Source organism: Excalfactoria chinensis, chromosome 1, assembly GCF_039878825.1.
Source record: "Excalfactoria chinensis isolate bCotChi1 chromosome 1, bCotChi1.hap2, whole genome shotgun sequence".
Taxonomy (NCBI): Eukaryota; Metazoa; Chordata; class Aves; order Galliformes; family Phasianidae; genus Excalfactoria; species Excalfactoria chinensis.
In genome coordinates this window covers 133,345,115-133,417,203 of record NC_092825.1, presented here as the reverse complement: position 1 = coordinate 133,417,203, position 72,089 = coordinate 133,345,115, and the positions used below count along the sequence as shown (strand labels likewise).

The 72,089-nt window shown below is 39.6% G+C and overlaps 1 protein-coding gene across 1 annotated transcript; it reads right to left on the bottom strand.

Annotated features, from left to right (window-relative positions):
• Positions 1-23,061: 23,061 nt before the first annotated feature.
• Positions 23,062-68,374, bottom strand: EFNB2 (ephrin B2). The gene is made up of 5 exons (XM_072356065.1): positions 67,292-68,374; positions 45,940-46,223; positions 29,302-29,394; positions 28,427-28,540; positions 23,062-26,870 (listed from the first exon to the last, which is right to left on the bottom strand). The coding sequence occupies exons 1-5, from the start codon at positions 67,417-67,419 to the stop codon at positions 26,488-26,490; spliced, it is 1,002 nt and encodes a 333-aa protein (XP_072212166.1). The 5' UTR covers positions 67,420-68,374; the 3' UTR covers positions 23,062-26,487.
• Between the last annotated feature and the right edge of the window lie 3,715 nt (positions 68,375-72,089).

Genomic DNA, 72,089 nt, shown 5'->3' with positions numbered 1-72,089 from the left:
TTTCTCTAATTACAGGATACCCTTAGATATATGCTTTTTCTGAATAGATCCTCTCCATAGTTGCTGTTTGTTTTTTTATTTTTTATTTTTTTTTAATACAGAAAAAAGTATGGCCATAACTGTGACAGTTAAGAAAAAAATATAAAAATCTTTAATCTTACCATGTGGAAAACGCAGGGGGAAAAAGGATCAGAAAATATACTATTGTTTGTTTCAGAAGAATCTCATGGGAAGGACCAACTTCACCTAGCGGTGACAAAGTCAGGTTAATTATTAAAAAAAATAATAATAAAAATAAATTAATTTGTTTTGCAGTCAGCTTTGTATGATTATGAAAATCCTCTCTCACTCACCAGAAACTTGTTTAATATCTACAAAACAGAACGTAAGGAAACATCATTGTTTAACATGATACAAGCTGATGCAATGATCTTCATTTCCTTTAAGTGTAATAAGATCATTATTTCAGATATCCAATAAGGGTCTGGAGGAAAGAAAATGAAGAGGTGCTGAAGATCTAGATTTCTATCTTTAGAGATTCCTTGGACACCTTGTTAGGCTTTCTGAGATGTGAAGAACTTTTTTCAGCCCTTCAAAATACAATAACCAGAAAGGTTGACCAGAAGGTCAGGATAAAGTTACTATTGAGGTTTGGTTACCCAAAGGGATTTGCAAAACATCCAAGAAAATAGAAATGTCTCTGTCATCCTCATAATGAAGAAAGTCAGAAAAGCCTCTTCTAAGCAGGAGGTAATGTAATTTCAAACATGCCCTTTAGAACACTTACGCTTCCACTACACTGAACAGGAGTGTATGATTTTGATTGTTCTATCTTTGTGCAGCCATGCCTGGTTTTTTAGAGGACAGATCTTAGGCATTCAAAAGCACTAAGTCAAAAATCTGTTTTCTGGCACATACAACAGTACCTTGAAGAAAATGAAGTTCTGCCATCAGTTATCTTAGACTGCTTCCTAATTATCTCTCTTCCTAGAATATGGCTGCTCAGAATTGAGTTCCCTGAAGCACAGAGCTATCTGGACTAACTTAACCTAGTTAGCTCAGAGATCATTACTGCTCCAGTGGCAGCAGTCTGAGCTAATTTCTTCTCCTCATCAGAGCAAATTGCTCTATCTTCAGCAGAGATAGGCTTGGAATAAGAAATTGCCAGTTTCCATAGACATGGTGTACAACCTCTTTTTAAAGTTAGCTCTTCATGTGGGCACAGTAAATCATCATTAGCATTTGTACAACGCACTGGGGATTTTTGAGGTGGTGACAGATTTTCAGCTATGCAGCATTTATTTATTTATCTATTTGCCCATGAAGGGATGAAATACTGAAGCAAAACTGAACATTTACAAATGTTATCGCTCATGGTACTGAAAGATCAAGTAGCAAAACTAAAGAGACAAGCAGATGCACTCAGAAAAAAATCAATGCATATGAGATATTTCTTTGATGACACATGCCTGGTTTTAGACTCCAAAGAGGTGACAGGAGAGGGAGACCAGCTGCAGGGATGGAAAAGATGAGTGAAATAGAGATAAGGCACAAGAGAAACAGGATAATAGGGAAGATAACGACTGAGTAATTGTGAAGAAAGATATTAAGAGAGGAAGGAAGCGTGACAAAAACAGTGAATGCAGTAACAGTGTCTAGTGTATCAAGTATTGGATTTCATAGATGGTGAATCAGAAGTTCAAATATAACGCTGGAAATACGTAAGAAATGAAGTGACAAAGCAGCGTAATCGGCATGAGGATATTTCTCACTAGTGGCGAAATCAAAGTAGAGGAGGTAGGTAACACTGAGAAAGAGGGATGTTTTGATCTTCACTTCTTCACAAAAGGAAAAATAGGGGAGAAAAACACTGACTTTTTTTTTCTTTAATTGAAATTCATCTTCCTTCTTTTGTCTAAATCATCAATAGATCCTGATTATTACTGAATTTTACTTTCACTACCAGATCGCTTTTTCATTGCTGTTTTTGTAAAGCTGTGCTCAGTTAATAGATGCTTTTGTTTCACAGACACAGTGTTGCTAGGAAGCATTTCATAAAAGCCACCTTTGTTAGCAGGTGCTGCCTGTACCAAATCTACCTTTTGGATACTGGCCTCCTGTGGGTATGCAGGACTGCACACCCTCAGCCAGGAACAAGTCTGACCAGGTAAACACTCCCCTGCGTGACACACAATTCCTATCAAGGCGCCAAGAGACAGCACACCTGCATGATGGATTTGTGCCCCAAAAGTGACAGGAGAGGTATTTAAAAGCAATGCATATAAGCCACATCAGGTTGGAGGGTCTGTTTCACAAAGCTGTAGCAAGGAAATATGTCTTCTAGAAGGAATCCTTTTCTCACAGAACCTGATGAGATGGCACCTTCCATCTGTATTTGCACCCAACAGCTCTAAATTTCATTGTCTTCAGGACCACAGCACAATTCCTCTGATATTATTGAACTATCTACAGGTTGATACAGATTGAACAGATTGCTCAAAATTTGAAATCTGAAAAGTGAACCAGGATTTTTTTCTTCATTTTTCTTCTTAGTGCGCTTTCAAGAATAAAAAACCAGTAAGATCAACATGGATGTGATCAGGCTTGCACTGTGGGGAGGGAGGGTAGCTTGAAAGTTCTATCTTCCACTTAATGTCTAATACAAGTCCTGATTTGTCACAGATAATGATGTCATTATGAAAATAAACTGCAATTAAAATAGATCAGAAATCATGACTTGAAATATATAATTAAATAAAAAATATCCAGTGGCCCACTACTCAATCTTACTGAATTCCAGATTGAAATATAGAGCAGAAAATGTCCAAATGTGGCTTTGAGAATGGTTGGTTTTTTTTTTTTTCAGCTAATAATTTAATTGTTACTTGAAAGTAATAAAAAAGACAAAAAAAAAAAAAAGGGAAAAAAAAAAAGCTAGACTGAGGGGGGCTTTTTTCTTTTTTCTTCCTCTCTTGAGCATATATATATAAAGAACAATATTCTACAGTTCTAATTCGAAATAGATCTAGTATGGAGTTCTTAATATATAAAGACAGGAAGGCAAGCAGTGAAATTAACTCATTATTTTTCATATCTTTATTATTAAAACTTTCTTACTAGCTGCTTTCCACCATTAATTCAACCGTATATCATATAAAAATGCAAAAGTCAAATCAATTTTTCTGAAAGCTCCACTGTACTGCAAATACTGAAACTACTGGATATCCTGGTCCCCCACACTATTTTGAAGCTCTGTAATAGCTACTGTTTGTCTTCCATACAAACGAAGCTGAAGCACCACATTACCATGGGATTCGCTCATTGTTATTTGCATTTATTGGAAAGGAAACAAAAAGTTTAAATTGTTTGAAACTAAAGCCAAAGCTGCAAGTTTTCCAGCTAAAGAGAACTTTATCTTAATAGCTGAAACACCTGTTCAAAGGACCACACCAGGCACTTAAAATGAATTTAATTCCTTATAATATTGTTATAAATTTAAGCAATAAGTTAACACACGAGTCTTGATCTGGCTCCAGTCGGAGAAATGATTTTCACCTGTGGTGAGGGTTGTGTGAAAGGAAAAAAATGTACAAGAAAGATTCTGCAGCACTAAGCAAACTGATAAGTATGAAGACAGGCAAAAAGCCTGCTATGAGTTGGTCATATTGGATAAACATAGTGAAAAAAGTTGTCTGAGATATTTTAAAAGCCATTCTAAACCTTTACCTAGAAACAGAAGAGATATAGACTATGCTTTCTTTGTGTTAGCCAAGAATAACAGGTGAAAATATAGTTGTTCCATTCGTGCCTTTGTTGACAGTGAATTTTCAAACACACTGAATTAAAGCCAGAAGAAAATCTGAGTTTTAGAGATACAAAACAAACTTGTGAGGAAGGAAAAGACTATCACAGGATAACTATTAAATGCTATTTTCCACCAATTAACATCATAACAGATACAGCTCTAATAGGATTAGAAAATGTAGTTTGATGTGGAATCTCTGTGGTATAGAATGCAGAAAAAAGGACTACGCTGAAGAAAATCAAATTGTTGGGTTTCATGACCCAGCCAAATAGATTAATACGTATAAAACCTATAGATATTTAATTCAGACAGGGATTTATCTACTTGCATACCACAGGTTATTCTGTCTTTACACCCCAACCACGCAAGCTAAATGTTCAAACGGAGGCTGAATATCCATCTTCAAGCTCTTAGTAAAGGTCAAGTGAATTATCATATTCATCTGTGAACTGAAGTTGAAAGATAGCACTGTGCTCATAGAAGTGTATATTTCAAAATAAAAGATTAAGGGTTTCATATATAAGAAAATCAAATAATCAATGAATTCATTTGTCAAGTCCAGTTATACAGATATTTTCACCTTAAAAGTGAAAAGATAGAGGTAGCACACTTGTTAGGTCTTCTAGGAAACTCTGGAATGTTGAAGGTTTTCTCTGAAATTTTGTTGTTGTTGTTGTTGTTTTGTTTTTGGTTTGTGTTTGTGAGAGAGAGAAAAGCAATTTAAATTAATAAGGTAATATGCAAACTTTCAAATGACCTCCCTTTCATTTTAAAGTGACAACAGATATTCTGATAAAAGACCACAGCCAAACAGAACAGAAAACAGACAGGAAATCTTGGTAGAACGGCAGCTGATTTTGGAACATAGATTCATATTTGCAGGCACATAAGTATGGAATTTACTTCAGCAAAAACGGCATGCAATAACAATATAACTGTCTAAATATTACTCCCATATGGCAACCATATTTCAGTCTCCTATTATGTACAACTTCTGAAATAAGTTTCAAAGTTGTGCTCCAGAAATGACTTAATTTCTAGTCACTTTATGTTGGATATTACCAAATACAATAAGGACCAGAAAAGAAAAGAAAAACAACTTTAACAAATTATTTGAATTTATACTATCTGTAGTGTTAATAAAATGCCTTTCTTCATATCTATAGGGATTTCATCCTATTGCTTAGATTAAAAGCAGTATTTTGAGATTGCAATTATACTAGTGTTCTATGGGCAGAACTGGAATTGTCCTTCATCCTGCTGTACCTGAGCAAAGCTTGTAAAAATGAGCTCTAACTAGAAAAAGTGTTGCAACCTGTCATAGACTAAGTGTACAGACCTTCTGCTAGTGTGAATGTATAACATGAAAAAAATTATAATAAGCTACCTGTTTTTACTTGTTTCTTAAATATTCTGCATACTCCTTATAAATTGCTACTGTTCTGAAAAGGAGCAGTTGCAAAAAATTGTCCTCCTCTTTTCCTAGGTATTAATTTAATGTGTTTTAATTAAAAATGAGCACTTGAAGATTACACGAGTATGGACATGGAAGGACATACTGTGCCACATGCACGCATACACATCATTTGTGAATTTCACTACACCTCCACGTGAATGATAATGTCTAATTTGAGAGTTCTAATTTTCATCTAATGTGAAGCTAAAACAATAAATAAATGAAACATAATTTGAGGTAAAACTAAATGCATGCTTCCTGGATCAAGCTGTCCTTTCCTCCCCAACAAATCATAATGCTCCACAGGACTAACAGTAGTTAACTCTTTCAGCCATGTGCAGTGGATAAAAATTGTTGAATTAATATTTCTTAATGTTAGTGTTTAATTTGATTGCAAATTATGCCACAGGAGCTCACTGGATTTAATTATCACTTCATCCTAGAATAATTCAAGATCTTAAATTTTCAGAGCAGAACTTTCCAGAGTTCTCCTAAGGGGATCCAATTTTCATTATTATTGTTTTTTGACAAGTCACTGTTGAAGAAGGCTTAACATTTCATTACTCCAGGACATTAAACTGCTCAGCAGACTGAGCTCATTCCCCTCTCAGTACGTTGAGTCATGCAGCTTCTATGCAGGGTTTGCAAAATTCCTTTATCTCAGCTAACCTCTGTGACCCACTCCAGTGACTGACTGGCACCTTCCCTGTGTGGGGTTAGGATACCTTCAGGCTCTTTGAGGAGTTTTTGTAAATTGTTCTTTTAGAAGATTAACAAGGCCTTCACAGTTATGAAGTAATCCAGGAACCTCTTCTGCCTTCATAAATTGTTGCACAACAGCCTGGCGTCAATGAATCCATGTGCCTAAATGAGCTCGATGACAAAAAGAGATAAAGATTACAGTGGTAGTGTTTAAACTGACCTGTGATTAGATGAATTGAATCTGACATGGATTTACTCCACGCTAAAAACTGGAGTGGCCACTGTCAGATTACTAAAACCTGGCAACTCAACAGATATTTTCATTTTAATCATATAAGAATGATGATCCTGTTCAAATCTTCTCATTTTTATCATCTGAGTTGGAAACATTGGTTGATAATGTTGTCAGTCAAATAAGCTGTCCTAGCAATAAAACTGATAGCCCCAGGCTAGACGGCTTCTTTCATTTAGCACTTTGCTTTGCACAGTTGGCCCATGCATAAACTGAAACTCAATGAGCTAAATTAGATGAGACTGAACAGCCGAATATGTGAGAAAAGATTATATTCATCCTGACCAACATGCAAAAACAAACTGAAACAAACTGTGCTTTGCAGATTAGGAACTGTGTGCCCTAGTGGACAATAGGTTGGCTGTCTGCCAGCAGTGTGCCTTGGTGGCCAAGAAGGCCAATGGTATCCTGGGTCCATTAAAAAGATCACGGCCAGCAGGCTGAGGGCATGGTCCTCCCCTTCAACTCTGCCCTTCTAAAGCCACATCTGGAGCACTGTGTCCAGTTCTGGGCTTCTCAGTTCAAGAAAGACAGGAAACTACTGCAGGGAGTCCAGTGAAGGGCCACAAAGATGATTAGGGGCCTGGAGCATTTCCTTTAAGAGGAAAGGGTAAGAGACTTGGGACTGTTCAGTCTGGAGAAGAGAAGGCTGAGAAGGGATATTATCAATGCTTATGAATATCTAATAGATGGAAATGAAGTGGGTGGGGTCATGTTCTTTTTGGTGGTGTCCAGCAACAGGACAAGGGGCGGTGGATATAAACTGGAACACAGGAAGTTCCATTAGAACTCCAGTAGGAGTCTCCTCTGAAGATATTCAAAATCCACCCAGATGCTTTCCCGTGTGATCTGCTCTAGGGAACCTGCTTTTATTAGGGAGCTGGACACAATGATCTCCAGAGACCTCTTCCAATACTTCCAGTTCTGTGATCCTGAGAAATGCTAGGATTTTTATTTATTTATTTATTTTTAATAAAACAGCAGTATAACAGTTTGCATAGTTGTTCTGCCTCAGGGAACGGGTATATCTAAAAGGTGTGGATTTGGATTAGTTTGGACTTGATTTTTTTTATTTTTAATTTTTTTAAATAACTGCCCAAATATAGGTCTAAAGAGGAAAAAATAATATATAATCATCTACTTTTTGGCTGTGCATGAAAGATACAAGTTTAAAGTGTGAGACATACATGTAATTACTTACTTTCAATCTATTCTTTCATTTAAATCTTTTTGAAGTTGCACAATATGTTACAGTGTGAGCACACCTAAAAAATAAAAAGAAAGGGAAGTTAGTGGTTAACTGCCTGCCCACAATAGTTGCATATTGCCTTAAGGAAAATAGCAGATACTGCACAAATTTAACAAAAAACAGCAGTCATAATTCTCCCGTAAGAGGAAAGTAATGTGAGCCTACAGCGACAAAGCACCAAAGGGCTTTTAAATCACACAATTAGCCTCGTGGTAGCATGCATATGTTTCCTTGATACAAGACAACACTAACAGAAACTACTGTGACATTTTCATTGCCAGAAAAATATCTTTAGAAAATGCAATGCAACAAAGATGTAATTAAACAACAAAGAAGAACCAAAAAACTCATCTGTTCTATATCTTTTTCATATGGCATTACAAAATAGATATGGTATCAAATATAGCCAATAGACTAAGATTACATTCTGCCTTCCCAGCACCCCTGTTGTTAGTGTCCCAAGGACTCAGACATTTCTGATTAGCAAGAAACAGTTTCTAGTATCTCCATGCTACACCCTGTAAACAGAATTGCCAATTTCAAGCTGCCTGTGCAAAGGAATAGGTAGATACTGACTTCAGTACCTACCTGTGAAGACCATTGCAGCACCTGACCACTCTCTCAGAAAATAAATCTTTCCTAATGTCCTACCTGAATCTCCCCTTGCACAACTTGAGGCCATTTCCTCCAGACCTATTGCTAGTTCCATGGGAGAAGAGGTTCAATCCCAGCTCACCACAACCCCCCTTCAGGTAGTTGTAGGGAGTGATGCAATCTCTCCTGAGTGTCCTCTTCTGCAGACTAAACAGTCTCAGATCCCTCAGCCTTTCACTGTAAGACTTGTGCTTCAGACCCCTCATAGCTTCATTGCCCTTCTCTGAACACACTCCAGGGCCTCAATGCCTTTCTTGTGGTGAGAGGGTCAAAACTGAACACCGTACTCAAGGTGCAGCCTCACCAGTGCTGAGTACAGAGGGATGAGCACTTCCCTGTTCCTGCTGACAACACTATTTCCAATACAATCCAGGATGTCACTGATCTTCTTGGCTACCTGAGCACACTGCTGGCTCATGTTCAACCAAGTACCAACCAATACCCCCAGGTCCATTTCCTCTACACAGTCTTTCAGACACTCTGTCCCAGTCCTGTAGCATTGCCTGAGGCTGTGACCAAAGTGCAGGACCTGGCACTTGGTCTTTTTGAACTTCATCCCATTGGCCTTAGCTCAGCGATATTATTCTTCGTTCATCGTGATACTCCTGGCATTTTCCTCATGAACATTCTTTTCTTAATGTTTGTTCTAAGGTAGCCAAGTATGCAAGCTCCCTTTTATTTCTTAATTCCAAAAGGGAATATGGAAAGTGCCTGCTCTGCTTTTCTATTAATGCATACCTTACAGTGGAGATAAACCACATGATCCAAGGAACAAAACCACCCACTTCATGCAGGTGTGTGGGCATGGCTGAGTTTCACTCTGCCACCAGAAATCTAACACAGGCCTTGAGATATATACTCACTGGATAAATATGCAATCCTTCAAACGATTTTGCATCCAATACATCACTAATAATTTATAAATATAAATAAGCAAGTGAAGAGCTGTCACTTGACACTTAGTACAGTCTTCAAAAAGCCTAGGTACAATAACCATTTATCTTGTTAACAAAGGGAAAATGATGCCTACTACCAAGTTGTTAAGACTTCTTTCAAGGCTTTTGAGTGATCTTTAATTTTATTTAGCCCAGTGACAAAAGAATTCTTCATAGATTTTCATGCAGAATCTCTAAGAAACTATCCAAAATCTGCAGGACTTTCCTACCAGGGTTCCTCCTCCTTCTGCTTGCGATTCTATTTGTCTCTGCTTTTATATATTAATATGAAGAGCCATTTTGGAACAAATAAAAATTTAATTGAAAGCATATAAATTTGCTGATGTGATGGTATATCAAACACACTGGCTGCTAGTGTAGGCTTTAAAGAAAACCCACAACATTCTGTAATAACTCAAGGCTATGCTAGAAGATGTACATGCCTCATTGCATCTCAGAAACAAAATAATTTCCTAACACAACAAGAGAATTAAAATGAAATATATACACATAATACTTGAGTAATAACTGCTTGTTTCCTGACCTGACCTAGTTCCTGGACAATACTGCCTTTTTAACAGCTCCTAGGCACCTGCCATGTTATTTGCTCAGGTGCAGTATGTGTGCACAGGGTGCCAGCACAGGCCACAGGATACTGTAGCTTTCTTTCACCTGGACCAACACCCTGCCTAGTGAGCCCTCTTATAACTAGAACTGTCAAAGCATGTGAGTATTAACCTTGGGTAAAGGTTGTTCAAATTGAGCTCTAGGTATACACACCACATGGTACATGATCTGAAAAGCATGGCCAGGTCTGCATTGCTCCTGTGGAATCACACATCATGGTTGTACTCATGGCTGACTGCACTAAGTCAAAGTTTCCTTTCACAAGAGCTGACTTTGTGTGTGAGTGGTAGATGGGAGGAAGGAGAAAATAGTGATTGTCAGCAGTTTGTATAGTTAATGGAAACGTCACTACCTTTATCTCCAGATCCACAAAGCAATGCGGTAGTCTTTTGACACTGCTTTCTCTCATCTCCAAATGAAAGTGTTGGACAGAGAACTTTCGCTTATTCATTCTAATACACTTTAATTTTGTACAGTAGTTTGCTACACTTATCTAAACTCACCCTACAAGTCCTCCCACTGATGTTATTAAAATGTCAGTATGCAGTGATTGGGCTATTTTGAATATCCTTCCTGGGAAAAAAAAATAATATAAAATAAAATAAAATAAAATAAAATAAAATAAAATAAAATAAAATAAAATAAAATAAAATAAAATAAAATAAAATAAAATAAAATAAAATAGAAAGAAAAGGGGAAGAACTTCATCTGTATAAATGTTATTAACTCATACAGACAAAAAAAAAGCCTCTCCAAACAAATGCCCAGTAGAACAAGTATTGTAAAAAATTATGTGGGAAAATGATTCTGTTAACTTATTGTTACTACTACCTTTTCTTATTTCTAAACCTTCACATATTAAGACAGACAAATATTTTACTCCTCTAAACAAACATCTGGTAATCTTCACATTTATAGAGTTCTAAAGTAATGATTCTTACAATACAATAAGAGCTGCAAACAATGCATGACACAGAGCTTTGCTTTCAATAGAAGTGAGTATCCAAACATCACAAGGAAAAGCCTGCAAAATAGAAGGCCTCAGTAGGATGTAGAGCGATGTGTGGGAGCATATAAAATCACAGAGAAAAGGTTTTTATATTTAACATCTGTGTATAGTACACAAATACGTGATCTTTTAGGAAACTTTTCTCCGTCTTCTATTCCATTTCTCCCTTGCTATATCACATTTCTCATCAGGCTGCAATGCATCTGAGGGAGGGCTTACATCTAGCTGAGCCACCCCTAAGGTGCTATAGAAGCTCATATTTTTAATCCCTACTTCTTCTTACTCATTCCCATCTCTGTTTATTAACTGCCACTCTTTAGAAATCCTGGTCTTGAAGATTTCTCCGTGTTGCTATTTCCCTATTACTCTACATTGCTATATGCTGCTTTCAATTTAAGCAAGTAAATTAAGTCAATGGCACCCAGCTTCTCTCTCCAGGCTTTCACCTGCTGCTTCAAGGCAGGAAAAAAAAAAAAAAAAAAAAAAAAAAGGAAAAAAAAAGAGCAGTTCTCCCCAGTCTGCAGCTGTAGGCTAATTATCTCCCCCGTCTGTCAGCAGAAAATTTAAAGAAACACACACTTTTACTCTTTCTTCTTTTCTTTCAAGTAACCCACAGGCCAAGTATTTTCCATCTAATTTTTGATTTAACTCCTCTGACTTCAGAGCCTGCTCATAATAGCAGAATTTAGTTGGGCAGATTATCACTCACTCACTTCTCCCCAGGCGCTAGATGGGGAATTCAGGCACCATATTTGTGTCTCTGGATTCTACCACAGAAGTGAGACACCTAAAATGTAGGTCTGAGCATTGCCATACCTACAGCTCTCTGCACGTGGGACACCCCGACCTACATCAGCAGCGCCTAAGGCTGCTTTTCCCTCCCACATCCCTTCAGCTGTGGTTAACTGGCCTGCATTCACAAATAAATGGTGAAGGATATTAAAGACACAGAATCTCTCTTTCAGATTATGTTTAAGATGGAGTCAGTGTTTTAAGGGTGGAAAAAAAAAATAAACAAACAAAAAAAAAACCCTGTCTTTTTATTTTCTAGAGACATATTTTTCTGAAAGTAGGAGTTAGATAAGAACTCCTGATATTCAGGTTGGATATTTGAAAGAATTTCTTGTCAGAAAGAGTGGGAAGGCATTGGAACGTGCTGCCCGGGGAAGGGAAGTGGTGGAATCACAAGCTCTGGAGGTGTTTAAGGAAAAGTTAGATGGTTTTGTGGGACAATGGGTACTCAGGTAAATGGTTTAGTGGGCAATATTGGAAGTAGTGGATGGCTGGACTACATGATCTTAGAAGACTTCTCCAACCTAAATGATTCTATTATTCTATGTATTAGCAATTTTCAAGTTTATTATTTCTCTTTACATTATCAGGAAGAAATTAAAACAAAAATTAGTTCAGTAGGTGATAGCTTCCTTTAATGACTTAATTAAATATAAAACAATGGGGTGACCTGTAGTTTACACCTCTTCTGTCTGAACAGAACTCAAGACAGCATATAAAACAATGCTGAATTCTCTCCTCAGCTAACAGTAATTTTATTCACGTTGCCATGGGAAATACATTGCTCGTTAATTAGTTTACTCATCCTTATTATTATTATTTATTTATTTTTTGCAATAGCTTGTAAACAGGCTTTTCTAAGTAAAATCAATCGTACGTCAAGGATCTGATTGGCTGGCCATGTTCTTGTTGGAGAAAATGGTCAGCACTTGATTGAGAAACTAAAAATTGTCATCTCTGCTAATGGAAGAGAGTCCAAATCTTCTGGAATTAATTCTAAAATAACAAGGCACTCCAGAGAGGCTTTTGTACATTTATTTTCCACCTCGTAGTGGAGAATCAAAAGTGGTTATAGACACCTAAGCAACCGAAGCTGATGGAAAAGACATATGGCATTGGATACAGAGTGTGTTTGCCTGAATGCAAAATACTGAAGACATCTGAAAATGTCATCTGTGAGTCTTGAATGTTGGTGGGAACATCTCTCACCCAGAGATAATCTTTTTGAAGTGCGAGGCCTCAGCTGTTTCCTCAGCACTTCCTGCTGACATAGTCTTTGATGCCAGCTCTGGCACTGCTGCTTTTAGCATAAAGTGTCTTTAACATGAGGCTAGATTTTATTCATTGAACCTTAAACAACATTTTTCTCTTGTTCTGTTTGTCCAACCGTATGTAGATGTCATTTGTTTTAATACATTTCAGGCTGTGACTATTAGAATATAAAGTCCCAAAAATGCTAAAATGGGATAGTATATATTTAAATACACTATACTATTTATATATATGTAAACATAATTATATATATATTTTTCCAGTTATTGCACACTCTGCATAATTGCCCCTTCTGCCAGACCATTATTTACAGGCCAGCTAGTTCTGGCTCTTAGTTGTTGAAAACATACAAGAAAATTAAATTCATAAGATACATTTACAGAAGTCTTCCTTTCTGCCTTTCCTCTTGTTGAGAAAATGAAGGCTATTGATTTCCTATTATTTATTTTCTGCTGTTCTTAGTTTAAGGCGCTCATAGTTAGAACCTCAGAGGATCTAAAACTGCAGTGCTGAAAGAGTTAAGCAGGTTTTTAAGCAAAGAAAATGTGTGTCCAGACTTGCTGAAGCCTTCAAAATGCCATCTAAAAATCAGTGTATAGGAATCAGCACAGGCTCAGACACAGCACAGATAGTATTTTGAGAAGAGCTCTTTATTGTTCAAGTACTTTAAGAGTGTATTTTTAAACATCTGGAGATGTGAAAACTGTACGACTGAGACTGTTTGTTACGGGAAGAGGCAAGGGATGGCAAGCAGCTGTGAGATCAACAACATAACACCTGGTTTCTGACCTAGAGTGACTAAGAAACTGAAGATCTCATCATTGGCAGCCACAGCATTGCAACATGATCTATCCTCTGATATATTTGTCTAATGCTCCTTTTAGGCCTCCTGTAGGCTGTAGCTGCAGAAAACAATCCCTCTGAGTTCCTTTTTTTTTTTTTTTTTTTTTTTTTCTTTCTGTAGAAACTGGCAAAGAGATAAGAAATAAAGGAGAGATAGCAAATGGATCTTGGGGGAGGGTGATGTAGGGGGAGCCCTTCTCCACATATAAAGAGCAGCCTTTTCCTACAATACAGCAATTCAAGTTCTGTCTTTAAAATCTCCAGGTGTCTCCTAGACCTCATGGATTTCCTAATTTTTCCTCAGTTTCTACTTTTAGCCTTCACACTTCCTACTGCAAGAGACTAACTGCATCAAAATGTTTTTAATCTGCCAGAAGGTTAACATATAAGCACTGTACATTTATTTCAGTCCTACGCACATCCGTACATTTTTTTTGGTGCAGACGTGTTGCAAAGTCAGTGGGAATTATGCCTGCATATGCCACAGCTGAATATGGCCCTAGATTTACTGTGTCATCAAGTATTTGCAACACAATAGCATTTGTCAAAGTGCCAGTGTGAAGTGCAAGTGGGTTTCAAACAGCTGTAGTACTGACATATGCTGCCCTTTGGTTAAGCCATGACTTAAAGTTCAGCTTCCCATTTAGAACAAAAAAATGACAGATTCCTCTTTTCCAGATCTTCAGAAGTAGTCAGGCTCTCAGCTGTGCTTTTACTCATCTAAATCATTTAGATGGGCACTACCAACACCCCCTACTCCTATCGAAACAAGTTGGTAGCTTGATTGCTGAAAAAAATCTCCTAATAGAGTTCGCTTTCTATCATCAATGATGTGTTTGGGATCTCAGCTCAAGCCAAAACTCAGAGACCTTGCAAATATGTGCATTGCCAGTAGGATATATACTGCCACTTACAATATATACTGAATTGGGATAATGTAACAGTCAAAGTGAACAGACTTTGGACTGCTTAGGAGTATTTGCATTCTCTGCTGTGATGTGAGCTTTGTCTTCCATATTGAAAGGTACTTCCCTAAATGTCAGGTTTTGAGTTGGTTTCTCTTACCAAAGAGCAACAGGGGTGAGGCTGGACAAACAGGTAAGGATCTCACTCCCTAGACTACTGATTAATAAACTGCTGTATGTTAGAGAGACTGCACTCTTCCTGACTGTTCAGCTATCAAAAGTGTTGGTAATCCAACAAAAAAGAGAGATAAACTGAAAAGACTTGATAGGGCACTTACATGAAATCCTATACTTATATCTCTGCTCTGAATCACACTGGCCATGTATGTAAAAGCAGGACTCTTGCATCCCCGGTGGATAAAAATGGAAGGCAAATGAGTCTCTTTAGAGACATAGGAGATAGTGGCATTCTGGCAGTGACACCTGGTACCTAGGAAAGGATCCAGCCTTTGCTTCAAGCATGATGTGTCTGCAAAAGATGTATTGAGGACTAAGGCAAATTGTTGCTGTGTGGATGATTCACTTGGTTTGTGAGGAAGGAAACAGATTAAAGTGGATATTTGAAAAAGGAGTTTTATGCATCAGGTTGGACTGTACAGTGATAGAGTATACAGAAAAATATTTCCAACCAATGTATTGTGAAATAAATCCTGATTTTGTTGTAGAGAAATGAAGGTAGAAACCTTTAAATCTTTTTGACAGTGGTCAAAAATATAATCCTCTCTGGATAAGTTGCCTAAGAGGTGCTGAGTAGTTTCAAATCCAACTACTATTAAGGCAAGCTGAAAGTGCTTATCACCAAGCAAGATACAGATGTTTTACAGGAACAATCTGCCACAGTGCTGTGGACAAAATAATTGGTTGTGATGGCACCCGAACTGTTTCATATGTAGTTCCTACTCAGACAGTCTAAGATTGCTCTATAAGAAAAAGCCGTGTAATCTCAACTAGCAAACTATGTATTTTTAGCAACTTTGGTTTGTAAGGATACAGCAGAAAGTAAGAAAGTACAGAGGAAAAAAATAGTTTAGAGCAAGAAAAATTCCATAAATGCAAGTAGACTGAGAATAAGGAAAATGTACTATCAGGATGAGAAGGAGATGAATGAAACTCAAAAAAAAAGAAAGTCTAAATATGCAAAAAAGTGATAGAATTTAGGAGTTTTCCATGTCTCAGAAGACACTAATAGAGTTTAAGTACATTAAAGGTGGAATGCTAAAAACCTATCAAAGAAATCACTCTTCTTTATGATGAGTGACTGAACTATAAAACTCAGCTCCACAGAAAGCCACTGAGGCCTAGAATTTAGTAAGATTTAACAGATCAGAATTCAAACACCAATTAAGAACTCTCAGAGTCCTGACTTCCACTGTTTTTGGAGAAAAGAACTTGCTACACTCACGTTCACCTTAAAACACTGGGTAACAGGCAGGAGTTTTGCAAGAGTCATATCTGTAAGAAAACAAGGGCTCAAACCATTCGTGTTACTGAAATCAGTCAGTGGCATGGGTGAGAAATTTTGCTTCACATCTAAGAAATCCCTTTGGCTCCAGCAGCAGCACATGCAGTTTGCCCATATTGAACACCTCCCTGCACCTGCCAGCAGTATGCTGTGCTGAGAGGCTAGTGCCCACCCCCAGGTCTGTGAAGGCCTCACTGTGATGCTGACATCTGCTCCTTCCTGCCTTGGTGGTTTGCACCACGCAGGCTGGTTCTGAGGTTTTAGTCAAGCCAGTTCCTCCTCGTTTATTATTATTTCTGGCAAAATAAAGCTTGCAAAGCGGTACAGAGGGAGAAGTCAGATGAACTATGGCATGCTGAAAGCCCTGCATCAGCCCCCACCTGCACTCCTTAGATGATCAGTCACTTTGAGGAATCTTTTGATTTCCAAGTGGTCCCTTTGTCACTGTCATCTGCAGAAAGCTGAACTGATTGTCACCACCGCTTGGCCTCACGCTTATCTCTGCTCAGTAAAAACACCAGCACTGTCTGCGGAACACAGAGCAGCTCTTTGCTTTGAGAAAGAGCCATCAAAGCACTCAGCACTGAGGCCTCCCTACCTCCTATCTGCCTCCCTACAATAGCCTGGGCAACCCAGTGCAGTCCCTTACTGCTGGCGACATAGAGAAAATAAGATCAGTCCTTACAATGCCTGCAGGCCTGGACAAGGCCTTTCGGCACCAAATCGTATTGGTGCTTCTGTCTGTCAGTGACATGGCACGAGTGAAATGTGACAGTCAAGTGACAGTAAGAGATTTCCCAAAGCCTTGATATAAAATTAGCACAAAAATTTATTCTCTTGAGTCTCATCTACATATTCGTAAGCTTTGCTCTGTTAACGGCGCCTTCAGTGAAGGGATGCTGTGGAAACATTGCAATCATCAGTCAGCTACAGAAAAAAAACAAAAGTGTTATATAACTTGACAAATACAGTCCTATCTTTAAAGTACTGAGGCTGGGGAAAAATCTGTTTGCCATTTTAAAACACATTAGAAAAGGGTGGATGGAGGGGAACAGCAAAAGATATTTATGTTTCTCCTGCAGATACGATGTCTTTGTATAAATCTCTTGTACTGTGTGTAATCACATAGGTTACACCTACTGGTGGCCAAAGCAGTCAGACTTTAATTTCATCACTGCTCATCATAAGAGACTTAAAAGCTACATAAATAAGCCCCAAGGTGGACGCCACCAAGCTGTTGCACAGGCAGTAAAAACAGCAGTGCTTTCTGCTTCTCTGTATAGACAGAAATAAAACAAAGCAAAATACTTTCTACTGGCAAAAGTCATTACAACTTTGAAACATCTTCACTCTATTCTGAACAGCGCACCAGTCGCTGTATCTTAATTCTGCTCAAATAATTTCCAAAGGAAACTGCTTACACTTTTCTGAATTTTTTAAAAATTAACATTTTATTTTAAGGCACAAGAAATAGGAAAATATAACTTCAAATATTTTATCGTAATATATTGATGAACGGAGATGTAAAACCAGCTGGACTGAAATGAGTTATATTTGAATTATATTTAGAAATTTCACTGTATGCTATTTTCCTTAAGATGCAATTGAATAAATACAAAGGGAAGATAGAAAGCCACATAAAAAATCAAACCAAAGCTGATTGGAAAATAAGGGGCTTAGCAGAAAACACACTCTTTGTACAAGAACTGTTTTCCATCAGAATGTTTTCTTTACAAAAATGTTGTTACCAGCTGAAGTCCAGACCCAGTTACATAAAAAAAGGAAAGTCTAGGGTAACATTTGAAAAGAATCTTTCATAGTGAGCAACAAAAGGTTTGTCCAGAAGTGAAACCTTATCTTGGAAGATAAAGGGCTTTGAAACTGACAGGGCTAGTATACTGAGCAGGTGATCAGGGCATGGCATCAGGGTGTGTGATTCCTTCAAGGCTAAAGGAATGCAGCTACTAATTCAGTCTTGGAAAGTCAGTAGTACTCCAGAATTAACAGTATGAATTTTACAGCCTGAAGCCTGTTTCTCAATCTGGAAAACTCACGTCTGCTTTGTAGGTTATGGACAAAGAGGATACAGAGCACATAATGGAGAAAATGTGAAACAAAGACAGTCCATATATTTCTTTATTTTTTTATTTTTTAATTTGTGAATCATCATTCAGATTTCCACAAACCTTGAAATTTTTTCAGACTGACACACAAGGAGACATTCTGCATCATATTCTGACTTCTGAGCCTTTTGGCTTTACAGAGGATCATAGAATCATTTGAGTTGTAAGGGACCCATACAGGTTATCTAGTCCCTGTCATGAACAGGGGCGTATACAGCTCAGTCAGGTTGCTCAGAGCCCTGTCCAGCCTGACCTTGAATGCCTCCAGGGCCGGTGCATTCATCACCTATCTGGGCAACCTGTTCCACATCCTTTAGTTTTCTTCACTGTGACAAAGGCTGAAATGATATTTCTTCTAAATAATTACTAAATTGTTCATGTCTTCCAACATGCCAAATTCCAGCAGTCAAATTTAAAGAAAACCAACATTCAGGTCTTTGGAGCTAATTGCAAGATTCAGAAATACTGGGACAGTGGTTTGAGGGGATGAATAGAAAACATGAAAACAGCAGACAACTGACCTGCCTTTTATGCTTATGGAATAGGACTGAATGTGGGAGTAGGAAGGAATGAGTTTAAAAACTGCAAGAGAGGACAAAAAGGCACATTAAAATGTGAACTATTTTTCATTATATATTTGATAGTAATCCAACCTATTTTTAATGAACAGATACAGCAAAATTGCTGATGATGTTCAATACTGTACAGATTACAATAGTGATAGCATTTAACAGCAGTATCTTAGAAAAGCATGTCATTATTGATATGTTTTTTATTGAAGCCCTTATAATATTCAAGATGACACTCTTATAAGGCACTTTCTCATAGTGTAAGAGGTATAATAAAATCTGTATGAATATTGCTTATGCATGTGCACTTCTGAACTATGATAAGTAGGATCAGATAACAAACTGAACGATGCTAATTTATATCCACGGAAGGCCTGACCTAGAAGCAATCAGTTTTCCTACCCTCAATGGATTCTTCATATTACTAAATTTATAACTCCTCTTTAAAGAGTAAAGAGTACGTATACGAGGCTCTTTCAATGTACTTATGAAAATACTGATTTTTGTCCATAGGTTTCAAGAGCTATGCACATATTCTCTGCTGTCAGATATTTAATAATCTACAGTTGCTCACCTTTTTTTTTCTGCAGACTTTTGATCCCTTTTCACAGGATCCATCCCAGCTTGCAGACAACACCGAGTTCTGGCATCCATTCTCCATTCCATGTAGTGTATTTTCCCTCTCTGTGTGTAGCAGAGCAACCTGGTCTGGTCTCCTCACATTTCCGTAACAATAGCCAACACAACAAATTACTGTGTTTATTTCCCTTTCCTCCAACATTTTTCTTCTACTTGCTGTTACCTGTTCTCCACTGAACCCTCTTTCAGGGCTGCGAAGACACTGCTTCTCTTCCTCCTTCCACAGCTGAGCTTGTCTTCTTGGTCTGACTTTTGCACAGGGATTTGTCATTACAGATGTCCCCAGACCTCATCCCTAGGCAGGTGCTGCCAGCTTGCTGACCTTCTCTCTCCTCTCCTACTTCCTCTGCTCTGCATGAAGCTTTTCTCCAGGAAGACCCACCTGCAGCTTCTCTCCATCCTCAGGCTCTTGCCCATAAGTTGTAAAATTTGCCAGTCCCAATTTAGAATCATAGATTCCCTTAAGGTTGGAAGGAACCTTCAAAGGCTGACATCCATAGTTAGATCAGTTTGCCGAAGGCCTGATCCAGTCTCACCCTGAAAGCCTCTAAGGATGAGGCATCCACCATATCTCTAGGCAACCTATTCTAGTGCCTCACCACCTCACTGTGAAAGATTTTTTCCTCGTATCTTAACATAATCTAACCTCTCTAAGCTTGAAACCATTTCCCCTTGTTGGCAGACTCTGCTAAAGACTCTATCCCCTTCTTTCTTCTAGCTACCCTTTAGATTCTGAAAGGTGGCTGTCGGGTCACCTCAGAGCCTTCTCTTCAACAAGCACTTGCCAGCACCTCACCTCTTATTGCAAGATCCAAGTACAGGCAAGGATCACATCTGCACACTTCCAATGGTAACTCTAGTTCCCCCATGAGTCCCACAGTTTTATGGGCTGCATTATGCTTTAATTAAGCATCAAAGTATATCTGTGAGTCATGTGAAAAACAGATATTATTTTATTTCATAGATTATAGCTCAGTCAGCTGAATCTGGCACCATACGGATTATGAATGGCACAACTATGAATACACTGTGGTATATTCTTCAACCTTCTTCTTTTTCCAAAACAAATATTACTTGATTTTTGATCTGATGCATCATGTAATGACATGCCAACTGTATAATGAGTACATTTAGTGTTTTTAAAACCCTGGGCTTTTTCCCACTACAATTTCTATTTTGGCTACAAAGGTGAAGAATGTCTCTGAGAAAAACCGAGTTTTTGTTGTCTTTTATTTTGCTAACCACTACGCAATTTTAAACTTTTCTGCAAAAAAGGAAATTTACTGTGCACACAGAACAGAATGAGCATGCTGCTGACTGAGCAAGCATTTGATCAATGCATCACAGCACGGATAAAGAAAGAGGTACAACCTTTTAAACATAGGTAGTAACACTGTTATGCTTACATTGTGAAGCAATTTTTTATGTAATAGAATCTTATTCCACCCTAGATGGATAACAACTGTGAATTATAATTTTATTTTCCACTTAGCAAAGCCTATTGACTTGGACTACTTCTTGCCAGGGAGCCAGTTTCATAATAAAGGCAGTAAATTCTGATTTTGTGCTTGTTTGATAATTAATAGTGCAGTGTCAGCAGCAGTGCAAAATGCAAGTATGATGTTTTTCTTCCTCTGCAAGTTATAAAAGACAGGTTATAAGTTAATAGCTTTATGCTATTTACTAAATAGCATTTACTATCATTAACTAAAATGAGTTTAACGGAGTCAGTGGGGGCTCAATTTTATGTGTGAATGTGCGTGCAAGGCCCTCCCATTAACACAGCATCCTTTTCCCCAAGTACATCTATACAGTTGGGCTGCCAACCATTCATTCCTCATTTATAGCTACTCTCCATTGCCTTATTGCTAAAACAGTGACAAAAATAGGTGTGTGGGGGTGTCAGTATACATGCTAGCTATAAATACTGTAATTATATAATAATGTTTATCATGGATGGAAAAAAAGAGGCACAGAAATGAAAATGACGTGTAAGCTTGACTCAAATTAATTTTATCACTGCACTCTGGGTGTTTATCAAGGCCTAAAATAAAGCAATCAATTTAAACCTTAAATAAGCTAAGGATTTGCAGTTCTAACAGACAAAATGTATCAGAAAAGCTTTTAGTGTGGACCACAGCATTAATGAGAGCCACACAGTCACATGGCAACCCTCACTGCAACCCACCAAGATGAGCAAGTAAAATTCCCCATGTGCAGGCACAAAGTGGGGAGAGCAGTAATGATACATCCAAGTCTTCCTTTGAGTTGACTCGCAGCCATAAATGCAGCATTAGGCCCAAGTGATTTACATGAGAAGTCAGCAGACACTCACACACTCCACCATGGGCACAGTTTTCTGCTGGATGAAAGAATTCTCCCAGGTATATACCTGGCAGAGGCAGGAGGGGAGCCTGAGTTTGAATTGCCCACTAAGGTCAACCTCCAGCACTGATTCTGTAAACTGGGTTGATAAAATGAGCTCCACCAGCAAGAGGCCATGCTAAGCCCAACTGTTAGTAGTCTCTAGGGCCTGCATAAATCTGCTTTGAGAACACTTGTGCTACTGCAACACACATACAATGCCTTGAAGTTTACCTTTGTAGTCAGTCACTTTTTCCCTGACTAGTCATAAAAAAAAATAATTTGACAAACAGGAATTGCAGGACCGATACTATAATAACTTGCTGCCTTTCTTCAATGAAAAATGTGTATCAGTTGCTACAGTGACAAATGCATCGTTCCCCTCTGCAGACCTTTCCCACTTGTTAGTCCGTGGGTGATCATGCCATTTATGCACTGCTAACTTGCTGAAAGATGGTTCCTTCACTTTCAAGGTGATTGGAATTTCCCAGAAATTAAGGCATTTGTTAAGCGCAAGAACTGATTAACCAAGTGAAAATTAGAGGAACACAAGCATAAAATTTGTGTTAAGGATTGTGTCACCTGTATGCATTGGCACCAATCTTCTTTAGCTTGGCTTTGACAACGGGTTACTTCAGAGTGCCTTATTCACACAGGGATGGGACATTGCACAGCCCCACTGAAAGACACACGCTCAGATGTTTTGACATCATGTTCTTTTTAATCCTTCACCATTCCTCCCAGCTTCTTCCATCTCCTTCCCCATTCCTCCCAGCTTCTTCCACCTCCTTCCCCTCCTTACTCAGCCCCAACGTCCCAGGCTTGATTCTCCTCTTCATGAGCAGCAACCGTGCCCAGAAGTGTCCACATAATGTTTTGTTTTGTTTTGTTTTGTTTTCCTCTGGCTCTGCCCACAGTATAAATCCTCCACATAGTTTCTAGGAATCATTTGCGTGTTTATAATCTCACCTCCCAGATGATCCAGACAACCTGGTTACCGCGCCTGCTACGAACTCACTCACTTCTGTGTGTTTTAAATCCATTGATATGCGCAAGCAATAGTCTGAAAAATAAGGTGAACAGAAGTGTGTGCTGTAAGGAGCTTGTTTTGCTTATGAACCAGGAGAAACCCAAGGTAGAGAGATGCGTGAGGAGAGACAGGGAGGAAACGAAGGAGGGGCTTGCAGAGGCATGCCTGATGCCTTTCTTACTTAAATATCTGACAAAAAGAAGAACATACTTAGAAGGCAAGGTTTCCATAGGAAAAAAATATTTTATTTTTTTAAGAACAAATTCAGTTTGAAACAGACGTGGAATGTGATTTTCATAATTCTCATTTTCTGGGAGCTAATTGCAGTGTGGAACTAAAGCAGATTTCAAACTTATTACCGGCTAGTTTAAAAACAGAACAAACAAACAAAACAAACAAAAAAAACAAAAAAACAGCCCAAAATAAAACGAAACAACAACAAAAAAATAGAGAGAAGAAATTATTTATAACTCAGGCATAATACTGTGTTACTTACAAACTGGACAACGAAATTCTTAAATAAATATTCATGGTACACGATTTCAGCACAAATATGCGGCAATTTGGCAACCTTTTATACCATTTTTTTCCTCAATACAGTGCAAAGGGGAATGACACTGCCTTTAAACAAGCTGTAGCTAAATACATTGCAAAATTTTATACAAAACATCTTGCTCAGACTTTATAAAAAACCAACATTGCTTTATATACACAATCTGGTTAAGAAAAGCCATTTTTGTCTTGTTTTCATGTGTTTTTTTTCTTTTTTTCTCTTTTTTTTTTTTTATTTTATTTAAAAAGGCGAATAAGGCTACTGTAACACCCCAAATCCATATACAGTAAATCTGAACCTATTTACAGCATCTTCACTTAGACATGATGGTGCAAATTTCAAGTCGGGTGACTAGGGATGATCATACAAGCAAGGCATTTACAGTAATTTTCAAAGCTGAACCAACGTCAAATAAAGGAACAGTTGGTAGATTGTCATAATTCTGCACCAGACACAAAGCAGACACACAGTACGTTTTATTTTCAATTGGTTTCAGGTTGCTCTTGAGCAATTCGTCTGATTTTCTTTCTTTATTTTTTTTTTCACAGTTTAGTACATAACTAGAATGTAGCCAGCTGATGATGAAGCATAGGTTCAATTTGATAAAAATCAGGATCAGCAAACCCGCCCCCTTTCTCCCCCTCCCCCAAAATAAAATCTTAATGACTTACAAGAGAACCTTGTATGGATGGATTCACAGAAAGGAAGGGTTGTTGAAAAGAATTACATATGTAGTGTAGTTAGTCACCATGGTAACCTTCCACAGATCCATGGGTTGGGATTTTTTGTTTTGTTTCTCTCATTTGGACCAACATCTCAACCTCATTTTCAGGTCCAGGAAACAGAGAGTGATCATTTCTATGACAGATTTTTTTTTTTTTTCTTTTAATTTTTTTTTTTCTTTCTCTTGCAGGTGCTCAACAGAGATCTAAGAACCCCAAAATGCTGTTGCTACATTTTCTTTCCAAATCAGAAAGCAAAGCGTTACCATAGTAACGTGACTATGTTAGAAATGTCTATTTGCATAGCACATATAAAAGTAGAGTTTTCTTATTTCCTCCCCAGGGTGGGAGACATAGGGGAACAGCCGTGTTAAAGAGAAAACTTTAACCTGAACCCCTCCCTCTCCCTACGAATCTCAATGAAATCTACAGAACACTTCAGTCCATAAGGCAAGGGAAAACACAACACAGAATATATATGCCGGCACACTTTGTTGTTGTTACCTATGTGACTTGACGGCGCTTTGGGCCTATTTCCCAATTTTCTCTTATGTGGTGCCATTAAAGGGCTTTGGATTTTTTTTTACTTATTTATTTTTTTAATATGCTCTCATTACCATTATTTTTGGATAGTGGTTGTTTTCCCCAGAATCGGTCTCTTCTTTTTTATGTATGCATACAGATGCATACATAAAGATATATATATGTACATGTACACACACACAGACATCTGTAGAATGATGGCAAGTTAAGACTATGTAATTGCCGCACATGAAATTCACATCTTCTGGTGTAGATTCTGTGCAATCTCAACACATGTATTAGTAAAAACAAAACAAAACAAAAAAAAAGGAAGAAAGAAAGAAAAACTCTCACTTTGTATCCCTTGTGTTCTATACAGCTACTATAAATAAGACATATCTTCCTTCTCCATCTCAGCGTCATAATTTATTTATTTTATTCTTATGGACCGCAGGAGGTTTGCCGTATGTGCTTTAACTTTGCCACAGAGCACCAACTAACTGCTGTGCCCATTACAGTACCTACAGGCACTGTGCAGGCACAGCACTAGGATAAACCAAAGTGTCAAAAGGCTCAGTCAGAAAAATATTGTTCTACTCTTAAGAGATGAGAATGGTTTTGTTTTTTGTTTTTTTTTTCCCCAGAACTTTACCAATGATTGCATTACAGCTCATTTGACCTGTTGGCTTATAATCACCTTGGTTAGATTTGGCTCTCTGCTATTTTCTTAAATGCTTTCCCTGTGTTTAGTATAACGCGACAGTATAGCAGCTGAGTCTGCTTAAAAGTCTTTCGAAGCAGACTACATTTTTTCTACAGCTTCGAAGCTGTATAATTTATTGCCAGTACCGCAACAGCCCTGCCCTAATATATCCTTGCTCTTGTCTTGTCCCCTCCAAGCTTGTTCACTTCCTAACAATACCCCTTTGTTCTACTGTATTGAAGGTACTATTTTTTACTGCACACTGGTATTTGATAACCATGAATTCCTTCAAATTCAGCTCTAAGTCACTGCACGTGTTATTGTGTCTCCTACTTGCCTCTTAAAACGCAGCATATCAAAGTGCTATGCTACCTAAATGTAGGTTTTTTTTTTTCTTCCCAGCTTTTATTCTTGAGGCAGCGACATTCAATCACAACCGCAGTCAGCCCTTCCCTCCACCACCCAGTCCTACTCTTGACTTGTTGACAGCCTAACTTTTTGGCTGGAAGGCTCCTTACTATCAGACACAATTTCTAAAAATGCATTACCCATTCAAGTGAGGCTGCTGTAGCAGATGGATGGAGCACGCATCTCTAAACATTAATGTTCCATTAGTGATTCAGGAGGTGGAGTGAAAGAAAATCTTATGTGAAGGATGGCAGAGCCCTGAATAACAAAAATAAATGGAACAGTGACGGACTAAAGCAAGAGAACTCTAGCAAGTCTTACTTAGACACCAAGGTCTGTGTGACAAATCCAGTATGCACTGAGAGAGACACACAAAAGTCAGAAGATTGCATTTCAAGCTTGATATCCTACAGCACCTTCCCAGGATGCCTAGAGCTATTAACATCCACGGATCACTCCATCTTCCCTTGGCTTTTGTACATGCCTGAAGGCCTGCAGCACATGGCTTTGAGGATGATGAATGTAACAAGAGTACAGCAATCAGAATGGGCATCTTCTACATAAAAGTCTTCCAGCTTTTAGTGAATACCAATTCACTGAGATAGGAATTCTACAGACTAGGTTAGCTGTCCAGCTCGAGTTGGCTCTCACAGAAAGAGCTGTTGCCTTCTTCCCTCTGTGCTTGAGTCAATGCTAGCGCACAAGGCGTCATCACAAACCCCAACAGAAAGCATCTGACCAGTGAGTGTCCTCTACGCCTCAACTGTACCACAGAATTGCTGGAGTGTTTCTCAGACTTTGTAGTAAATGTTTGCTGGACTCTGAGGAGGCATCTCTTGAACTATGTACACTGGATGTCCATAGTCACCGCTGACCTTTTCATAGTGGGGGCAAAAAACACTGTCTGCAGTCCTTAGAGGAATGATAATGTCACTGGGCTCAGAACCATTGTTGTTGCCACTGCGTTTTGGGGTGGCTAATGTACTAAGTGAGAGAGTTGTGGTGTGTTGTGGGGAATGCTTCCTGTGTCTTCTCCGGTACTTCAATAATAGAACCACCAAAGTGATGATGATGACGATGAAAATGATGCACCCTGATGCAATTCCTGCAAATAAGGCAACTTCTGAACCCAGTATACTGGAATGCCCAGCCTTACTGCCATCTGTGCTAGATCCTGGAAAGAACAGAAATACAACAGACAGAAGTTATTGCCATCCTGTGACCTGTTTACGCTGCTTAAAAATGTGTAGAGTAAGCAAAGCTAGAAGAATTAACTGACAGCTATACTTTGACAAACCAATTACCCTGTTAGATAGCTAAATGCAAACAGCCGAAGTCAGCAATCAATATTAAACAAGACTTTGTGTCTGTTGGTCTCACTTCTGTGCTGCTCCCAAGCCACCCCGTTTCATACATCATCATCCATCAGCAGCAAGGACTGGCACTGACAAGGCAGCCTTTGATGCACAAGGCATCTTTTAACAGATGCCGGCCAGCTCAGGGCAGCAGAAAGGGGTGGGATAGGACTGCAAGGGGAAAATTAACACAGTGAAATGGTAATTCTCAAAACAACTGGTACTGTTCAGTGTCACACAGTTCTGCTATTTTGTTCTTCCGATATTGATTTAACTGTCATTAGTGCCTCTTTATGTGGAGTCCTCATGCTTACAAATGAAACAAAAGAGCTTGAGGCAGCGTGGAAGATGGGCAAAATGGTTATGGACTATATCTGTTTATATTATGTATCTTACATTTATTTAAAAGAAAATAACAGCACGTATTAGGTAGTCAGGAAGGGCTCAATTGCTGAACAGCCTGTTGAATACTGTCACATTTTTTGTCACAAAAATGAAATCAACATTTACTTGAGACCTTCTCACTTGAAAATCTGAACTGACTTCCCTCTCTTAATGCTCTCTTACATGTGGAACAATGCTGCAGATACTATGTCCTCATAACATCTGGAACCTCAGCAGGAAATGGCTAAAGCCTGCCCAGTAACTGTCATATCAAATGATGCAGCTAGCAAGGAAAATATGCAGCCGTTTTTGGGAACCCCAAAATCAACTGTCAGCATATTTTGCTTTGTAACATTTCTTCCAGCTCACTGAATTTTCTTCCAGAAAACTTGTGTTTTAAAAGTTATTCATTTTCTTGTTCATAATACCTGAAATGCATCCTCAAGATTTTTTGCCCCTAAACACCCTATCTGTTTATCCTTTTTTATTTTTTATTTTAATATTTCCATTTAGTGAAAGACTGGCCAATCATATGTAGACTTTATATGGTCAGTTAAAAGATAAGGATATGAATTATAAATGTCTCGAAATAAACTTTATAAATGGCTGTCGAGAACCACTTGATAATGTATTATACGGGAAGAGAAAGACAGAAAGACTCGTTCATCTGCCAGAGTACTAAATGTAAGGCAGCATTTACCATCGTAAAGCTGCTCAGAGAATGCCCTATCCAAAAACTTTCCTGTAAATGAGTGATACTCTTACAAGATGTAATTAACTTTACTGCAGAAAGAGGGGAAAGAGCAGCCATTGCCAAAACCAGGAGCTCCAAAGTTCTATCCATGAGAGCATCAGAACTGGTTTCTGTGTCATCTCAATTCAAAAACATTTGCCTTTCTGACATTTTAATGCTTAATAAAACTCATATTTGGGAACAAACAGGAATCTGCTAGAGCCTTTCTGTTTCCAGGGGAAACCTCCTAGAACCTACCTGAGTGGTCCTTCACAAAGGGACTTGTGGTGGAGCTCTTCCCGTTTGTACCAGCTTCCTGTTCAGGGTGCTTGGTCGGGTCTGTGCTCCGAGGTAACCCTGCAGAATTGGGATCTGTGGGAGAGAAAAACGACTCACTGCAGCTTAGGCGCCTGAAGATATTAAGCTTTATAAGCCGGCTATAGGTATCTTGTGAGACACGGATAGCTTTGAACAGAAGAATCTTTATGCAAAGGACTAAGAGATACAAGAATGTAATTTTCCTTTTAAAGCAAAATGGTTATATTAGTTATTTCAGAGGTTTAAATTGTGAGGCCATCTGCAGAAACTATAGGGACTCCTGTAATTGGCAAGAAAAGCTTTGCAGATGACATTTCATTTTAACTGAGGAAGTTGATTGACTACTAAACCAACTTCAACTCAGAAGAATAATTCTTTCTTTCTGCACAATAGGTTATCTATATATGAAAAGAGACAATGAACAAAAACCTCTCTGTAATCAGAATTCATAACAAGCAAACTATAGAAATATTAGCTTCCCTCCTTTCATGTATTTTAAATAATTTCGAACAGCGCAGTAGTGGCTTTTGTTTTTAAAATGAAAATAAAAATGACTGAAAAGTGTAATTCCCAGGTGACCTTTCCTTCTAAGGGAGCTCTCCAGTGAAGAGATCTTATTACACCAACCCTCCTCCTGAAGAAATCTGTCAGTAGCTGAGGAGCAGAAAATAGGCTTTGCTTTCAGACTGTAAGGGAGGTACAACCACACTAGACTCAGCTGGCTCTCTGCTCTACGCTTGCAAAAGAAGCCTGAAAACTAAAAGGACACTGAGACCGATCAAAGTGGTTTCATGAAACAGCAGATGAGTCTTTACCTTGTCCAACTTTCATGAGGATCTTCATGGTTTTTGTCTGGCACACCCCTCCCTCCTGGTTATTCAGGCCCTCCAAAGACCCATTTGATGTTGCTGATTAAAAAAAAAAAAATAAATAAAGTAAATAAAATAAAAATGAAATCGAGAAATCAACAGGCAAAGTAATGTGAACATGAGTGTCTGAAAGCAGAAATCTTTCAATCTACTGAGATCTGTGCTTCTTGCTCAGGCTGACCTATGGAAAGTTGTGAAATGTTGAAAGCCAAAGGAATGAATACATTGGTAAGCTGTACAATACATACAAATGGAGGAATGTGTTATCAAGGTTTCAAATTTACCCAGCAACTTTTTTTCTGCACACAATTGACTGACTGACTTGGACGAAAACACAGCACCTGCTAAAAGGTAATGGAGTCAGCTGAAAGGGAAGCCCTGGCAGCCTCAAAAGAGCAAAGCATTGGAAATTCGCCCTGTTGGTATTTTTTTTGTTGTTTTTTTTTTTCAACAATATCTTTATAATCACCACGTTACACCTGCTTCCTCTATTACAAATCTCCTGCTGGAAGAAGCAAAAGCATACAAAAGACCCAGGTGAAAGCTGAGATTCTGCACTGATTGGAAAACCATTTAATATTTGAAAGTACAATCTCACTTTTCTCAGCATTGAGGAGCCTTCCCTGTTGGGGGCAGGCTGGTGGGGACACACACACTCTCTTCTCACAAAAAACCTTCCAGCTCATGCAAACAAACGGGTGCTTTCCCCTGTGTTTATATTGTTCTCTCTTATCTCCACACTTGCTGGGACCGCACACCCCCGCGCAATCCTGTCACTACAAGCTGACGTGTGTGCAAAAAACAGCTCCTGGGGAGAGTCCAAAGGTTTGAGTCACCACCACCACCACCACCACCACCACCACCACCACCACCACGAGGGCTGCATATCTTGTCAGCTGCCAGAAAATCCTTCGGCAGCTCCTGGGCACCAGGCACCACTGCCACCATGAGCCGTACCAGGCCCCAGCTGCCGTCAGATGCCCAGCCACGATGCTGGCACAGCAGACCTAAGTGGGGTGCCTACAAAGAGACCAGGCCAGGCTCATACAATGGGGACACCTCACATGAGCCAGGCAGGGAAACGGCCCCTCAATGACCCCCACCAGCAGGTCTCAAATCATGTGCTCGCCTGCACCCTTGTCATTTCTTGGACCTATGTATGCAAGGCCCCAAATGCACAAGCAAGCAGACACATGCTCGCACACCGATACCAGGCCACCAACTGGAGAAAACAAATGGAAAACGAGAGAGCAGAGCTCACTGCGGTTCTGGCAAACAGCTTAAGCAGCACTTTTCTACGTGTGCCTCCCCTCTTTTCAGCTAGGGATCTGATTCAACAAGGGCTTCACACTGTTCAGATCTTTGTTTTTAATTCTCTCTCCTTCTCTTTCTGCTTCCTTGGGGATTTTCTTTCAAATGGAGGCAATGTATATTTCCTTATGCCTTCACAATGTCTTCCTAGCCCCATGGCAGTATTTTTCTTGCTCTAATCTTCTCTCTAGCTGTAAAGATATAAACCCCATACTGCTGAACCCTGCTTCCTAGCCTTTGATCTACTTCTTGGTTTTGTTCCACTCCTGCCTCTTTTGTGACTAACTCAAATTACAGCCACCATACAACCTTCCCAAACCATGCTTTCTTCTCCTAAAATTCCCGTTTCCCTGTACAGAGGTCTTCCCAGTTACTCCTCTTGTTCTCTCCCTCCCCCATTCCCCAACCCCCTCATAAAAGGGAAGTACGTGAAACTACTGCTTTTTTCAGACTTGGGAAGACTTCTAAAATACAAAATAGCACAATGAGTAATTTAAGATAAAAACAGATCTGAAATGTGCCACTGCATTGCCAGGCTCAGAAAATAATGGAGACATATAGTTTTGTTTTCTTTTGTTTTTTTCCAGAGGGAGAAAAAAAAAATCAATACTAAGAACCAGTTCTGGACATAAATCAAATGTGTCTTTGCTGAAAGTGTTTTTTATGACCTATTTGCCAATGTACCAGAGCACAAGGACAAGGGAAAAAAGAAGTAAATAGAAATACCAAAGCTGAGCATCAACTGAAAGTACAACTAATAAACACTGACTTTGTCTTGCTTTTTTGTAATTCTTCATTTGCTTCTTAAACTAGGCTATGGGGGTTCACAGCTCTTTAACCACCTTCTACTTGATTTTAATTGAATAGAGTGCTGCTTCTTCTGAACATCAATGCCTTTTTATTCTTTAAAGGCTTATCCATTTAACCTACAGAGCAGGAGATCTCAATAAGATGCAGAGGATGCAGAGGATGCAGTCTGACCTCAGTACAGAATAAGAAAGTAAGACAGCAAAAAGAATGCAAAATTACTTCAAATACAATCTCCAAATGAGAGGGACCAAACATACAATGAGTCTGGTTGTGTGCCTGTGAGAGTTCAATCTGCCTCGCTTGCTTGCTAAAAGAATGCTTTCATAGCTTTGATGTCAGATGAATGAATTTGCAGAAGTATTCACTTTTTCCACAGTTCTTCAAGGGGTTTTCTGAAAGCTTATGTTATAGCTCAGAGTAGAGAGCGCTACATCCTGAGGAACAGAGAATTTTCAAAGAGGAGTATTTCAGTGACAAAGCAAAGTTTCCATCTCAGCTTCTCCCTGTAATTAAACCGACAATTACCCAAGGCCACTGGAGGAAATTATTTTTCAAAATTCATTAAGACTATCGAAATATAACCTCACATATCCCTAGCGTACCAGGAAGAATGTGGGTAGTTTTAAGCACATACTTCTAAGCTTTGAAAAGTGGCACAGAGAGAGAGAAGTAATCTGGGACATCAGAGAAAACAGTTTCATACTGCTAATACCCCTTGACAGTATAGTGTGCAGAAGTCAAACAAAGGAACAAGTACAAAATATTCCTCAAATGCTTTCCGCTGTCTTTTTATATTGATCTTCAAGTGAAAATTATACTTGCTGCCTTCAAACTTCTCAATTACACTCACACTTCTGCAGGGAAGCAATGCTGTACCTGGATCTCGGCTTATATTGATGTGATATTAAAAAAGGAGAAAGAAAAGTGTCTGTGGATACATATTTAGCTATGAACACAGAAACATAACACAGGATCCTTGTGTTATGTTAAGAGGGAAAGGCTACTCTTCAATTGTTTACAAGATCAAATTTTAGAACCTCCATTCAGTTTATTTTTACATACATGTGTATAAATAAAAGAGCATTTTTTTAACTTATAGGTCCAAATATGGATATACTTAGAGGAATTTACTCACATACGCATGACCTTGTGCTAAGACTAGATATTACTTAAATGTTAACATTAATAAGAATAATTAATCATTTCTGTGTAGTTTCTCATGAGTATTAAATTTTCTCAGGATCCCACGCTTCATTTTATATTAATACAGAAAGACACAGGAAACTAAAACTAAGTATCAGTAACAATATTATTATTAAGTATCTATTAATTTTAAGATTTTTTTTTTACAAAATCCTAATTTTTAGATGATATTTTTTCAGTAGTAAGTAAAAATTAATGTTTGAGATCTACATGAGCACCATGTATCTGCATTCCTCGAATACAACTGAAGCTGTCATTTTGTAAGGAATACAAGTTTAGGCTTTCAACTTTACGAAAAAAATGAATTCATATGAAATTATGGCTAAGAGTTTGCCAACGCAGTCTTACTTTGGAGAAGAAACTATACACTTTCCATTTCATGAAGCACTTCCTTAATATATAATCTCATTTAACACAGGCAGAAATAAATAAATTTATTTGAACCAAAGAATTTCATGCCAGCTTTGCTTTCCCTTCTTTGAAATGCATATATAATACATACACACACACATATATATATATATAGTTAAGAAAGAAACTCATGTAAATCAATGACTGATGCTTTACATTCATTTGCTTTTAAAACTTCACAAGCTCCGTTTATTGTATGAAATGCATTAGTCATAAATGCAGGGGCAGAGAATCAGTGAGCAAAACAGAATCAGCTGACTAGAATAGTTTCTGGCTATGATTCTTATACAGTCCCCATGGAGAGGAAGTAATATTACATTTTAATATGTCTTCATTTGATTGTTATTACACTGCCTCCCAGGAGGCTAAGCCACTGAACAGATCTTGGCTGTTTTCGACCTATCGGGTTGGTAACATTGCTCTAATCAGATGGAGAATTAAGCTGCTGGATTTGTGCCTGTATAGCTTTTCATTCACAAAGAGATTAGAAATGAAGGCACAGTAACAAAAATTCATCTTCCCTCACTCTTAAAAATACAGATTACAAAATTAAAAAACACCATCGCAATTATTTAACAGGAAACACCAGTAAACTAAAACCTCAACCACTTAATTCTGTCGCAATTATCCATACTTTTATGCTTTAGGATAGTGAAAAACATTACCCACTTGCCAAATTATATGTCACATCCTTTAAACCAAGACAACTTCACAACACATGTATTTCTGGACCTTGGATATGAAGTGAACTACATGCCTGAGGAGGGTAATTCAGACCGTCGTACATAATTTCCCCGTGAAAATTAAACGAACCTTAAGCCACAGACTATAGGAAGGAGTAAGTAATCTCAGCGTGTGGGTTAGGGCAAAACTGGTTTCATGCGTGTGGACAACATAAGCCATTCAGCACTGCATCAAAATAAGAATTGTTGCTGGTGTGGGTCTGTTAAGAAGGAAGGTGAGAATTACAAGTTTCTTTGAGTTAGATCAGTACTATTTTAATAGCAGTGACTGTCACGTCTTTTATCTTAGATTCTCCTTAAAGTCAGCATCAGAAAATAGGTTTCTAAAAAGCAGAGCTAAATAAGACGTAAAAACTCTATCCATCTGCACTTGTTCACAGCTGTGCTGTTTCCGTGCTTAGAATGGAAAAGCCTACACACTGCAGGAACAAAAAACCACAAAAGCTATAGATTCAACAGTAGTAAGAAGTTATTCTTAATACAAAGCTGCACTTGATCTAATATGCAGTCACAGCATTATTAAGAACATGTAAAACCTTTTGAGGTTTTTCTTTTTAAATTGTATGAAGTTATAGTACACTGTTTTGGCCAGGCATCATGTATTTGTGCTCTGACTGCTTTCATCTGCTTTCAGTACTTTTAATGACTTTCTTAGTAAAGCATGGAATAAATAATTCTTCTTTCACATAAATTATCTGAATTTATGGGACAAGTTTAAGAACACAAGAAATCACACACTGAGAAACCACAAATCACAGATCACAACACAGAGGTTGTTTCTAGACTAGCCAGGGATGAAGAACAAGGCAGCTGAGGTAATAGAGTGTTTTAATTAAATGAAATTAAATTCCTTTTTTTTATTTTTTTATTTTTTATTTTTTTTCTTTCTCTTTTCACTTAGTAGCAATGCCAGACCTGTACAGAGATCTGAGGCAGCTAAAAAAAAAAACTGCTCAGGCCACTCACCAAAGAACAGGTAGTCTGGCAAACACTTGGTGTTGGATGAGCTGCATAAAGTTTAAACAAAGATAAATATACAAATTTAAACTACTAGTAACTAATGGTCTACCCTTGTATGTAGTTACAAAAGTTTAGACTGACTATGAAACCTTTACTTTTTGCTTTAGAATGAAAATGTCTCCCAGAATGTAACTAGGAGTGGTCTCAAACATGGACTGTAAGTGGTAATATTTCAATGCATTAAGAACAGTTGCACAGAGTATTATCAGCATGTTGCCTGCATTTCTATCTGCAGGCTGGGGACTTCTGTTTAACTCTTTATGCCTGAACAACACAATTGCATCCCACCTTTTCTACTGATCTTAGAGCAACAAAGAGAAAATCTTTAATTAAATATATATATATACACAAAAAATGAACTGTATTTGCTCAATTAATATTTTCTAATGTACAATACCAAAACAATCATTAAGTATCTATAAACAGAATACAATTTACCAGTCATCTTTCATTACATTTTTAACACCTCTGCTTTTTGTTTGTCCTACTTGCAAAGTCAAAGTGGCAGCAAAATTTCATGAGGACTTTTCTCAATCTAAAGATCATTCAGAAATTCTCACTGATTCAGTTTTATTCTATATATATATATATATATATATATTTCAAATTAACATATAATTTCTCTTAAAATAAATGTTATGGTGTATTCTAAATATTTTGCAGTCAGCCTTTTTTTCCCACTCTTCGCGTGTGACAAAACTACTATGTGAATGAAGGACAAGAAGAATTTTCCCTTCTTTTTCATATCTCATCCTTTTCTTAAGTTATGTCCTATGTTGTATCTCTCCAAATTGATATCTAAACAGGACCCACAAACTATACTCTGCACAGCAAGCAAGCAGCAATGCCCACTAAACTAAAGCCAGAACAAAATGAAATAAAATAAAAAACAGGCCTCTTCTTGCCTGGAAGAAGGCAAAGGCTCCACAATGGAATTCTGTGATTCACTTCCCTAACCACTACTCTGAAATGTATCTTGTCCAAATGCAAATGACGTGACTGGTGGTAATCTGAATGGACTTGTGGCTAATGGGGTTCTCTATAAAATTTTCCCTAAAATTCTCTACTTATATTCATATGACATGTGCGGGGTAGATTTTTTTTTACTGTTTAATTCTTTGAGGGTGCAGTGTAGTGGACACAACCGAGACAGAGCTGATCGGTCTGTAATGTACAACGTACTTTAAAATGCCTTAGTATATATCTTGTAAATGTAAACTGTTTAATTACAGCAACACCTCTGGAAATCTGTAGAGTCTCTTTACTGAATCTCATATTGCCTGACTAAAGAAAGAACACCCAAAGACTAAAGAATTAAGCACAAAATAGGAAGAGGGAACTTGCAGTTTCCCTTCCTTTCCTATACTCAAAATGACTCCATTAATTCCACGTGGACATGGCATCACACAACAAGAGTACAGGTATAGGAAGAATACAATCCCTTCATTTCATTTTTTAAACAAAAACTTTCCATTAAGGGAAAAAGTGACAATAAGCAACTTGTACCAAAGAGGCTGTGAGCTCTAACTGGTTTCTGCCGCCCATCGTTTTAAAAACAGCACCACATTATCTCTTGGATAAGGAACATCACATCTTAAGTGTTCTAAACTGTACATCATATGTTACATTAGTATCCAATATAGAAGGTCGCAGCATCTACCCATCCACAGCAAAAACCTATCTACTTCACTGCTGTTGTGTCTCTTTTCTTTCAGAAAGGTTTTCAGACGTTGAAAAAAAATAAAAATAAAAATTAAAAGCATCTCAACATTGTGCCACTACAGATGACAATTTGTCTTTCATTACAGCTAAGCATTTCTCAAAGTATGTCAGTTGTACATTTCACATACTCTGAGAAATGTTTTCAGATAATGATCTACCGTACACATGGTTGATTCTAGTTTACATAAACAAATTATATATTTGTGAGCACTGAAGAAACTGTGGCAGATGTAAGCCCACTAATTATGATATATTCAGTGTATATCAGAATGTATACATTTAAAACAGATTACTAGTTAGTTAATTTCACCAGGCATGAGCAGTGTTTTTTATATAGTTTATCCTTTCTCCCAGCACACTGCAGGCAAAGGGCTCTCATGGATGAGAATACCTTCTTGCTACCACAGAGAGCTTTGCTTCAGCTGAACAGAACTAACACAATTAGTTACCATTCAAGTTACACTGATTGTCACTAATGACAAGTGGCCTTGCACGAAACAAAACCAGAGGGTTTAATATTAAACAAACATCTGTATTCTTTATCATATGAACTCAACATTACTCTATGAAGATGTTCATCTCTCTTGAAAATCTCACATTTCTGTCTGCAGTATTTGGATAAGAAAGGGTTATAGTGAAAATTCATATTAAATAAATAAGAAACCTCTTGCTCGTTCTACTGTCACTAATTGCATGCAATGATATTAATGACCCAGTAATTGCTATACGAGTAGCACTGAAGTGGAAAACATCATTCTGAGGCAGAGTTCATCTCTAGGTGGTAGGACTTCACCGCTGACTGAGTTAATGCCAAGTGACAGTTCAGAATATAACACTGTAGATGAGAAAATGCACCGGTCTCATGGCTACAACAGTTTAGAGGGACATGACGTTATTTGCTTTGACCACACAGAGTCCAGCAGTAACCCCAATAAAATGCCACAGTCAGAGTGTGCCCTATAGATGAACCTCATTCCTTTCAGGGGAGATGCTCTGTACTATAACAATCTAGAGCAATTTTCCACATGTTTGCTCCAATAAAAGAATACCTTCATCTCCCGCTTTTACATCAAGCACAACAAAAGTGCGCTTTATTGCAAAACACAAAAAGCTATTTACATCATCTAACTATCCTTCAGCAACACAGAGTTTGGCACCTCAGTACTGAGATCAATTATGATACTATTGGATGACTGCGCACTTGGCAAAGATGATCAGAAATGAAGCAGTGTTTCGCTTGCTGCCTGCTTCTTTGTGCTTAGAACTTTTAAAAAACTTATGAGGAACTTAATGAGGGTACACTGCTGAAAAAAAAAACAACCTGAATTTTCATGATGCTACAGGACATTTAGTCCTTTTTTCTTTTTTTTTCTTTTTTTTTTTTAAACAGTAATGTCTTGAATTCTTCTATGTCTGTCTGACATAGCAGACTCTGGAAGACGTGGAATCACAGAGCTGCAGCACAAGCTGGGGTAACCACTTGGGAAGAAGCTTTCCAGAAAAGGCTGTGGTGGTTCTGGTAGACACCGAATCAATCACAAGCCAGCAATGCACCCATGCAGCAAAGAAAGCCAACAGCCCTGTATGGCTGCACTGGGCAGAGTGCTGTTGTTAGGTCCAGGGAGGTGATCCCTTGCAAGTACTCAGTCCTGCTGAGACACCTGGAGAGCAGCAGCTGTGCCTGGGCTCCCCATTCTGAAAAGGATAGAACATAGCAAAGAAAATCCAGCAAGTGCCTGCAAAGATGATGAAGAGACTGAAGTAGAGGGTGAGGACCCAGGACAGTTCAGCCTGGGACAGCTGAAGGAGATCTTAGCCATGTGTGTACCTGTTGTAAGACAGTAACAAAGACTGAGGCTGCTTTCAGTAGTGCCAGACAAAGAGGCAATGGGCACACCGTTTAAAATTAAGAAAACCTTTTTTAACTGTGAGGGTGACTGAGCACTCAAACAGGTTGTCCTGGCAGGCTCCAGAGTTTCCATCATCAGACATGATCCTGGACAGCCTGCTGTAGCTGATCCTGCTTGGGGAGGTGTCATTCAAATTCAACCATTCTGTGATTCTGTGAACAACTGCACTGTAGCAGTCTAATGCATTTACTTGCTAAAATGTAATACTTGAAAAACAATTTCGTCTCAGTTTCCCAGGCAGGATTCAGATTCAGAGTTGTTTCTCTCACAGAAGATCAGTGAGCATAAAGACAAGTCTGCTGTTGCAGTTTAGTTATGTTTTTCTGTCATCTAATCAACAAATTCTGCTAACAAAGGCCTGAACATGCTTTTATACCAGGCTTACCCGCTTAGTAGAAACTGTTCTTCAAGAAATGCTAAGACAACCTTAAGCTTAATCCTGGTTTTACTCACAAAAATATTTGCATGATTTCTTTGGGACTGAAAAAAAAAAACAACATCTGGAAGACTGCCCTTTAGGGCTCAGTCTTATAGTTACACTTACCAGAAATTAATGCTGAAATACTCTTCCTCCAAAGTTTCCAGGACTGAGTAAAATCAGGAAAGAAAATATAAACTGACATGTAACCCTGTTTTCAGCCATTTCAATCCTGTGCTTTGGCTAATGCAGTTCTCGAACAAAAATACTTTTCCCATCAGTTCAACTACGTAAAGACTTCAAAGAGGAAAATGACTTCATATATTTTAAAATCAGTTTCATTAAAGCCTTAATAAATGCTTATGTTTTCTTGGTCTTTTATTTCAGGAATTAGAATACTGTAACATAGATATATTATCAGCAACATGATACATGAAATACCCCACTTTGACAGATATATGCTCATCACCTAACTAATGTTAAATGAAAGTTAAAAGAGTTTCAATATGGTAGTGTATTTCTCAGTTTCAGTTCAGAGTACTTCCTTCATAGCATGGTGTATTTCCCCACAATACATCCCCACTATTTAAATAGTTACTTATAGTCTGAATGTAAAGCATATAAACAACACGTTCATCCCAACCCTCTCCTACTGCACACAATCATATCAAAGTTGTCTATGTAAATGTAAAAATATATACAACTGTTGGAGATCAGGGCTTAAGATGTTTTTTTGCAAAGTACTATGTGTACTATACATACATATAAAGAGTTTTAAGTGAGAGTATTGTACTTTTCTTTGTTAATATGCTGTATTTTCATGATGTATAAATTGTTTATAAGGAAACTAATAAAATCAGCAAAGTGACTAAAAATATTCAACAGCTTCCTATGAAATTCTAAATCCTGATTAATTCTTGAGTATTTCCAGAATAATTCATTCTTCCTCACAAATAACTATTCTTCATTTTCATCCAATTCCATATCTGTTTGGAATACCTGGGGGATGTGGAGGAAGGATAAATCTATCTTTTCACAACATACCATCAATTAACAAACGGAGCATTCCTATCTTTCATTTTGTTCCCTAAGGAACAGAGAAATAATAACAGATTTTCTGCTCAACTATCTCTGTCTACTTTAAAGGAGATAAACGGTCGGTATTGCCTAGGTAATGGCACTAAATATGAACTAAGTCCATCAATCTAAAATTGCCTTATTCTCTTACAAGAAGACCTGTGTGGTCTGGGACAAAATCCCACAGGGCCATGATTCCATTAATCCTGTAGGTCTTAGACACTGTTAGAAATCTGAAGCTGCACAGACACTGATTTTCTTCTCCAATAATATTATTTGTATGAGCTGTATTTATATTTAATTCAACAAGAGCTAAGTGGCATTGCTGATATATCCCTTAAAAGACTCTCAGCAAAGTCAGTGACTGACCTCTGGATATCACTTTACACTAAGGAATCATTTATCTAATTTGCTGAAGGAGGAGGAAGAGAAAGGAAAGAAAAAAGCAGACCTTTGTGCAACTGGAATCAGGGTGGCTATTATCACACAGGCTCTCCTTAATACTACCAGCCCCCCGCCCCAAAAAAATATATATATATTAGACAGCTGAGCTGTGCTGTCTTTGAAAACAACAGCAACAACAACAACAACAAGATCTGTAATGTCTGTGTTGCAAAAGAAACCAAACTGAAAGTTTGATACTGTTTTAGTCCCGGTTTTAACTAGTTGAGAGTTAGCCACAAAACAATGGAAAATCTACTGTTTTCTTTAGAGTAGCTCTTCCTGGGTGTTTGCAGGGCAATGAAGACTGAATCGTATCTCAAAGAGGTGTCAGAATGTCCAGCCAGGAAGATTAGCTGGTGTTTGGTCAGAATACTAAAATAGCATTTTAATGTAAATCTATTTGGCCATGCAAAGACATTTATTCTTCCCAACTGGGCTGTATTTCAGGGTGCAATCTATATTGTCCTTTAATGTGTTCTTCCTCAGACAGTTATTGCCCTTTAATTGTAACAGAATGACAAAGTGAAAACATAAAAGCTTTGTGAATTTTTAAACCCAGCTAATGCTAAAGTTTCAGAACAACTGTTTCCACTTTAAAAACCACCAGACTATTACAAGAATTTATCCAAAACAAAGCACTGCTAGCCAGAATAACCCTTTAAATCAGCCAAAGGTTGAATATGTATATTTTTTAATTTAAGCCAGAGGTCATTTATGTATGTGGGTCATTTGAAAAAAAAAAAAAATGATGAAAAACATTTAGGGAAAGCTGTATATCGCATTTTGCCAGTGTCAAAGCCAATGAACATCACTAGTTCAGCAGGCTTGGCTAATGATTCTATGATTCTTCTGTCTTCAGCCCTAAGCTTCCTTTCCTTCCTGAATGAGGTGGCAGACAGAGCAAGTACTATAGAGAAACCTTTTGCAGGACCATTCTGCAGCCCCTCCTTGAATCCCAAATTTTCTTCACTGACCAAAATCCACAATTTCAGCAAATAAATTTTGAGCAGGTAAAATTTCATTTTAAGCGATGTATCATTTTTTTACACTGATGGTGCTGGCATATAACCCTCATTTTATACAGAAGAGATGAAGTGAGAAGAGGATGGACTTGCTTGGCCAAACTATCTCAGAAGCGTAATGGTGGTCTGAAGGTAAGTGGCAGCACAGTGCTCCTTTCCCTCAGGCTATGCAGCTTCTTGCAGGCTTCCCTGAGGCACTACATCAGTGCAAACTCAGTGTACTGCAGCTCTCCCCATGCCCTATGACTCAAGGCCAAGTTTGTCGCGAAGAGATCAGGACAATTCCCATTCACCATAACAAAACATCTTTGGCACAGTGTGTATGCCTGTACTGCTCTACCACATCTCCTACCCATAGAAGAAATGCTGCAGTCGAGAGGTACTGAAGCAATTACACAGTAGACCAAACACTTGCAGAGCCTTCTACAATCAAGGAAGTCCCTATTTGTTCTGAGCAATCCACACAGTAGAATATTATAATTCATTCCTAAAACACTCAAAGACATAAAAGGACTTTTTGTTTCAAACATTAGAATTTCAAATCTACATACCCTTATTCCGCTTAACTTTGCCCTTTGCACAGGAATTTATGTTGTTGGGCATGGTGTATCTTCATGCATTTGATTAAGGATTTCCTTAGAGACTTATGATACGTTGGCTAAATGGTTGAATATTTTAGGATAATCTAACATTAATATATCCATGATCTCAAGGGCATTTGACCTTCTGCTGAAAAGAAATGAGGTAGCTATTGGAAAATCAATCTATTAGTTTCCCAGGAACCAAGAACTTATGATGGTAAAAGAGAAAAGCAAGGACATTCTGTTACATCACTTATTCCCTTACACAATACCATTCAGTATCATCTTTCTAAGTATTACAATTCGCAGAATTAACTCTTTGAATCCTAGAACTTGTATACTGAGGAGTATATTGCCCTGCTGTTGTTGCAAGAAATTTATATTAAGATTATTCTGGGACTAAAATACCATTAAAGATGAAAAGGAGTATCAGAAACTTATCATCATTTTTACTTTCAAAAAAGTGAAATGGGGAATAAGAAAAGTTACATCTTTTATGTGCTTAAACCCAGGGAAGAAGTGAGTAGAAAAGTTCTACTGTATCTGTCAAAAATACATCTAAGTGATATAAAAAATTATGGCTTGAAGAATTCATGTACAATCACATTTCCCTAAAGGTACAGAGGGTTCAGGAAGCTTCTTTATCCTGTGTTATAACCCCTATGCTTTGTTACTTGAAGGCTCCAAAAATGACCAACACCTTAATCTAAATAGAGATTTTACTGTATAATACAGCTTCACAAACCACATATTATTACCTTAAAACAACAACAACAAAACATACCATGATTTCAAATAATGGCAAGATGATATGGGTACATGATAATGCAGAGAATCTAAGGGCTGACAGCAGCAAGCCTGAGTAAGCAGCACAGCCACAGCTAGTGTTGAACCAATGCTGGACTCAGTAAGCTGGCATCTCAGGCTGTTTGATGCCCCTTACTCAGGGGAATACGAGATCCAAGAATACCTCAAAATCAAAAGCTGGCAGATAAAATGCACTGATGTGTTTGCTTCAAAGCAATCCCCCTCACCTCCAAATACTCAAAGCATCATCAACAAAACCAACAAAATTCCCAAACAAACAGAAAGGAAAGAGAAGAAAGAGAAGCAGTGTTTGTGTTTCTGAGTCAGTGGGAGGGAGATGGAGTGCACTCCTTGTTCGGGTCTGAGCACACCTGGTGATTTACAAGTCTGGTAATAAGGATTTATACAAATGATTTATGGGCCAATTTGCGTACATGATTAAGATGCATTGTATTACTTAAAAAAAATGACAGTGAACAACCTGACTACCAGAACTTAAGTCTGACAAGGCTGCATGTATCAGGTCATAAGCTTTTGAACACAAACTGTTAAAATGCTAGGTAGCTCTAGCGTCTCTGTAGAGTCCCAGCTGAGCCATAGCCTAGTTTCCTGCCCCTCTTCAAGTTTTTAAGGCCAACATCACCAACTAGGTTGGGTTATCATGTCTTTTTTGTTCAACTTATTAAAATGAATAGGTAATCTGCTTCAAATGAGTTAGCACACTAGCAAAACATGACAAATCAGTCATTTGTTTATGCCAGATTGGGCAAGGAAGGTAATATTCTAAGGCAGTTCAGAACTATTGCAAGGCCACTGTGACTTTTGAGGCATTATTCTGAAGTCTCAGCAAGTTCTATCAACTAAACTATCCTTTCAGGAAGTGCAATGTCTATTATGCCTTATTGCTAATCTTAATTACACAAAATTAATGAAAATAAGTCATACTTTATAATTCTGTGGTTAAACCCATGACATGGATAAGACATAACTGACAGTGTGACAGAAAGCCCTATTTGTGCCCACAGTTTTCAAGCAATAACCGTAACAGTGCCATTTACTCTATTATAGCTGGCCTGTTGTGGGTTTTCTAAAAACTAGACTCAATAATGTACTTCACCATCAAAACCAACGATTTGAGAATGGTCATTTTTATGCCGCGTGTTCTCTGTGGAGTTTCAGGCAACTACCTCTCAGTATCTAATCATACTCCAGTAAATCTCACTGGATTTCAGTGAGAACTTTGACAAAGTTAAATGCTATGTAAGTGGGATCAGGTTTTCATATACCCCGACCAAACTGAGTTAAGTGACTGCTTTGTCAAACCTTAAAAAAACAACAAGTAATGTTTTATATCTCCCACGATTGTTGTTCAGTAAAATATGTTATTTCTGTATATATTAAATACCACAAATTCTTACTTTGTTTCTGTGACACACAACTTGTATTCTAAATAATGAGACATTGTGTACCATTATGGTAGTAACTAGAAAGTGATCATTAATTTATATTTAAAGCATTTCCATTCCCATTTGTAAAGTACTTACTTAGAGCACTGGTAAAATTGCCAGCAATTTAAACTAAGAAACATATAATGCGGAAGATATTACATGAAATAGTGATCAGCCTCTTTGAACAATCTAATTTCAAGAAGATGGGAGAAATAAGACATACCAGTAGGTGACCTTATTGTAAATGCAGATCAGCCAATGCATAGAATCACAGAAAGGCTTAGCTTGGAAAAGCCCTCAAAAACCAACCAGTTCCATGGGCATGGCTGCCTCTTGACAGATCACACTGCCCGGGTCCCAATTCAACCTGGCCTTGAACGCCACCAGGGACAGGGAATACACATTTCTCTGGGCAACCTGTTCCAGAACCTCACCACCCTCTGAACAAAGAATTTCTACCTACCATCTAAGCTAAATTGCCTCTCTTCTAGCTTTAAGCCATTCCACCTTGTACTATCACTATGAGACTATGTAAAAAGTCTCTCTCCACCTCTTGAAGTCCTCCTCAAGCACTGGAAGTCTGCAAACAGACATCGCGGAAGCCTCCCCTTCTCATAAGAGAGGTGCTCCAGCCCTCTGATCATCTTTCTGGCCTTCCTCTAGACTTGGTCCAACAGATCCACAACATTCTGGTGCTGGAGGCCCCAGGCCCAGGAGCACAGACTTTGTCCAGCTCTTACTAACTAATTAGTGATTATTGCTCAAGGCTTCAGAAGTCCTCATAGGACTAAATTAAATCTGCAGGTCACACAGTATTGCAATGACAAAAACTAAACTAATGCAAACTGTTGTACTACTCTCAACTTCTGCCATCCCCTGATCTGTTAACACAGTAAAGGTAACTGCAATCACAAAAGTAATTTGAATCCCAAAATTTAGTGGTTACTCCAGATTAGCTTTAAGGCTTAAATCCTTTTTTAGCTTGAAACTCTCACAAAGCTGAAATTGTTGGACAACAGGCCTGTGTCATGCAAATTCTTTTAACAAGTCTAAGACAATACAAGAGGAGGAAACTCAGGATCATGCTGCATCTGGGTTTTGCCCACACTACTGCATGGACACAGTAGGTAAGTACGCAGATACAATCCTACCTTTTGGGGAAATCTTACTGACAAAACTGGCAAACAACACAGTCAAAACATGTTTCCCAGGAGAATCCCTGTACCACTTGGAACAAGGCCATGCATCTCTTATAAAATACCTCAGAATACAAAGGCTGGGCCACCCTAGTCTACATCTGGCATAAAAGGCACCCAAGGGAAAGGCCAATAGCATGGCATGCTATCACATCCACACTGAGGAAACACATCACAATTCAGCTGCACGCAACCTTTCAATGTGAATGCAGGACACGAAATTGTATGCAAAAGGAGAAGCTCTTTCTAGGCATAGAAGTACAGTCTAATTTGAGTTGCACAAATCAAGGAAAAAAGAGACAGAGGCCCTGTGAAAATCAGAAATAATAACAAAATGTTTCAGGTAAAAAAAATACAAACCCATTCAGAATCCTCTTGGTTTACTTATAGCAAATGAGACAAAACAGAAAGGAACGAACAATGATATTATAAGGAATGAACAACTGTTATTTTGAACTTACATATGACGTAATAATCTTTGTTCTTCTGAAATTCCAGGCCCCAGAGATTAGGGCTGAATTCTTGAAATTTGATGGTAAACTTAACATCTTGATCTGGCTTGGCACAGTTGAGTAGAGGTGTATTGTCTTTTCTAATAGCACAGCTATCTGCTTGGTCTTTATCAACCATGTAGACCTTATAATATTCATACTGGCCAACAGTTTTAGAGTCCACCTTTGGGCATATAATATCCAGTTTGTCTCCAATCTGTGGATATAGTACCAATCCTTGTCCAGGAAGGAATCTAAAAAGAGAGAAAGAAAAAAAAAAGAGGAAAGAAAAAGGGGAAAATGTGAAACACTTGACAAAACCTCATTCAGAAAAGCAGCAATTAAAATGAAAAAAAAAAAGGAACAAATACACAGTTTCCAAAACCAAAATGACAGAATGAACAAACCAGATCTTAATATTCTGGGCCTGACTCAATATCAGCACGATGTTTATTTAGATCTTCAAAATCACAGATGGATTGAAATTTTTAGCCAAAGTTCCCTGTTTTGGGAACTTTAGAAGGTTCTGTATCTCTGGCAGGCACCACTGTTTCTTCTACATTTGGCCATTTGCAGCAGCCATTGCAATATACGAGAGGCTACAATCCTGTCTTTCCACTTTGGTAACATTTCTACTATTCTTGCACATATTTTGCTAATTTTGGATATGGGAGAATGACAAGAATGATTGCTCATTTGGAGAAGCCATGTGGGAAAGGAAGCAACTTAGACTTTCAGACTTAACATATTGAAACGTTGATTAATGTTACTGGTGTAGTACGAAAGAACATCAGTCACTCATCAGGATGATTCTTACAGATCTAGGATGGACTGGAGACCTACTCGAGCCAAGGCGAGCACATGCTTCCAATAAAACACTCTTTCAAGATAGTGTGATTGCTACACTACAGTGATTTCTTTGTAAACTCATCATTATCTTTTTCTTTTTTTCCTTGTGCTATAAATGAAACATGGGTATACTTTTGCCTTTGTATACATGGAGATTTCTCACACAGACTGTCAGAAAGCTTTAGTATTTGGGGTCAGACTTGATATTTTATCTTTCTCATCAGTACTAGCTACCAGGCAAATGTCACTACTTCCTTACTAATGAAAAATATAAATAATTATGTATAGTTCTGTTTTATCCACAAAATGAGGAGTCTCCTTCTTAAAAGTACAAAAGCCACAGCAGGTTTGTTTGTTCATTTCTTTTCTCCTTAAGATATATTTGCTCCAATTAAGGCCAGGAAGCACAGTTTTAGAACTACAGCCAATGATACAATGTCCTCTAATGCACAGACCTAAAAGTCTGACTTTCTTTCTCTTGTCTGCCAGCCTTTTCCAAAGAGCTTCCTTAATGGGGAATCAGCCTGAAAAACTGACTGAAACAATTGCTGCCTAATGAACACCCTTCTGCAAGAGCTAGTGCTAAACAGCAGACATAGTAAATCTAGCTTATTCACAGGCAGCCTTCCTGGAAACTTATTAGAATATTAAGGCTCAGGAACAAAACTGTAGGCGTAGATTACTCCCAGTCTTTTGCTTTGCTAAAGGAGCCCACCAGCAAGGAGCAGTACTGGAAGAGAACCTACAAAATGAGAAATAAAAGGAGGATGCAATGCCCCAAATTTCAAACACATCATTTGCAACTGCTTGCTTCCATACAATGAGAGTTTATGATCTGTGCTAATTGAGTGGGATTATTTTCACTCACAAAGCCTGTGTAAGAATTATATTTGTTGTGAAGCAGCAAGTAGCAGGACAAAGACATGTAATTACAGATTTAGGGGAAAAGAACAATGAAATGTTGTGGCAAGAAGGGAGACTGTTGATGCATAAATCACTGTGCTCCTTTGTGTTGTGCAGTGTAATTTCTAGACTATAGAAACCAGGCTTGGCCTCGGCTGTGCAAATAGAGGTACACTGGAGACAGGACGAAGCTGCACCGCCTCCTTCAGTTCCCAGACACGACATAGGAATGCAGTGACTACCATGTCTCTGAAACAGAAATGGCACCAGAAGTGCAAAGGTGGAAATACATCCTCCTTGGAGTCGCCAATCCTGTGAGGAGTTACCAAGGGAGTGTCTGGCTCTGCAAGGGCACATCAGAAATGCGGAAAGAAATAATGCCACAGCGGGCAATGTTTCCAAGAAGGTAGCACAGATTCTGACTCAGCCCCTCCTTTGGGAACAATTCTGCCCAGGCAGACAAAGCAACAACATTCCTGGGCTAACCCAGGTCACTGACAACTGACTGTTATCATCTTGTCTGACCACAGCCCAAACTAATGCTGCAGGAGACAAACATTACCCCTGTTTCTCCACTTGCATGCCAGGACAAATGCAATCCACCTGCTGCAGTTCTTCATATCATGGTAACGTTTAAGGTTTTTCAGGGGAGGCCCTTTGTTTTTTAATTGACTAATTTAGATTTGTGTGCTTAATAAATGCAAAATTCATAAGGTTAGAAACATGCACCTGTCTGTCAATATCAATAAAATGACCTAAAAACTGCCATGAAAAAATAAATAAATAAATAAATAAAAAGCTAAAATCTAACCTTGGATTTCTTAAATGGACTCGTATATTCAACTAGCAGCAATGTATGTTCTCCATGAAAATTCTGAGCACAACCAGGACAGGTTCAGGGATAGCAGGTAAGCAATTCTCAGAAACAGCTACCAAACAGAAAGCACACTCATGTGCCTTGAAATTGCCCCATAAAAAGCAAAGGACAAAACCACCCCCAGCAGACAGCTAAAGTACATTTTACAAGAGCTTTAACCCAAGAGCTTGTTAGACTTTATGGCAGGGGAACACTCACACTATGCGCCTGCAGTCTGTACAGTTTTAGCATTAAACTCGGTAAATCTGCTTCCACTTCAGTTTCTCAGCTTTTAGGATCTAACGCTGATAGGATTAGGAAAGAAAAAAGCTGAAAATGAAAGGATTAATCCGAGAACTTGATTATATTGTGTTTCGTTTTTTTTTTTTCAATATTTTTTTGACAGCTTGTAGTTTTGACTGTAGCCTTTACAAGACAGTTTTGTTCTCTTTAGTATAACTAAGTAAAACTAGTTATCCTTAGTATAACTTAGTAAAACTAGTTTTACTTTCCTTACTTCCTTACAACAATAAAGCATAAATATGGATGAAGAGAATAAAAAAACTTTACCTCATACATTTCAGTTTGACCACAACAATTTAGTGACCACTCCTAACTGGACAGCATTGCTACCCCTCTGTTCTCATAGTACCTGAGCTACTGTATTTTCATAAAGACTTAAAGAAAATTATTTGCTGGGTAACAAGCATTTCTTGAAACTACTTGACAATGAACAAGATTAAGACTACTATTTTATGACGCTACTTTTGACAACTTTATGTCCTAGAGAAAAAAGGCCAGGGGGAGGACAATGTACATTTGGCCTTGGTAGAGGCCAATAAAAACTTGACCAAGGCAGAATTTATCCTATATCTTTATTTCTGCAAGTGCTGGTGTAGCCTTAAGCATTCTAGGATATAAATACGCCTATAGGGCTGAATCTGTAAAAAATAAAGTTGATAAACTGGGTTTAAATCTGAAGTGAGCATGCGCCTTCAGTGACTAAAAAAAAAAACTTTTTCCCCCCTAAACAGAAATAAATATTATATATATATGCATATATATATATATATATATATATTTAAAGGATGGATCAAGAGGTTTCTAAAGTCCTGAGGATGGCACTCAGGGAGACTGTGTTACACCCATGGTTGCTTAGGATACTCATATGGCTCTTTGAGCAGTCGGGAGCAGTGACAGCGCCAGAGCCATTGCTTTCTGTATAAAGCTAACTTCCTAACTTTCTGCTTCTCTAATACAAATTATCATCTCCGAGAAAGATACATACTAGTTCCTGTACCCCAACAGAAACTCTGACAAAAAAACTTAGCTAGTTTCCTGACTCATTTGTTCTAGTAGATAGATAAAATGACAGGGGCATTTGAACAGTCTTAGCCACAATTAATAATAATAGCATTTTCTGTGAGAAAGCACAGGAAAGCACATGAAGTACAGTAAAAATGCTGTACGATGAAATTAATCCACTTTCTGTCTGGCACTTTTGGATACAGAGGGCATTTGTGCTGGCAGCCCCAAATTGGTGTACTGCGGGTGACATATGACATCTGTGCAAAGCCCATGGATGTGAAATCCTCCCACACGCATCCAGCTAGTCATGCCGCTTAGCAAAAAACAGCAAAATACCGAGTTCTCAAAGCTTTTAAAAATAAACTTTTCTTAGCTCAGAAAATCACATGCTACAGGAACTGGGAAAAAAAAGAAATTAAAACAAAAGAAGGAGCAATCTCTTCCTCACTCCCATCAATGTTACAGTAATTTTTAGCACTGTTTTTTTTAAGGTGCCACTGTTCCTGGGCATTAATGTGTCCTAACTGGTCCAAGTCCTAGAAAAGTTAAATTTGATTTTTTTATTTATTTTTTTTTTTAATTAAAAAATACAGTTTCAAGCAGCTTTATTAAAGACATCACTTTTGTTGTATAGAAACATAGCACATTCACACACACTAAATATTAATGGCACTTTCCTTAATGATAACCATTCAAAGCTGCCTAATTATGTAATAGTAAATTCTTAATAAAATTCGAACTCTTATCTGCCAACAGATTTTTTTCACCGAGAATATTGACTATTCCTCACTCCACAACCATTTCTGAAACTATAAAAGCATCAACATATTTATATATATTTTTTTTCTAAGGAATAAATTTTAGAAAGTTTTTGTCAATCAACACTGATGTAAAAACTGTGTTGGCATACTCTTCATAACTTGTAAAACTACATATATATATAGACACATGCAAAACACTTATCTTTAACTATACCCTAGTAATTATAAAATAAATGCAGTTCTAGACAGCATGTTGCTACTTGCTGAGAGTCTCTTACATTTAACTGGGGAAACAGTGCCAAAATTCTGTGCTTTAATACCTTACCTGAACGGTGTAGGCGGTTAGTTTTAAATTAATATAACAAAAACAACCCTAGTAATGTGAACAATCAAGATGTTTCTTAAAATACAGCCTGAAACCTTCTGTTGGAGAATCCTACCCACTTAGCTTTATGGAGTTTTACTACCAGCCTGACTATAAAATTATTCATTGAAAAGCTTTATTAAGGAAATGTCATGAACACTAATAGCACAGTGTGTTAGTCCGTTACTCGTGCAAGTGCAAATGGAATACAGAATAGCATGCCCCACACTTGTCTTTATTTTTTAAAAAGGAATGGTTATTAAATAGTTTGTGTATTCATCATCTGGCTTTTGAGAAAAAAAAGTTTGATCTTGAACATCATTTTGTCTACAGCAAAATAATGAAACAACGCAAAAGTCCTAACAGAGCTTGATGCAAAGAACATAAAAAGTTCTAAGAAAGGGTCCGAGTAATTCCAGTGATGTAGCAGTGCCTAACCACAGCCTGCTGAATGAGCTGAAAATCTGTGTACTGATTCCTAAAGACTTTGAACTGAAAAAAAAAAAAATAAAAAAAAAAAATCCAAAAGCACAGACCAAGGTTCTCTATAAAATGAGTCTTTTGCTTCTTGCAGAGCTTTCATATTAGTTTCTGTCATATTCAATATTAGATATAAAGATACGCCATGTGGATATAAGGCATACACCCAGCTATAAACCCCAAATGCTTTTTTTCCAGATTCAGTGATTGTATAGGACTGATCTCATGCCAGTTTAAATGGATTAAGCGAACAAGAATTCAATGAAAACAGGATCAGTAACTGCTATGGAACAGACAGAAAAACAGGCTTCATCAAAAAAGATTAATGTGGAGTCTTTGTCTCAAGATGAGTAAGGAACTCAGTTAAAAAGAAAGGCGCTACTCTTACATGAACTCTCTGCAAGAAAAATTACCATAATCTTAACACAGTAAAATGATAGAACTGGCTTTATACAGAGACTAACAAATGAAACTTTGAAAACACAAGAGGAGACACAGCATCTAATATTATTAACATTCTTTTAAGTGAGTTTTGGAAGCTGCTTTTCTTTGCCAGCGCAGTATTATTAAATTATTTTAATACTATAAAAAAGGCTTTTACAGAATATGTTAAATAGGTATGTTTTTGAATTTCAATAAAATTTAAGAAGTTTAACCTGCTAACCTTTATTTATATGTAACATTTTTCCAGGCAGTTAATGAAACTACACCAATGGTTACTTGCATTAATAGGAATTGCAGAATGGAAACTAAATGGAATTCAAAGAAATAAGTAAATATATTCACATCCCTTAGAATCTTTAATGTTAAGCACCACATTACACAAAGTCAAATTATGAAATACAGTAGCACAGGTTTCTGAAGCTACAGCTCTTGTGTTTCTCATTTCCATTGGAATGGCAGAGTCTCTACAGGGGGCTCAGCTGCTTCTGTAGTTAACCCCTGCAGAAAGCCCATAAATACACTGAAACAGTTCACTGAAACTGTAACTCTGCTCCATTCTGGGTATTGCCATGCACCACTTTGTCCTTCCCCTTTTTTCACCCCCCCATGGCCCATCTTTTTTTCACCTCCCTAGTAGCCCATCTTCTTTTGGACCTTCTGGGAGAAAGGCTTGCAGTGCCCTGAAAAAGGGAACAGTCAAAGGTTTATTCTGTTCTAATGTTCTAATCACCACCCTGGAGACAAACTGGTTTAAAAAAAAAAAAAAAAAAAAAAAAAAAGTGCTACCATTTTGTGTCTCAAAAGTAGCCACACAAATTGATGCCACACTCTGTGCCTTTTCCTGAACCCTCATTGAAGTCAGTTACAAAACATCCATCGACTCCACTAGGGCATGCTCATGTAACACACTTACAAATGAATGCTTAGCTACCTGTACAAAAAGGATTATTTAACATATTTTCTCAAAATTCTAAGTGGACAGAGAACAAAGCATGTATGAAATTTTACCTGCTTAATTTATGCTACCCTTTGAAAAATACCACAGGAAAGCATTCAAAATACAACAAATAATTTTTTTAGGCATAAAATAAGAATTTGCTGAGAGTGCATATGCTTTTCTCCAAATAAGACTTTTTTTTTTTTTTTTTTTTTTCTTTTTTTCTTTTTTGCATGGATCTGCAAGATTTGACAGTCAAATTGCACCATCACATCACAGTCCCTAAGGCACAAAGCTTGCAGTGTATAGTGGGACACCCACGGACATGGTGACTCTTCAAACACATTGGGAAATGCCTCCTTGAACAATGTGTCATGACTTTCCTTCACCAAATAACTCCTGTGACTATTGCTGCTGCAGATATATATATATGCCCACTTCTACCTTGCATTCGTTTTAAGAGTCACAAATCTAAAGCAGCCTTGCACTTGACAAGAGCGCAATACCTGCAGCTGTGACATGTCTGGTGATAACCATGCCAACTCCTTTCCCTGTGTAGATGGAAGGTCACCTGCAACCTGGCACGAGATACATCTTTTTGGAGACTCTTCCATGAAGGCCTTGCTGTACAGCAGAGTTCCTGCTGTTCCTGCTGCCCAGAGATGGGCTAGCTTTGCTGGAAAACTGCCCCTTCCCTTATTGCTTGGTTCTCACAAAGCAAAGCAAAAAATAAAATGAAAAGAAAAAGAAAAACCACCTAGTTATATAAATAAAATCTTCAGATCATCTTGTGCTTTACCCACCAGCCCTCAACATAAATCCAGGGTGTGAAATGAATGTGCAGTTTTCCTCCTGTAAAAGGAAAGCACATTTTCCTCTGTCTTAAAAACTTCTCTGAGAGCAAACATCTATCTAGTGTTTTTTTTTGTTTGCTCGTTTCTGTTTTTTTGCCTCTGGAACAGTCAGCCTATATCAAAGGGAAGCAATATCTGGGCTTTTTGCACAAAGCAGTGTATACTTACTGCACAGATAAGGCTTGTAACACTGAAAATTTATACAATTTGATATTTTACCAATGATGGCAAAGGATTTTTTAATTAGGTTTTATATTAAGTTTTTCTACATGATCTTCACATAAAGTACTATTATTACCAATTAACTTTTTGTATTACTGTGCATAAAGCAGTTACTGCTTTGCTAGAAGCACATACAGCACCACAGAATTGTGATCTACTTACTAAATGTAAATGCTGGTTATCACCAAAGAACCCTAATGTGCTTCAGAACAGGATGCTAATTAAGGAAAAAAAAAGAAAAAAAAGAAAGAAAGAAAAAAAAAGATAAGACCAATATTTAACCTGTAAGTGTATTATAATATAATTTCATCAGCATTTACAAAAATATGAACCATCACTGCTGGACTTATTTAACTTCAACAAAGAAAGAATTACTCCTCAAATTGTTGCCTGCTATCTCTCACGCACAAGCATGCAGACACACAAACACACTCTCTCTTTTACTGCAGTTCAGCAGAAACATACTTTCTACGTAGAGTTTAAAAACTGCAAGTGGCTGCACTGGAGAGCAGAAGCCAATCTGTATAAATGGCTTATTCTGAGGAATTTCTGAAAGAGAAAACACTCAGTAGGTGCATTGTAATTAGCTGCTCTTTCTAGTTACCTCTTGACAAATGATGCATGTGGGTCTGGATGAGAGCCCAACTCTTGACCCATGCCACCACTACACACTTTAGTACTTCAAGCAGAAACCCCTAGCCTCAGCACTCTTTTCATTTTGTTTTTCCAGAAAGGCAGCATTGGTAATGCACAAAATGAGAACTAGACGTGATTAGCAATGTTGGAATTCCTTCAGAAATGCTTCATATAGCTATGCCCTAAATATATCTGAGGGCAGCCTTCTGCCTTCAATTCCTTCCAAATATATAGCATGTTTCAGGATTAGGTTAAAGGACAGAACATGGACACATACCCTCCAAGCACTGTTCCCACAACGCTTAAAGACAAACTTTTGCTATATTTGCAAGCCCTTCAAACAGAAAATATTCACATGATCATTATTCTAGATGCAGAAGATTATAAGCCCATTGAGAAATACAACTTCTTCCACAAAAAAAGCACCCTTTAAAAAATAAACATTTTTTGGATAGCACTTTACTGCCCCCTTTTGCACTTTAACATTAGAACAGGCTTCAACATATGCATGCTTTTATGAAACACTTGTTAAGAAATAGGTTAAGACGACAGGGCACAGTGTTTATACAGTAAGAGATTATCCCCAGGCACTGCTCTGGGAACATCTTCCACTTACCTGGACTGTAAACAAATGAAACATCTAGCTTTCATTGCCCCTAATTTTCCATGGAAGAGATCGGTAAAGGGTGGTTTAAATGACCATTTTCCATTTCAATCTGCATGTACATAGGCAACGGAGAAAGAAAGCTATTCTGCTCATTAACACTAGTTGTCCTTCTGTCACAATTTTCTAAAGCACAGATCATCTGCAACTTGAATTTGGTTTTATTCAACAGGAAGAAAAGAATGACAAAGGGCTTTCTAGTCCTAGACCATTCATGTGTTAGCAATCTCTTAACTGAAAGGATGGGTGTATCCTTCAGGAGAAAACTTCACAAACTGGCAGGCAAGGATATTTTCATGAAAGGTGAAGACAAGAAGCCTAGACATTCAAATACCCTGCAAGCCTACAGGCATAAACCCGTTCTGCAACTCCACATTGCAATTACAGTCAGTGCAGAATTCATGTGTGTCTGTGTGTGTCCCCATATATCTACAAAAGGTAATAAATCTATAGTCTAGTGGCCGGTTATTTACAAAATACTAATTCATTATGACAGAGCCAGAGGGGGACTCGTCCTGCCCTCACCCTCAGCTTCCATTTGACAAAGTCCATGTGCTGCTGCGTACGCTTATATTTAAACTTAATCCATTTTCCTCTGTCATCCTACAATTACAATACAAGTCACAATAATATTAAATTTCACTGCCTACAGCATTGCACAATTGAACCATTACTGTAATGAAAACTGACTCCCTTTGATATTAACACTGGTGTTTTCTCTCATTTGCTAGCCATGAAATACAGGAAGAGACCAATGTTGTTTTAATTAAAGAATTGTTGTTCAAAATATGCTACTGGGAATATTAAAGTAGTTCTTTACTCTCGCAGCAAAGATAATCAGGTATTTATATGGCTTGGGTTTTTGAAAAAAAAAAAATAAAAGCAGTCTGTGCCATGGATTCAGCGTAACACAAAACCACTGCTCTACTTGTGCTCACAGAGGCAGGGCGTGCCAAACCTAAGAAACATGGCGCTTTGTTGAAAAGATGCAGAGCAGTAGTTAGCATGGAACACAAAGTCAAACCAAACCATGTGTGCTTCTTACAGAAGTCACTGAAGTCTTTGCTGTTAGAAAGCTAACAGAGACCAGCTGGCACTTGCCAAAAAAACACTTTTCAAAAAGGGCACTGTAAATCACAAGCTATGGATGGGAGAAATAAACAATGAAAACAGATTGTTCTGTTGCTGTGCTGTTCTGCACTCTTCTCCACCATTTTTATTGCAGAAACAAATCTTATGTCAGCCACAACACAGGGATACAAACCAAGGTTTTTGGTCTTCCTCCTCTTGGCTACAATTTGTTCACACCTGTACAGTCTTGTTCCAAGACATGCTTCAAGCAAAGTCTATAAAAGAGGGCAGGGACTGTCTTCTTTCTTGATGAGACATTAATTATCAGTGATGATATCTCAAATTCAAAGAAAAAAAATCAGCTGCTTTGCAGTTGTTAGAAAATATATTACTGCATACCATTTGCCTGCATAAGGAAACAGTGGAAGCGGAACAAGTTGTTAACTTGCAACACTCAGGAAAAGCAAAGCCAAATCAACTACACCATCACAAGACAAAACAAAATGCATTTTGGCAAACCTTTGTTACACAAAGATTTTTCAGAATCCAGCTACAGTCTTCTTCAAGGCCCATACTGCATCCTTTTCCAATTTATTAAAAAAAAAATAAAATAAAAAATACAGGTCTAGGTTGGAAAAAATGACCTTGAGCAAAAAAAAGCCCCAAACAAATGAGACACCTGCACCTCACATTAAACCCCAGATTAAGCCAGGTATAGGGATCCTATGTTAAATACCAACTTTTTCGAGGTCTGACTTGCAGAAGCAAAACCAAGTATATTTGCCGCTGCCACTTCCAAGACAGCAGTAACATCTGAACTACTGAAAATCAGCTTTTGGCCCGCTGCAGCGGTGAGCCTCACAAATAAAGATAAACTGACTGCACAATAGTTTACACACTCCTGCAAAGGTCTAGAGGTGTACTCATCCCTACCCAACTGAAAAAGGGGGTTCACCAAGCAGCTGGAGTCCGCAGGAGCCTCAGCCACTCTATTTTACTCCGCTCTCTGCCCTGCATTTGGCAAGGTTTTGTCTCGACCTCTAGCACAGGGACGCTCAGAATAGGCATTTAGAAACCAACTGGATTATCTTTCAGGACATAAACCTGTACTGCTCTGGGGACCAGCAGAGTTGCTCACAGCAAACAGTTGTCTGTAGAAATGCACTGGCATCACACTGAATTGCAAGCAAAAAGGACATAAAACTTGGTACTGACAGAGTTACTGGTGCAGAGACAGACCTGCTCAAGCTGTCCCAGCCAGCAAGAGGGATCACCACCAGCATGGATGCCCTGACAGCTGGCAAGCTACATGGAAATTAAGAGTTATTCCAATTGCAGACAGAGCTGTAACTTCTGACATCACTTTCTGATAGAAAGAAATGTAATGAAGCTTCAGAGAGATGTGTATTTGTTCAACCCCAAAAAACCTTTTCACACTGGCTTTGGTTCAAGACAGCTCATGCTTAAATTTGTCCTGCTTCAGCAAAAATATCCAGCATTCAGCACGTGCTCAACATGAGTTCTTCTGAATGAGGACGGTTTTCCGTGCTCAACATGAGCTCTTCTGAATGAGGACAGTTTTCCAAGTCAAGCTCTAGGAACACAGCTCAATCTTGTTCACCTTGTTGTCATGCACTGAGATACAAGGAGCAATAAATTTTTAAGATTTGCCTTTTGTTTCTCTCCAAAAACGATGTGAACGCTGTCTGATAAAAGTAGAAGGATCAATGATTACCACCAAAAATCACATATTTTAGAATATTGTGCAGACCAGGAGTCTTGTCTGCCAATGTGACCTGTTCAGCTAATCCATACAGCTTGAAAACACCTAGGTAAAAAAGAAAGAAAAAGAAAAAGAAAAGAACTGAAAAAACTATAGGCCAAGTGTTGTGCAGTGATTAAACTAGACTGCTTCTGAACTAAACTGAAATTAATCAAAAATGACAAAAGCAACTTAATATGGACAGAGAATGCTATGAGACCGTAAAACCTCAAAAGAAGTCAAGATGTGCCTCACTTCAAATCTACACTTTCATCCCACCAGGTATAGAAACCAACCACTGCTCAAGCGGCAGGTAAGCAGATGGCAACCACCAGCAAAAACGAAAATGCAAAACGATGCACCACTTGAAGAGTAAGAACTGTAGTTATGTGTGCTTTCACCAGCACTCACTGCATAGGTTCCTTAAACAAACTGCTTCAAACTTGCAGAACATCAAAAGCCAGATGGGCCTTCCTGAATGAATCCACAGGCAAGGAGCCAGGATTCCCGTTTGCTGCAGAAATAGGCCTGGACTTGATTTGAGTCTTCTCAGTTCTGACAGCCTGGTGTCTGGCAAATCTCCCAATCCAAAATAAAATAGCTTTCACTTGCAACTGGGCTTTAACTAATAATAATAATAAATTTTAAATCCCTCTTATTAGTTTTAACATGCACTTCCCTTTATAGGGTATTGTTCACTTTTCCCACCAATGTTTTTGGTATGGGTACCTAAGTAAATATGCTGTTCAAACAAAAGCTAACAAAATAGTGAGAAGTAATTTAAAACACCGCAGAGTTTTCAGGCTAACATATCATTCCAATATCTAACCTATTCTCCTGTGCAAGGTAAGCCATATAATTTCTTATTTTTGTTGATATGCAAAACTTGGTTATTCTTTGAAGTGTACGCAGCTCCAAATGCTACTAAAGAGAGTTTTGGAAATTCTATTTTGGCCAATAATTGAGACATTTTAAAAGAACACTACAGGAATAAAAAAGAAGAAACTTATGTATATGCTCCACATCAGGAATGATTCACCTAGCAACATAATCCTCTATTAGCCTTTATCTTTTCTGGCTTGGGACCTGTGTTTAATACCAGAAGAAAGCACAGACTATTACATCAAAGTTTAAATCAGCTGCATTATAATTATCATGCTGATACCGCAATAAACAGTGGGTGTTGGCTGGCCAGGATTGCCAAAAAAGATAGAGGTCCTGCCCTTATTCGCTGTATTTGACAATGTATATAATCACATCAAAGGAAAGTTCTCTGCATCAGAACTGGCAGAAAAAAAGGAACGTGGATATTCTCTTCCTGAAGAAAAACGATAGATTTTGTTCATGGCATGAAAATTAAAATTTTTGCCTATAATAATAATAATAATAATAAAAAACCCAAGCAATTATACCGTAGAGCCCTTGAAGGCTAATGTAATTCTGAAGTCACTGGAGGTATTTTCATGGAGTTGAACAGGAGCTAGACAGAAGCCTTAAACATGCTTATCAGCTTAAAAGTGAAAATACAAATCCTTAAAGACATATTCAAATATGGAATTTAAAATTATCGATTGTTATCCTGTATTTAAGACTCCTAGAGGATTTCTGAGTATCTGGCTAGCCCCAAACATGCATTTATAACAACAAAAGTAACAAAACCATCAACTAATTCAGACTGGCACTGTAGACATTATTATTTTAAGGAATTTCTATGTGTGCTTTACCAGTTTAGTTTTGAAGACCTAGCTGTCCTTGAGGGCAGAGGAGCAACGGCAAAACTGTGTTTTGTTCTGCCATTTGATTTTCATACTTGGCGTTCAGAAAAAAGACTGGGTGCAGCAAATATACTTCTTTTCTTACAGCCTGAATGCTTTTTTTACCCCCTCAATTAGGGAAACGAAGTGCAAACTGCAAAATCTCCGTGTTTTAAGTGCATCTTTGAATTGACCTGCAACAGAATAGTGCATACTGGTTCAGGAAAGTGGAACCTACAGGCTGTTTTGCGCGGTGGGACACAGCTCTGGCACCCCCAGAACAGGAGGCCCTCCACAAAGAATTACCTACTCCTTTCTGTGCCCTGCCAAACGGACTGAGTCTTATCTCGCACATTTCTGAAATGTGACATGACAGGCAGGTTCGAAAGCTAAATGTTGGATAATGGTTGGCAAACAAAGGACATCGGTTTTTGCATTATTTCTTTAATTACTTTAACCCTTGTTCTAACAGAAAGCATAAGGCCAGAGTAATTCAGCTTCTCTCTTTGTCATTTGCCTGCCATAAATATGCACCAGTCTGCATTTGAAAAGCTGAAGGAGGCCGCAAGCTTGCTGGACATTTATCATGCTCTGTTCCCTGTTAACAAGCAAATACTTTAGTTGAATGGCCCATTAGCAATCATTGTCAAATGCAGAATGCAAGGTGCTTGGATGTGACCGGCCTGTAAATTAGATGAGGGTGCCCCTGCGCTTTGGAGAATTTCAGCAAATGAATTGGATCTTTTGATACAGATTTCTGAAGGTTAAGCTGCAAAAGAGGAAACATATCTGAGTACTTCAGACTTATGAAAATCTGTTCGGCTCCCTCTACGCACTTGTTTATTTTTCGTTTGCTAAATCACATAGACATCAGCATCTTGACAGTTTGGATTCTTAAGTTCCCTTTCCAGTCAGAATTGTGAAGCATTCCAGCTTACTATGGGGTAGGATAAGAATGATAAATTCAAGCATGTAATTAACATCTTCATAAAAAAACAAAAAAAATAAAAAAACAAAAAACCTTAAAAAGTGTCCAAGCCACTGCCAAACAAACAGCATGAATCCCATTTTGCCGAGCTCATCCGAGGCTCATTCCCACTAAAGAAAGACACAACTGTTATTGTAGGCTTGGTGCTTTTTTTCCCTTATGTCTAGACTGCCTAACAAATGCAGAGTACTTTCTTTTTCCCTTCAGTAGACAAATGAGCAGGCAATAAAGTAAATATTTCTCTTTCGAATGGTAACCCCGATTTGCAGTGTAATGCTGACTTGAAGTTCTGGGCGTTTATGGTTGTTATTTGGGTAGAAAAGCAAGCCTTAACTACTTGGAAGGCGCTTTATGAGAAAAGGCAAGAAAAAAACACACACAAGCAGCTGCACTGGGAGAGGTATTTTACTACCTTTGCAGCTGCAGATCGCTTAAAATAAATGACAAAGCAATGGCTATATTCTGCAGCCTGAACCAAGAGGCTGACAGCAAACTCATCCCAATGACTGGGGATGGGGAGGGGGGGAAGAAGGAGGGGGAGATGCTTATCTCAGTTCATTTCTAGATTTCAGGCAGCCTTTCAGGAGTAAACACCACCTAGAGACTAAGCCAATCAATTTGGTTATCTGCAAGCTTTCCTGATAAATAGGAAAGAATGCTGTTTTTGGCTTTAGTTTCTATTTTTCCTACTACTTTTTTATTTTTGCACAAGAAATGCCTTCATATCACCTGGCTGAGGCAAGGACAACGCAGCATGATTGCGCTGCTCCCACAGAGTTTGGGATTGACACCACGGCCCAGAACACAGTCGAAATCACAAAGTCTCTGTTTTCTGGGCAGAATAACCCCAGCTCTGCCTGCCCCTGTGCCGGTGGATGAAGGCAGGCACATGGCTGCTGCCAGGCCAGGCCTCGAGGATCAAGACCTTCCCAGCCTCACCACTGCGGCCTGCAGCCTCAGCCAGCCCCCTCTCCAGATGGAGCAGCAAAATGCAATCTATCTTTACCATATTATACACCACCAATGAGTAAGAACTGAGCAGCTTTTCTTTGCTGCTTTACCCAGCCTGAGCCACAAGTAGGGCTTTCATACCTCCTAATCCCGCTCCCAAGTTCTGTGAGGCTCTCACATAATGCCCTGCAGCCCCGAGCAAGGCCCTTAGTCTCCAGCACCCCTTTCAGAGACGTGTCATTTCTAACATCAAGCTAATCTATATGTTGCCATGGCATCACCCTTTATCTGCCTTTGCATCTTATGAACTGCATGGATTTACCACATTATTTTTATCTGAAAGACAGAAAATGGTGGTTTTATTGCCATACAATCAGATTACTGCTGCTAGTTTCTCTATGCCTTTTTACCATACTTCAATCAAAAGGGATCAGTTTCTTTATACTCTGCCCTTGATTTACATTACATCTGTAAAGACCTAGTCTGGGTTGTAATCCCCTTATTAACTATGACCAGGGTTGATTTGCCTAAAAATAAAAGCAAATTGTGTCAGACCTTTTCACTTTGTTTTTGATTCGGAACTACAAAATGGATTACACTAAAGAAATCTTCAGAGTTCACACGGCTGGTATAGTGCTGAATTTAAAATGAGAATTAAACAAGTTAAACATGGGAGCTGTGTCAACGGTTTACATTTTCCATCATGGGAGAAAGGCTGAGCTGCGTTTGTCTTTGTGTTCCCCAGCTTTAAGGAGACAATGAAGCCACAGGAGTTTTTCCAAGCTCTTCTGACACCGTCCCTTTGCCATCCTCCCTTCCTCTGCTCTCCAGGCAGCTCCCTCCCAAACTCTGCTCCCCCGCCACTCCCTTCCCCCCTCCGCCCCCAGAGCAGTGCTCTGCTTGAAAGTTTATAGTTCCATGGCACTGCATATTTTAATCAAAATATTTCAAGCAGTGTAACATTCCTATTTAAGTTTCCACAATGCCTCACAAAGAATGAGCTCATAAGCAAATCCATGTAGATGTATGATAAATGACCTGAAAAACAGGTTTCTTTATGTCAGCAGTCAAGGCAGGCAGACATTAGGCTCACATGAATAACATTTTAATCACTACTTTCTTTTTTTCTTTTTTTTTTTTTTTTTTTTTTTCCCCTCAGAAGAACACTTCTCATTTGCAATAAGCAATTTCAAGTACTGCAGGTTGTGTGACAGTGGCAGACCAGATCCTCCAAGAAGCTACTGTTCAGGCCTGCAAGGCCAGTATCTGTGCCAGCACATCACCACCAGCACTTCAGGCCCTCCGCCACCTTCCCACTGCAGGAACCTCAGATGAATCTGAGACCATCCTAAGTATCACACCTCAAGCAATGAAATCAGGAAGGAGGAGGAGAGGAAAAAAAAAAAAAGGAGGGAAGGAGGTGTTCTTGTGTGTGGGAAGACAGAACTTTGTGATTCTAGCTCGACTTTTAGTCACTGACTTTCTAAAGGCAATTACTTCATTAGACAAAGTGAAATGATACAGCACAGCTTACAGATAACATACATTACAATAATTGCTATAAGTCATATGGCAATTATACTTCACATATGAAAGGCTGGAGAAAATAACCAAGTGAAAAAAAAAAAAATTAGGCTGCTAGCTCGTTCCAAATTCATTTTGTTGATTCACTTGTCTTAAGGCCTGGCTACAAACACCAGAGATATCAAGTGGACTGGAGGCCACTACTCACTGCTTGTATTAGCATGCCAAGTGTCAACAGCTATGTTTTGGGTACAATCTAGAAGCATGTGTTTAAATCGTTTTAGCCTTCCACTCCTGTTTCTTCAGCTTGAAGCTGCAATTGTTGAGGTTAGAAAGTGCACTCCCATGACATTTGATTCCCAAATAAATTCTTGTCTAGCAAGAGGCTACCAAACATGTTGTGAGATATCGTTTTAGCAAGCTCTTTGTGCTTTGCCAGGCTCACTTGTCCTGTGGAACAAGGACTGTCCATTACCTACAGTTTATCATCCTGACAAAATGTGAGGAATGTGGATGTGAAAGCACTAACAATTCCACCCCTGGTGCTTTCTCCTTTTTTCTCTCTATATTAAAACCGACAAGATTAACCCAAACGCAGACTGCAGAGCATAGTTCAAGGGGCTATTCAATCGGTAGTGAATGCGCATTTGTTTACCTACAAAAATAAGAATTTCAGATACAATGAGAAGCAGACTAGTCTATATGCTGCTGAACAGACCATTTAACAGGGTCATCAATTGTAGTTTATTTTATTGGTTTCTGACATGTGAGCACGCATTCAGAGATGGACTGTGAAATACCCCATATATAATTGGTTATCAGAGATAGAGAAAAAACAGCTATGTAATCTAACTTAATCAGTGTCAAATGCAGCAGCTCTGAGGATAAGCTTCCACATGTTACCAAGGAGAACCTCTTTGCTCACCAGCCTACAGCAGCACGCAAGGCATAGCAACACTGAGACAGAAACAATGGGTTCTGAATGAGACTTCTCTGAGGTCTGACTGAAATGCACTCCACGCATGCTATGCTCCATCATACATTTCAGAGGCTGCACTCAGCGCCTGGGAGGTGTAACGGAGGTAATCTATACACATTGTTTATCTTGACAGAAACGGCAAAGGCAGAAAGTCCCCAATTAAAAAGTATCAACAGGAGTTAAATGTACAGAATACATTTTTCACTGTACTTTCAATATCATGAAATCCACTGTTGTTCAAATGAGAAGTCTGTAACACCTACAAAGACATCTGTAACAATGACACTTAGCCTCCCAAGCTATAAAGTCACAGGTATAATTATCCCGTGTGTGTCACTTAAATACACCTCCTGTGATTGGGCCGAGGCAGTGAAAGCAGAGCTCTGGGAAGGGAGAAAAGCAGGAGAGCAGGGCAGGGAAGTCTGTGTTCAAACAGCTACCGCATGCTCTCAATCCCTGCCACCTGCTAGAAATTACAACCTCTAAACTTCAGTGCAAAACCAATTCAGTTTGTATGTTCACCTTAACCTAAAATTTATTATTTCTTACTTTATATTAACCTGACTAATAACTTCTCCCAGCATTTAATTGCCTACCTGTTCAGCAGATTTATGTGCTGAGGCTTTCAATAGAGTTAAATGCATAGCTTCCCTGAATAAATTAACCAGCACTAAAGATAGTTATTATTTTGAGCCTGGAAAGGAGCTTTATTATGCTATGCTGAGATCCATTCAGCAGCTTACTTCTCAAGCAGCTTGAAATCCGAGTGAAGACAACCTTGTCTAAGAAGAAATTATTCAGTATCCTTCGGGCAAACAATTGTGACAAGAATTAGTAAGAAATCCTGCTCTGAGAAGTGGAACTGTGTCACCGGCAGCAATATCGGTAATGCATTTGTAAGCTTCCTCAAAGTAGAGGCCTCCGAGTGGCCTATAAATCACTAGCCCCAGCAATTGAAAAGACTAATTTTAATAGTGTACGTCTTCACTGTGGTGATTAAGCCTCAATGAATCACTCAAGAAAACTCAATTACATCAACAGCAGAACCTATTTTTAAGCATGCATTTAAGTCGAAAAAGTAATTAGATATTATCATTAGATCTACCATTAACAACATTCAAGCCTTAAAAAAAAAAAAAAAAAAAAAAGCAAAAAACCAAATAAATAAATTAAAAAACCCCAAACCCAACAGCTTAGAATTAACCAAATGGAAACACAACTTATACATGATAAAGGAAGTGTATCCCCAGGCTCTGTAAGATGGGTTGAGTTCAGCTGCTTTGGATATTTTCATTTCACTGGTGGCCCATAAAAGCTACCACGGTAAGTTGGAAGGGGAAAAAAAAAGAAAAAAAAGAGGGAAAGCATGTTGGAAACGGAGGAGCTGCAGAGGCCGGAGCAGCGGCTGTTCTGTATTGGAAGAGTGACCTCTGTAGGACAACACCGCGTACAGGGCTGGGGAAGCACAGCCTTCCCCTTCCTGCCGGGCTGCGCCCCGAGCACAGCAGGCCCACTCGTGCAGCACAGCCCGGCCCACAGCTGCTGCTTTAGCGAGCTCAAAGTGCATGGTAAAACCACCGCAAGCCGGGTGGTTGGCTTTATTCTCAGGTGTCCTGCCATACCTTTCCTTAAGCCAAATAAAGGCACTGGCTGCACGCAGCATGGAAGCGCAAAGCCAGAGACCGGAGCTAAACTTTGTTATCTTAACAGGCTTCCCACCTGGTGTATATGTGATGTGGTCATTTGTCACACAGTACTGGGAATAAAAACATAACAGTGGGTAGCCCACGGTGTTCCTGCCAGTTTCCTTTTTCTTAAAAAAAAATAATAAAAAAATAAAAATAAAAATAAAAATGAAAGATTAGAAAACTTATCCGAAAAGAAGTCTCACAGTAAACATTTTTATCACCGCTGATCTCTGCCAGTATTTTTCAATGATTTCTTTTTTTTTCTCCAATGGGAACAGTGATGGGGAATGATGACAGCGAAGTGAGACTACTTGGTCAACATAAGCTGCCACTTGGAGCCCAACTTGGAAACCTTCCCCAGATTTTCAGTCTGCCACCCTGTAGGATTAAACCCCAAATCCAGGAAATTCTCCTTTCTTCTCATTTATGCACAATAATTCCTCCAAAAAGTCCCCCGGGAATACAGACGTGTACTCACTGGATTTAATGGGAAATTTAAAATTCAATTAATTCAATGTATACAGTTTGCTTTTAAATACATACATCATTAAAGATGCAGTACGAGTTAGATGAAATTACTCCAACTCATTTCTGGTGGGAAGCTTCCTAAACTCATTACAGACTTTCTCCTAGCGTGGAAAAAAAACGTTGCTAAGGTGCTGCTCATCACTCAAGTTCAAAGGGTTTCACCACTGGAGAAAGGCAACTTTTGCTTTGCATACGTCAAAAATGAAAGGGACAAAAGTTCTCTCATCCTGTAGACTCCTCCTCAGAAGAACGGCCCACTTTACAAAAAGTTCCTGTTCCCCAAAGCATTCATTATTTCTTATGCTCAAGTTCTTGAAGGACGTGCTCCTATTTTAAGGATGTGCTTTGATAGCAAAGCTCGGGGAGCGCATGTACTTTTTTGCCTGGGTTTGTTAATGAAGAATGACGCTAAATGGTTGTGTGATGGGTAATGCTTAGTTCATTACTCACTGCCATGTGCCTTGATACCATCAACTCCACAACCAAATTTAGCCCTGCTATAAGCAGATGGAGCTTCGCTGGGCTCAGTGGGCTGAGCGTGCATCTGCAGACGGAGAAGTTGAAGAGGATCACCCCGCAAGAAGAGGTTCCCTCCCGCACCCCGGACAGGGGGCGGCGGCCCCGCAGGGTTAGGCTCAGGGCCACCGCTTCTCCCAGGTTCCCTCAGCCCTCCTGGCAGGGCCAGGCGGCGGGGATACCCCCAGACCCGCTCCCTCCCGGCAGGGCCGAGCCCCGCGCCCCATCCCCGGGCTGCGGAGGGCTGGAGGAGGAGGAGGGCAGGAACAGGGCGGCCACTTACTTGGGGTTGGAGGAATTCCAATAGATGGGGTCTAAAACGATGGACTTGGCCAGCGCAGTTCTCCATAAAACCATGAGGGCTCCCCAGCAGTACTTGCAGGCGGAGGCGTCGCGCCGCCGCGCTGCCATGGTGCCGGCGGGCGGCCCCGAGTCCCCGCCCGGCTCCCCCGCACCTGGCGGCGGGGGCTGCCGCTGTCCCCGGCCGCCGGGACGGGGAGAAAAGGCGAAAAGGAGGCGCGGCGGTGATTTATCGGAGGCTGGGCGAGAACCGCCACCGATCTACTGAGTCATGTATGCCAGCCGCGTGTGGGCACTCCTTCAGCGGGGTAAAGATCCAGGCCACCTCCGGAGCGACGACGGCAGGAACGGGCAGCGCCTCAGTCCTTCCTCCTGCTCGGGATCCCCCGGCTGCCTCGGATGATGCCACTCACAATGCCAACTCCCATTTGGATCCAGTGCGTCGTACACATTCACAGTGTCTAAGGCTCGCGTGAAACGAAGTAGAAATAATAATAATAATAAAAATAAAAAGGCGGTGAAAGAAATCAAGAGGTTAGAACACTGCCACGACTGAGGCTCCTCCCGAGGCTCACTCTCAGCGCTCCCCGAAGCGTGCGGTCCACACGGGCACCGGCCCGTGCTGCTCCGGGCGGCTCGGACGCAGCCGCGAGTCCATAAATCCACTCCTGGAGACGGCACCCGCGCTGCCGGGCAGGCGTATCCGCAGCGCTCCGATCCCCGGGGGCTCCGCTGCTGTCCTTAGCGCAGGCACGGACCCCGGAGCGGGGCAAAGGACGATAGTAATAATTAAAAAAAAATAACAAAAAAAATTAGAAGAAGAGGGGGTCAGCGGCGTCAAAACCTCCCTTTCTCTCTCCCTTCCAGAGATCCGCAGTGCGTGTCGCGGCGGCGAGAGAAGAGCCGTGCGCGTACTTCAACGCGGAGGAGGCAGAAAAGAAGCAAAGAAGAAACGGCGCCCACCGCCGCCGCCGCCGCCGCCGCCGTTACCACCGCGGCGCCTTCAGCCGCGCCACCGCAGCTGTGAGCGCTCCACTGCCACCGCGGCGAAGTCCCCGGCGCAAGAGCGCGGCCGGCGGCACAGCGCCGCCGTAGCCATATAAGCGCGGCCCCGCCGCCCCGTCGCCGCCGCTCATAGGGCCGCCGCCGGGCCGCCGCGCTGGTTGGGCGCCGCGCGTGTCACTTAGCGGCGGGGCTGCGGCGGGCGGGGCCGCGACGGGCCGGGCCCAGTCGGCAGGTAACACCCCTCGGCCCCGCGGGCGTCCGAAGGGGAAGGAGGGCAGTCGGGAAGTGAAAAAAGGTTAAAAAATAAGAATAAATAAATAATAAAAATAAAATAAAATAATAAAAATAAAAAATCAAACTAAAAGTCATTGCTAAAATGGAGCGCTTTGGAAGCACAGGTCTGCCTGGAGCCGGGGATGGGACGCGGGCTCTCCTTGTCCGCTGCCGGCCGCCCGTTCCCATACGCTCCTTGGGCTTCCCAAGTCCCTCCGGTTGCGCGGCGACCCGGCGGCCCGGCCCTCAGCGGGAGCGGGGCCGGAACCGGCGGAACCCGCGGTGGTAGTCAGGACCCCGCACCGGGTTCACGCCCCCGCCGTTTCACGCCTGCCGTTTTCTCCCTTTCCGCGCTTATCAGAACCGGATTTTCGGACCCGACTTTTTTTCAGCCCCTCGCACATCCCACTTGGCCCTGTTATCTCATGTCACTATTCGCTTTAATTATTATTAAGCCCGGATAGCACTGGATGCGCTAGCCCGGAGGCTGCGGAGGACCTACAGAGGGACGCCGCCGCTCCCCGGACTGCGCCCCCGCCGCTCTCGGCCCGGCGCCGCTTGCACGGCCCCACAGCTCCCACTAGCGGCAGTCGGCGGCCCCTCGGTTGCGCCCCTCGGCCGTGCCCTGGCCGCGAGCCCACGCGGTTGCCCCCGAAAGGAGCTACGAACTGCGGGTGAGGGTCTCCCAGCCGGGCTGGAAACGGAACGGACTGTGTCCAGAGCCGCGCGGCGGTGAATAGCCGCTAAGTACAACGCGAGAGGGCTTGCAGAATTTCTTCCGGCAGGGATTTCATGCCAAAATAGTATCTGCAGAAAGGCTTAAAAGTTAAATCCCAGGAAATTACGGCGCCGCTCCCTCTGTCGTTTCCCTACCGTTTAGTTCAAGTGAGCAAAGAGCGCGTGACAAAGGATTGCAAATAAAGAACCAAATTCGTGTAATGTTATTCTCTGCACTCATTTAAAAACCGGCGGGCGAACGCCGCGTAGACGGGCAGGGAGAGCGGCTGCCGTTTGCTTTTCTCACCAAGCATCGAACGCCTTCTAAGTAAACTGCTTAATTCAATTTGAATTCGCAGGCGGGACGGAATTGCAGAGCCGGAGACTCGCTTTGGTGGGAAAAGGATCCGCTCCCCACGACGGGGGCTTAGCGCCCGAGTGAGAGGCACAGATTGCGCGTCGGGGGCCGCCGCGGAGCGAAGCGCTTCGTTATCCGACTGTGAGCAAACGCGCGGCGCGGAGCCCGGCGGGAGCCAAGGTAAACACGGAGCCCGACAAACGCTCCCAGCACCACCGACGTGTAAAGTGGGTTTGCCTCGATTTTGTCACGCTGCCGCTTCTGTTTGTTTGGAAGCAAAAGGTGATGGGCGGTGTTTTGTGAAAGCTGTGAGTAAACGGTGACCTCTAGCTCGCCGTATCCTTTCCTTAAGTAAACCGGGGGAAATGAAGAGCGCTGGTATTGTCTGAAAATATCCTCCTGCGGCTAAATATATCGCTTGACTCCTATTGTGCAGCGGCTAATCATTCTGCGCAAATACAGCTGTTTTCGTCCTCACCGTGCTCGCCATAACCCACAGTAACAAAACCATCTTGACTTGGGAACCCAGCGAAAAATGGGAACTTATTTCTGGAATACCCCAAGTAGCAACGGTTAAAAAAAAGCCCAAAGCGATGCGGCTTCGGGTCCCCTCCTTGCCAGCGGGGCCGAGCTTTTGCAGGTCGCGGCAGAGAGCGGGGAGCGGGTGATATTCGGCTGCCGAGGGCCCGGCGTGCTGCTCCCCGCGGCCCCGCTGCTTCCAAGGGCATCCCCTCGTACAAGTAGACATGTAGAGAAGGGAAGGGTGTAAAATAATAACTGAAAAAATAAATTACAAAGTTAAGGGGTTTTATTTGTTTGCTTGTTTTAACGCGGGGGGGTTATTGCACGAGGAAGGCGAGGAGAAGCGCATTTTGGGATTCGCGGGGAACGAACGTGGTTTCCTGACAGACTGACTGGGAAGGGACAGGTTTTTCGGGGAGGAAATCCTGCCGGTGCCGTGGGGAGCGATGCCACACATCCCCTCTACACCCCAGCTGTCCTTGCCGGTCGGTGGGAGGCCACAGGCAAGGATCGGCAGGCGAGCGAGTGAGAGCCGCCGAGTGTGGGTGACCTTCAGGGAAAAAGTAACGATAAAAATCAGGGCTCTGTTGTTTGCACTGCTTAAACCTCTATTTCCTTTACTTCAGTCAGCTTCACGGCAAAAGTCGGGTTTATCCCGGAATAATTTGTTTTGGCTGCTTTTCGGCACTGAGGAGGGCGATGCATAAATATTTGCTTTGATCCTAAGAAATCTGTAACAAAATTTGCAGCTAATTTGAACCGGAGCAAGGCTGGGCCCGTATCCCGTGTTCGCTTTTAAGTGTGTATCAGAAATAACAGCTAATCATTCCCCTGCCCGTGGCAGGGTGGGGGGGTTGAAACTATATGATCGTTACGGTCCTTTTCAACCCAGGCCATTCGATGATTCTATGAAATAAGAATACAAGTGATGGGAAATTTTAAATGGAAATTTTGAAGTGGAAAAGCCCACCCTCATTTGTCATGACTCAAAACATTACCGAAAGAAAAGTGGAAAAGATCTAACAAGTATTGCCACTTTTAACAGAGATAAACGATCCGGCTACCTCCGCTTCTTTAAAGCGATTTAAATGCAGCGTTTATTGGTTGTACAAAAGGCCAAGTGTTCTGGATACTTGAAGAAGCTCCTAAAATATCATTAACACCATAACAATGTATCTTCTGTATTTATGGTAGAGTTAATGTATATTCAGATGTTTTAGTACTTCTCCACGTCTGTTTTATAACTGCAATTTTGGTTAACCATAGCTTTTTAGAAAATGAGCTTGGCTCTCCCTAAATATAGCCATGGAACTGAAGCAGTCTTGTAATAAAAATCGGAAAAGAACTTGGTACATTCTAACCATGCACTTCAGTCCTCTGTTTGATTTATTTTTATACGGACTCTCACTGCCATTGAGTGAAAATAGAAATTCTTATTTATTTGTGGTCTGCAACAAGACAGGGTGGGAAAGAAACGGGCTAAACCACTACTACACAACTCCTCTTTTTATAAGGGTTTATGTTTCCTCGTCCACAGCTGACCACTGAGCCAACATAGCCTAAATGTCAGTCCAGGAAAGATGATAGGAAACATTAGCTTGTTTAGTATGGAAATGTCAGGAGAGACGCAGTACTCTCCAGCTGGCTAACGAAGCGATGGGATGGCGAGAGGGACAGTAACCCTGACATGCATGCGTTTGGTGGCACTAGCATGAAAATTGAACAGAGATGTGTGAAAAAGTCAAGATTCAGCTCCACTCAGTTCACTCTTGGTCCAAAACTATGCAAGTCTGGGCACTGCTACCATATCCGTATTGGAAAGTCTTCGGTACACAGATACCTTTGCAATTCTCTTTCTGAAATAAATCACCCCTGCAGTGCAAACTGAACAGTATTTATCAAACCT

Excerpts from the sequence above, each read along its gene's own strand:
- EFNB2 (XM_072356065.1), bottom strand. The coding sequence starts at position 67,419 with ATGGCAGCGCGGCGGCGCGACGCCTCCGCCTGCAAGTACTGCTGGGGA. Across the intron at positions 46,224-67,291 it reads TGGAATTCCTCCAACCCCAA|ATTCCTTCCTGGACAAGGAT; the intron begins GTAAGTGGCCGC and ends CTCTCTTTTTAG. Across the intron at positions 26,871-28,426 it reads CTTTGTGAAGGACCACTCAG|GATCTAGCACAGATGGCAGT; the intron begins GTAGGTTCTAGG and ends TGTTCTTTCCAG.